Source organism: Phyllobates terribilis, unplaced genomic scaffold (genome assembly GCF_046119375.1).
Source record: "Phyllobates terribilis strain yellow unplaced genomic scaffold, ASM4611937v1 Scaffold_3__8_contigs__length_932513732, whole genome shotgun sequence".
Taxonomy (NCBI): Eukaryota; Metazoa; Chordata; class Amphibia; order Anura; family Dendrobatidae; genus Phyllobates; species Phyllobates terribilis.
In genome coordinates, this window is record NW_027362763.1 from 337,149,463 (window position 1) to 337,221,551 (window position 72,089).

Consider the following 72,089-nt stretch of genomic DNA (forward strand, 5'->3'; position numbering starts at 1 on the left):
TCTCCAGACTGCTCCAGGCGACACCCATCTTTGCTCTCTTGTTCTGTCTCCGCCCACATTTAGGGTGGTCCCAGGGCAACTTTGTGATTGTCAGTTCCAGGGGCAGTTCTCTTACGCTGATGGACACTTCCAGCATCACAGTCTCTGCTGGTGGGCGCGGTTTCCGCTTTTGGCGCCATTCTTCGACCTGGCCCACGATGGGAGGTGACCTCTTGCCACCCTCTGGCACGCCCATAATGGCGTCCGCTTTTCCAAGGCGGGAAATCTTTGGAAATGGCGGGAATCGTCTCCCAGTGGCGGGAAACTCCACGGATGGCGGGAAAAAGCTGCAAATGGTGGACAACCGGCGGGAAACGACCTGTGATGGGGTCCGTTGGCGGGGACCCTCCGGAACCGGCGGGAGACTTCTTTTTAAGGTAACGGTGAACTTTTCTTCAGGCACGCAGTACCCGGTTGTTGCGGGCACGTAATCCTGCCGACTACGCCAAAGTTGACGCGCCCCCTGGGCCAGTGTTGTTTGGGGGATACCCGGAGCCGGATCAGATGGGGGTTGTAGTCTCCGAGTGGCGGTGACCCGGTCCGTGCCCAGGGTGTCAAGCTCAGTGTGTGGCAGTCCTACAGATGTTGCTGGATGTTCTTTTAGTGTCGACTACGCCACCCGTTGAATTGCGGTCAATACGGCCGCCGCTGCAGCAGGGTCCGCTGAGGCTGGTGATGTGTGTGCAGCTCAGGTAGTATAACCCCCAACGGGAGGGGTATTAGCCTCAGGGGGTCAGTTGTGGAGGATGGTGGTTGTGAAGGTGCAGGATGAATCAGCAAGAAGACTCAGAGTCGGGCTGTGCAGTTCAGGGGTTTTTACTTACGGGTGTTCTTATGGTCACTCTGGCCTGAAGCGACCACCCGAGCCGTGCTGCGTCCACCAGGTCCTGGACTCGGCTAACCCCCAGGCAGTTCTGGAGCGTGGTTCTGAGCTCCTGTCTGACTTTCCCTCTCTTCTGGCCGTTCTCACCAGGGATCCACCTATGTCCGGCTCCCTCGGGTCTCTTGGTGGGTACACCTCCTCTGGGTTCCCTGACCCTATACTTGGTCTGCCTTCCTGGTGGATTTGGTGAGGGTCGTGGCAGATCCTGCCCACGACCTCCGGTCTCTGGCTAACGTGTGCTTTTCTCTCTGCCAGCTTGGGATCCGGTACCCTAGGTGCCAACCCTTCACCCTGTTGCTTGTATTCTGGGGTCTTGGGGTTCCTTTCTTGTCTCCTCTCTGGGTCCTTCTGACTCCTCTCTCTCTCTTGGCCTTGGAGCTGGGCCCAGCCGGAACCACCACTCCCTGTCAGCCCTTCTGGCTGAGCTTCTCTGCTCTGCTCCTCAGGTTACACTCTGACAGACTGACTGACTGACTGACCCTGATCTAAGATGGTTCCCACCTTATATACTCCCTCTATGTGTGAGCTCAGGTGACCAGCACCCAATGAGCTCCTAGCACTACCCAGACTGCTCCCCCTATCTGCCCCTACACTACTGGGATGTTCCACCCCCCTCCCACTCCAGCCAGGGACAGACACTGTTGTACCTGCACATTTCTCTAGTGGGAGTACCATTGGTCTGTCCCCCGGAAATGGGATGTGTGTAGTGCATGCAGCCTACTGAGCTCAGTTCCACACTCCATCCTTACCCGGGAGTGGAATACCACACCTCTGGCTTGAGGTGTAATACCCCTGTAGCAGCCGAATCCTCAGGGTGCTACATCTGTTCCCGTCTGAACAGAGTCCTGTTTGTGTTCCTGCCTTGTGGTATCTGTTCCCGTCTGAACAGAGTCCTGTTTGTGTTCCTGCCTTGCGGTATCTGTTCCCGTCTGAACAGAGTCCTGTTTGTGTTCCTGCCTTGCTGTCTCTGTTCCCGTTCCTCTGTTCCCTGTTGTCTGTGCCTCGTTTCTACTTTAACCTTGTCTCCCTTTTCCCTCTGTCTGTTTTCTGCATCTTTCTGCAGAGTCTGAACTCGCTCCTAGCCTGTTCCTCCCGCCTTCTAGGGGCCGATTACCTAGACCCGCTCCTGTATCTTGTCTGTCCTGTCTGAACTCGCTCCTTGCCTGTTCGTCCCGCCTCTCTGGGGGCCGTATTCCCAGACCCGCTCCTGTATCCCGCTGCAGTGTCGGTCTCTTCCGTACACTCAGTTCCAGTCTGAACTCTCTCCTATCCTTTACCTGTTTTGCCTCTATGTCCGTTCCTTTCCTTTTTCTGCAGAGTCTGAACTCGTACCTAACTCCTGCTTGTTGTCTCTGTACTCCCGTTTGTGAGTTTGTGGTCCACTTGCTACTTCACTGCAAATACCCTGTGGGTATCTGGCTCTGCCTTTCCCTTCCTGTCTGTTCCGTGTGAACAGAGCCCTGTCCGTCCTGCTCTGACTCCTTGCTCACTGCTCCGGCAGCCTTGCTCCGCTCTGACCCTTTTGCTCACTGCTCCGGCAGCCTTGCTCCGCTCTGACCCTTTTGCTCACTGCTCCGGCAGTCCTGTCCTGCCCTGCTTCTGCCCGCTGCTCTGGCAGTCCTGTCCTGCCTTGCTTCTGCCCGCTGCTCCGGCAGTCCTGTCCTGCCCTGCTTCTGCCCGCTGCTCCGGCAGTCCTGTCCTGCCCTGCTTCTGCCCGCTGCTCCGGCAGTCCTGTCCTGCCCTGCTTGTGCTCGCTGCTCCTGCAGCCCCGTCCTGCTCTGTTCTTGCCCACCACTTCGGGCGTTTCCTCTCTGCTGTGGTTGTCTACCGCATCTGCGGTTCTGTGACCCAGTCTGTACTGGGTCTTAACCTTTCTGTGCTCCAGCCCGTCCTTTCGGCCAGTACCTCCCTGCCTGCATACTCGCCTGTATCCACCCATCTGCATACCTGCCGTGTTTGCTTACATCCACCAGTCTGTGCCAGCCTAACCTGCCTGTTCCAGTAATCCCAGTGTGGGTCAACCCCCGTGTCCGGAGTTTGACCTGGAGTAGCACCTGGTCCCTCTGCCCGGTTTCTCCCTGGTGCACTGGCGTCGTATGTCGTCGTGCCACCTTGGTCGGATCGGCCAGATACTTAGTCACGCCCCTCCAGGCACTCTCCGGTCCATGGTCCAGTGGAACCACTTCTCCCGCACACGCCAGTCAGTCCGGGCGTGTGCATAACAGCATGCTCAGGCCATGGTTCCCGTTGAGCCCCACGGCCTTCGCTCTCTGAGAAGTTTTCCAGCGAATACATGCATTAAAAATAAATAAATAAATTTTTTTTTTCTCAGCTGAGTTCCAGGCTAATTACGCACCCGTCCAGATGGATCTATCTGCTCTCGTTCCTGAGGATCCGTCACGTTACTATGGGGATCCAAGACAAAGTCGTGCATTTGTGGAGCAATGCATGCTACACTTCAAGTTCTACCCTCTATGTTTTCCCACCGATCGGGTTAAGGTGGCATTCATTATGTCTTACCTGGTGGGTGATGCCTTGGAATGGATCAACCCCCTATATGAAACACAGGATCCGATCCTCCTGGACCTAATGGCCTTCCTGGTGGCCTTTCTAATGGTCTTCGATGATCCTAACCCGGAGGCTCCTGCTGAAGCTTCACCTCCCAATATCCCGGAGCAGCCCCGATGGGTAATGTGTGTGGGTAGCGCAATAGTCCTCCAGCCCAATGAGACTACTGCCCACCCAGAATCCTCACAGGGTGACTACGCTTTCCGGAATACTTCTCCCAACCTCAAGAGGCAGTCCAGACGTGCTAGACTTAGAGGCAAGCCGTCACGCCAGGGTCTGTCCTCCCTGAGACCTCCTGACCCCAACCTTGAAGTCCCTACTGAAGCTTCATCTCCCTGTATCCCGGAGAAGCCCCAACGGGTAATGTGCGTGGGTAGTGCTCCGGTTCTCCTGCCCGAAGAGACTTCTGCCCATCCAGACTCCACACAGGAGAACTTCCTGCACCCGGCATCAGGTGCTTCACCCACTTTAACCGGTGTGCATGTCCAAGGATTCTCCAAAGCTGTGGTTACCTCTGAGTCTGTGCACCTCTACTACCTGGCGGAGGACCCCCTGTTGCCTCCTGAATCCTCCGGGATACCACTCGATGACAAATGGAGAGAGACTTCTCTACACTCGGTATTCGATACTTTGTCCGCTTCGTCCTGTGAGCCTGACAATGGGTACCCCAAAGTGGTAGTTACCCCCGAGTCTCTACACCCTTCCGACCAGGCGGAGGACCTCCAGTTGTCTCCAGAACCCTTCGGGGTGCTACCTGGTAGCGAAAGGACAGAGACTCTCCTATACTCTGTACTTGATACCTCGCTCGCTTCGTCCAGTGAGTCCAACCTAGTGTACTCCGAAGCAGAGGTTACTCCCGAGTCTCTACACCCCTCCGACCAGGCGGTGGACCTCCAGTTGTCTCCAGAACCCTTCGGGGTGCTACCTGGTAGCGAAAGGACAGAGACTCTCCTATACTCTGTACCTGATACCTCGCTCGCTTCGTCCAGTGAGTCCAACCTAGTGTACTCCGAAGCAGAGGTTACTCCCGAGTCTCTACACCCCTTCGACCAGGCGGAGGACCTCCAGTTGTCTCCAGAACCCTTCGGGGTGCCACCTGGTGGTGAATGGACAGAGACTTTCCTATATCCTGGATCTGATACCTCGCTTGCTTCGTCCAGTGAGTCCGACCTTGTGTACTCTGAAGCAGAGGTTACCCTTGAGTCTCTACACCCCTCTGACCAGGCGGAGGACCTCCAGTTGTCTCCAGAACCCTTCGGGGTGCCACCTGGTGGTGAATGGACAGAGACTTTCCTATACTCGGTACCCGATACCTCGCCTGCTTCCTCCAGTGAGTCCGACCTAGTGTACTCTGAAGCAGATGTTTTCTCTGAGCCTCTGCACTCTTCTGACCCGGCGGAGGACCTCCAGTTGTTTCCTGAATTCTCCGGGGTACCACCAGATAACAAAGAGACAGTGACTTTTCCTCATTATGTACCTGATAACCCGTCTATTTCTTCCTGTGAGCTTGACAAGATGTACCTCGAAGCAGAGATTACGCCCAAGTCTCTGTCCCCCTCCAACCCGGTGAAGGACTTCCAGTTGTCTCCTGTACCCTCTGGGGTGCCACCTGAAAATATGTGGAGAGAGACTTCCTTGTGTGCTGTTCCTGGTACTCCACCTGTTTCGTCTGTTGCTAAGGATGGCTGGATAGGAGGTAGCATCCTAGCTAACCAGATGAGATCAATTTTTCCTGTGGACAGTGGAAGTGATCTCCTTGATGTGAACGACTGGTCCTCGAATTCCCTGCGGAAGATTCTGGCAGGCCTGAAGAAGAGGGGGCGTAAGGGGGGGGGTACTGTAACATACCTGGCGGCGTCCTTGCATGGTGGTCCATCTCCCACTGTGCAAGAGCGCGCACTTGATCTCCAGTCCAGAATGTCTCTCTGGCTTCCCTCCTTGCTGTCTGTTTGTCTGTTTTGGCTGCATAGGGCGACGCCCGCTGAACTTCCTGTTTCTTGTACCTGCTGCGGACACGCCCCTGTTGCACCTTCAGCCTATTGCTGTCCATCTTTGGGTATTTATACCACCTTCTTCCTCAAGATGGCGCCTGAGCATTGTGTCCTGTCAGTCGGCTTTTTGTCTCTGACATGCCAGGTCCTATCCTGTTTTCCTGCCTGTTTTCCAGTTCTGTGTCTGAACTGTGGTCTGTTCTTGTGAACACGCTTCTTGCCTGTTCTTTCGCCTTCTAGGGGCCGTATTCCTAGATCTGCCTGTCTGTGCCTTGCGGTATCTGTTCCCGTCTGAACAGAGTCCTGTTTGTGTCTCTGCCTTGCGGTATCTGTTCCCGTCTGAACAGAGTCCTGTTTGTGTTTCTGCCTTGCGGTATCTGTTCCCGTCTGAACAGAGTCCTGTTTGTGTCCCTACCTTGTGGTATCTGTTCCCGTCTGAACAGAGTCCTGTTTGTGTCTCTGCCTTGCGGTATCTGTTCCCGTCTGAACAGAGTCCTGTTTGTGTCCCTGCCTTGCGGTATCTGTTCCCGTCTGAATAGAGTCCTGTTTGTGTTCCTGCCTTGTGGTATCTGTTCCCGTCTGAACAGAGTCCTGTTTGTGTTCCTGCCTTGCGGTATCTGTTCCCGTCTGAACAGAGTCCTGTTTGTGTTCCTGCCTTGCTGTCTCTGTTCCCGTTCCTCTGTTCCCTGTTGTCTGTGCCTCGTTTCTACTTTAACCTTGTCTCCCTTTTCCCTCTGTCTGTTTTCTGCATCTTTCTGCAGAGTCTGAACTCGCTCCTAGCCTGTTCCTCCCGCCTTCTAGGGGCCGATTACCTAGACCCGCTCCTGTATCTTGTCTGTCCTGTCTGAACTCGCTCCTTGCCTGTTCGTCCCGCCTCTCTGGGGGCCGTATTCCTAGACCCGCTCCTGTATCCCGCTGCAGTGTCGGTCTCTTCCGTACACTCAGTTCCAGTCTGAACTCTCTCCTATCCTTTACCTGTTTTGCCTCTATGTCCGTTCCTTTCCTTTTTCTGCAGAGTCTGAACTCGTACCTAACTCCTGCTTGTTGTCTCTGTACTCCCGTTTGTGAGTTTGTAGTCCACTTGCTACTTCACTGCAAATACCCTGTGGGTATCTGGCTCTGCCTTTCCCTTCCTGTCTGTTCCGTGTGAACAGAGCCCTGTCCGTCCTGCTCTGACTCCTTGCTCACTGCTCCGGCAGCCTTGCTCCGCTCTGACCCTTTTGCTCACTGCTCCGGCAGCCTTGCTCCGCTCTGACCCTTTTGCTCACTGCTCCGGCAGTCCTGTCCTGCCCTGCTTCTGCCCGCTGCTCTGGCAGTCCTGTCCTGCCCTGCTTCTACCCTCTGCTCCGGCAGTCCTGTCCTGCCCTGCTTCTGCCCGCTGCTCCGGCAGTCCTGTCCTGCCCTGCTTCTGCCCGCTGCTCCGGCAGTCCTGTCCTGCCCTGCTTGTGCTCGCTGCTCCTGCAGCCCCGTCCTGCTCTGTTCTTGCCCACCGCTTCGGGCGTTTCCTCTCTGCTGTGGTTGTCTACCGCATCTGCGGTTCTGTGACCCAGGCTGTACTGGGTCTTAACCTTTCTGTGCTCCAGCCCGTCCTTTCGGCCAGTACCTCCCTGCCTGCATACTCGCCTGTATCCACCCATCTGCATACCTGCCGTGTTTGCTTACATCCACCAGTCTGTGCCAGCCTAACCTGCCTGTTCCAGTAATCCCAGTGTGGGTCAACCCCCGTGTCCGGAGTTTGACCTGGAGTAGCACCTGGTCCCTCTGCCCGGTTTCTCCCTGGTGCACTGGCGTCGTATGCCGTCGTGCCACCTTGGTCGGATCGGCCAGATACTTAGTCACGCCCCTCCAGGCACTCTCCGGTCCATGGTCCAGTGGAACCACTTCTCCCGCACACGCCAGTCAGTCCGGGCGTGTGCATAACAGACGGCTGTGCACAGACTGCATGTCCTTGGTGAAGGCTGCTATGAGCATTGAACAGCGGTCAGACAAAATGGAGGAGCTAATCAAGCACCTGGTCCAAAGCCAACACCAGCAGCATCTGCAGCAGCAGCATCGGGAGCAGCATCATCTGCAGCAGCAGCATCGGGAGCAGCAGCAGCTCCAACAGCAAGAACTGAAGAAGCATCAGGAGCAGCAGCAGCAGCAACAGCTGGCACAACAGGAGACAAGAAAGCTGCTTATGGAACAGCTGCAGCAGCAACAGCACCAGCAGCAGCTCCAAAGTACCAGCAACAGAGTCGACAACAGCAGCAGAAGATTGATTTACTCACAGAGGTGGTTTGTGGCATGGCAGCGGCTCCAACTCCATTTTCAGCTGGTGATTTCTCTGTGTCCGGAAGGCAGTGAGGACAGCCTTACAGAAAATGACACCGGGTGATGACATAGAGGCCTTTTTAACCGTTTTTGAAAGGGTTGCCGATAGAAACTCCCACCAGAGCAGTGGGCGGAAGTCCTGGCGCCATACTTAACAGGAGAGCCACAAAAGGCCTACTATGATTTGGCTTTACAGGATACCAAAGAATATGAAAAATTTAAAACAGAAACTTTGGCACGCTTGGGGTGACAACGTCTGTCAGGGCACAATTCGTCCACCGCTGAGCATATCACCGTGACAAATCCTCTCGCTCCCAAATGTTTGATCTGCTGCACCTCGTCCAAAAGTGGTTACAGCCTGAGTCCTCAACCCCAGCACAGATGGTGGAGCGAGTAGTAATGGACTGGTTCGATCACTCCCTTCCGAGCCCAATGCAGACCTGGATTGCCCAGGGAGATCCCTGGAGTGCTGATGACTTTGTCAGACTGGTCGAAAGGTATCAGGGTGTCGAAGGGTCCATGGGGAGGCAACCAATTCCATACTGGGGGCAGAGGTTAAAAAGGGGGTGGGTCCAGGTCATATAGCAGCCCATTGTCCCCTGAGCAAATGGACAGTAACATGGGATGCCGGCGTTCCTTCTACGCATATCCAGCTTGCAGTGTGGACTGTCCACCCAGCAAGGGGCCTCAAGCTTGTCCTGTAACATTGAATGGCCTGAAAATGACTGGACTACTAGACTCATGAAGATTAGTGACCCTAGTGAGGGCCACATTCCCTCTCCAATTGATCCCTTGAAGAAGGTTGGCATCTGCTGCTTTCACGGGGATGCTAAAGACTATCCGGTGGCCAGAGTGGTCATTGAGACGGCCCGAGGTACTGAGTCTCATGAGGCCTGCGTGGTCCCGCATTTGTTGCACCCAATCATTATAGGCCGGGACTTTATGTTGTGGGGGAGGGGTGGAGACCTGGATTACTCAGGTAAGAAATGGGTTGGCCCTAAAAAAGTCTCAGCAACTCCAGAGTCTGACAGGTTTCCCTTCTGTGTGATGGGAAAAGAGGAGAAAGTAGTATTCCCTGAGGCAGACATTTCTGAGATAGGGGTTACCAGACAAAATTTGGGGCTCATCCAACATAGAGACCTATCACTAAAAGAAGTGTTCAATTAGGTAACTGTCATAAGCGGCATAGCACAGGAGTCGGGGGCTGACACCAGGTTTCTCTATTTTATGTTGAGTGGGGACTTATTGTACCGGGTCACTAAGGTGAGGGAGGAGATAGTGGAACAATTATTGGTACCCACACCCTATATACAAAGGGTGTTGGACAGATCCCATTCACATGTCTTGGGTGGTCATCTGGGGGAAGGCAAAACGCAACAATGGGTCATGCAGAGCTACTATTGGCCCAGATGTCACAGTGAAATCCTAAAATATTGCAAGTCCTGTCCCACCTGCCAGTTAACCGCTACCACCTCTCTATTCCAAAATCCTCTCATGCCGCTATCCGTCAAGACTGGGCAACTGAGAAACCAAGTTGAAGCTTCATGTGGGCTGGACAGACCAGAAGGTGACACTAAGGGTGTTTCCATGGCTGATACACTGTCACCAGCCCAGAAACAACAGTACCGAGAACTTCTTCAGCGGAACCGGGACCTGTTTTTGGAGTTACCAAGACGTATGGTTGATGAACAAAAATCCTGACGGAACCACATGTGCAGGTGAACCAAAAGCCGTTTAGAACCCCGAAGTCTGCTGCAAGGTGATTTTGAAGGAAGGAGCTAAAATTTACGTATATTCGATGCCCCGCGACGATGAACTCATATCGAAACTAGAGTTAACCAGATACTTCACCTCCCTGGACCTAACGCAGGGTTGCTGGCAAATCCTCTTGTCTCAAAGTACCAAGAAAAAGATGACCTATTTTTCATCTAACGGTTGCTTCAAGTATACCAGAAGCCCCATTGGGCCTGCAAAGAGACCCAGCTACCTTTCGGAGGGCAATAGACCGGATCTTAGCCCCTCACAAAAAGTACGCCACAACTTACAGTACCTCGATGATATTGTGATATTCAGCCCGGATTGGGGAAGTCATCTGCAGAAGATCCAGGCTGTGGTGGATTCGCTGAGGGAAGAGGGGTTTACCATAAACCCAAAGAAGTGTACCATTGGGAAAAAGAAGGGAAACTACCTGGATTACATCGTTGAAAGAAGCAAAGAAAAGCCGCAAGTTAACAAGGTGGGGGCAGTCCAAAATTGGGCGAAACCGGTCTCCAAGGAACAGCTTCGGCATTTCTGGGAGTGGTGAGACACTATCAGCTGGGTATCCCGAATTTCACAATGATAGCAGCACCCCTGACTGACCTTTTTAAGGGCATGAAGTTGTCAACCGCCAAATGGTCTCTTGAAGCAGAGATGGCGTTCCAGAGTTGAAACTCAGGGCTACAGATCTTCATCTTTAATGTGAGCACAGGCCTGGGAAGTTGGACGGTAACGCAGATGCCAGTTTAGACTCCCCTGTTTGTTGACTGACGGTGCCAAAACCTACGATTTTGGGCAGAGGGGGGGATATGTGACAAAGTCACTGGCAAAGTACTGGAGGGGAGATATGTAGCACTGAAGTTGTTAGCTCCAGTAATTAAAAATAGGAAAAAGGTTTCAGCACACGAGTGGGTTAAACAGCCTTCTTGGGTGCTAGGGTGATTGAACACCTGTAGAGAGGGAGGTGGTCAGAGGATAAAATCCCAGCCTTGAGAGCATTTGGTGTGGGGATGGGCTGGAGGTGAAAGCTCTGAGCTGTTTGTTTCACACATGCTGGATGTATGTGTGGCACCCTGCTACAACAGGTACCACAGGACCCAAAAGGGTGCATGGATGGACTTCTCCACAAGAGGCCCTCATTACATACAAACACCTCCACCCTTCCACCTGATACCACCAGAGGGAGCCCTGTTAGGCATATATATATGGAGGGTGGAGCCAGGCAATTCAGTTAGTCTCTCAGTCTGAGAGAGAGCGTGCTGACGCTGAGAGCAGTGAAGACGCAGCACATCTGTTGCAGTATTGAGGGCCCCGAATGTGGCCGGAGGCAAAGAGGAGAGGAGAGAGGAGTTGAGGGGGCAGAGGAGAATCATAGGCTCACCTCGAGTATACAAACCGGACACCGGGTCCAGGCCTACAGGGTCCCTTTATACCCAGCATACCAGGAGGACTACAAGTCCCTGGCCGACATGAAGCTAAACCCATTACAGGATCAGGAACCACGAAGGCCCCGGCGCCCAGGGATAGTGGTTGCCAGCGTAAGGTCCTACTACCAAGCGACAGGTGAAGAGAGCAACACAACACAGAAGCTAGGCCCAGTTGCAGGCTGGCCAGGAGCTTAGAGAGGAGACACGGACCAGGAGGCCCTGTACCCGCTCACTGGGGAGAAGTACCTGACATCCGCACCAGTAAAGGTATTGAAGCAAATCCCCTGTCTCTGTCAGTTACTCCTGCTGCGCCATCCCGACTGCATTATAAGCCCCAGCATCACCACCCATAATCAAACTCTACACTGCCCTGATGCCCGCTCCACCTGTGGGGAGCTGTTCCATCCTAGCTGCCCTATCAACTGCCTCAGAGGTCTGCAGCAGTGCTGGTACAAATTACCAGAAACCACAGGTGGCGTCACGATCAAATTACAAATCCCATATAAACTATCCCCTTTTTGTTGACCGCCCTGGGCCACGGACCGGGCCAGCCACTGTGACATATCCCACCAGTATCCATAGGCCCGGACACCGAGTAACCCACTGCCCTGGGGGCGCGCCATCTCTGGCGTCACGAACAGGATTTCGTGCCCGATGCCACCGGGTACTGTGTGCCGTAATTGAACTGTGTTTTAACTGTGGTGAACATCGCCGCCATTACCGCGTCGACGCGCGGGAAGAAGAGGGGCGTAACCGCAGGAATCAGAGAGGCGTGACTGCTAGAAGCACGTGAAGCTCAAGCCCCGCCTCGTGCTCTGACGCAGCACCTGGAAGCGTCAGGTCCTGGAAGGAGACCGTCCTCTGCGGAGCTGCGGCCTACCCAATTAAAGAAACAGGAGGTAGGCTACGGTTCACTAGGGGGGCGCAACCATGGCTGACGACCAGCAAGACGCCGGAGCACAGGATAACGCTCTCGATGCTCAACTTGCGCCCGGCGCTGCACAGGCCGGAGCGGCCGCCCCTCCAGCAGGGGTCGTGACTCCGTTGATACCCATGGCCCTGCTGTATATCCCTGGAGCAAAATGTCTTCCCCAGTATGATGGCAAACCAGACACCCTGTCTGGATTCAAAAGGAAAATATGCGGTGTACTGGATATGTACTCAATGACTGGTAAACAGAGAGCCGCTGTTGTGCTGGGACAATTAACTGGTGCCGCAGAGCGGGAAGTTGAAACCTGGCCAGCCGCAGACCAGGAATCAGTATCCATTATCTTTAAGAGACTACAAACTGTCTTTGTAGTCTACACTGAGACAGATCTCCAGATGAGGTTCTACCACTGCACCCAGAAACCTGAGGACAGTATCTGGGACTATGCCTGGCGCTTACAGGAAGTCTTGCGGGCCCTGAAACAGGTTAGTCCAGCCAGCATACAAGATGAGAATAAAATGCTAACAGAACAATTCATCCGGGGGTTGAGGTCCCAGGAGGAGAGCAGAACCGTACGGTGGTGGGCCTTAGATCATCCAAATGCCACCTTTGTCACCCTGAAGGACATGGCTATTAAGGGCCTTCAGCCCCTGGAAACATCAGGGACTGCTATCCAGCGTTATCAGGGTGGGGCCACGCCAGCGCCCGCAGCACCCATGGCTCCTTCATTAACGGCTGAAACAAAGATGCAAACAGTGCCCCCTAGCGAGCTGGACAGCCTGCGCTCTGAAGTGCGTCAGCTAAGTAAAACCCTGGCCACTGTCCTGAGCACCCTGCAGCTACAGACGGAGCCTGAGCCGTAAGGAAGGATCCTACTCGCCGACAGTCCTGAGGATGTCCCCTGGATGAGGAGAAGAAGGAGGACAACACCACCCCATAGGAGGACATGCCACCCCGTGGGAGGACCAACGACCAACGTCGCCCTCCAGGAGACTTCATCTGCTACTGTTGCCACAAGGCAGGCCACACCGCGCGGAACTGTCCTTTAAACGGGCAAACCCTGGGGCCGAGGACCGACACCCAGGAGTAACTCAACCAGGCCCAACAAGCTGGTACGACCAGTTCGTAGGAGGAAGGCCTTTCCTGTCCATCGTGCTGGACGACATAGCAACACCTGCGTTACTGGACACCGGCTCACAAGTAACCATCATACCTGATGTCCTCTACAAAAGGTACTGGTCCATAGATGAACTCCACCCGCCAGCCCCGAACCTCTCTGTGTATGCCTCTAACGGCCTTCCTCTTAACCTAGTAGGGGTTAAGGACATGACAGTGAAGGTGGGGAGAGTGGAACTAAAGGACAAAGGACTAATTGTCATAGAATCTAACCCTGGTGACACCAATCCGTATATGATACTTGGCACAAATATTGTTGGTAACTGTTTGGGAGAAGTGTTGTTTTTACTCCAACAGATTGTTGACACTGCCAAACCAGGGCAGAGGAAGGTGCTCCAGAGAGAGATTCGAGCCCTCCTGTACCAGCAACAGATAAAGCTAACAGGTGGTGAGATTGGTAATGTACGGGTGACAGACCCGATACCCATTGTGATTCCCCCAATGAGTGAGATGCTGATTTGGTGTAGGGCAGCAATAGGTCTCAAGGGATAGAACTACCAGGCTGTAGTGGAGCCCATTAGCTCAGAGCACAGACCTACACTCTTAACTACTAGAGGGGTAGTTGATGTACGCAATGAGAGGGTACCCATACGTCTCCTAAATTGTGGGGAGGAGGAAGTTAAATTGCCAAGATACGCCACTGTTGCCAGATTGTATACTGTGGATAATGATGCCATACACACAGTGGAATCCTTGACCCCACCAGATACAGTGGAGAACAATGACTCCAAAGCTCAGCTGGAGGATTGGTGTCAACAGCTCCATGTTGGAACTGACGCCACTCCTGTCCATCAGAAACACGGTGTTTACAGAGTGGTTCAGGAATATAAACAGGTGTTTAGTAAGCACCCACTTGATTTTGGAAGGGTTAATGAGGTACAACATCACATACCCACCGGTAACCATCCACCCATTAAGGAGCGTTACAGACCCGTACCACCAGCACATTACCAAAAAGCCAAAGAAATATTGCATGACATGAAAAAGGCAGGGGTAGTAAGGGATAGCTGTAGCCCCTGGGAAGCTCCTCTGGTCCTGGTCAGAAAGAAGGATGTGTGTAGATTATAGACAAATTAATCGAATAACACATAAGGATGCATACCCTTTGCCCTGTATAGAGGAATCCCTGGCTGCACTAAAATCTGCCAATTACTTCTCTACATTGGATCTCACTAGCGGGTACTGGCAAGTCTCTGTTGCTGAGGAAGACCGGGAGAAGACAGCCTTCACCACCCCGATGGGACTGTGCGAATTCAACAGTATGCCGTTTGGGCTCTGTAACGCTCCCGGAACGTTCCAGAGGCTGATGGAGTGTTGCTTAGGACACCGGAACTTCGAGACAGAGCTGCTGTACCTGGATGACGTTATCGTGTACTCGAGGACGTATGAAGACAATCTGAAACACCTGGCGGAGGTATTTGAAGCATTGTCCCGGTATGGGATGAAACTAAAACATTCTAAATGCCACTTGCTTAAGCAGAAGGTTCAGTACCTGGGACATGTAGTCAACTCAGAGGGAGTAGCACAAGACCCGGAGAAGGTCACTGCCATCCAGAAGTGGCCTGAACCGAGAAGCATCATAAAGGTAGCACCTCTACAAGACCTCCTGGTAGGACAGTCCAAAAGAGGAAAGAGTCCCCCATTCCAGTGGGGCAAAGATCAGACTGAGTCCTTTGCATCAATGAAGGAAGTACTAACCGGTGAAGAAATCCTGGCTTACCCTGACTACAGCCAGCCTTTTCTTCTGTACACCGACGCCAGCAACGAGGGACTGGGAGCTGTGTAGTCCCAGAAGCAAAATGGCAGAGAAAAGGTAATTGCGTATGCCAGTAGGAAGCTTCGCCCTACTGAGAGGAACCCGGAGAATTACTGTTCCTTCAAGCTGGAGTTCCTGGCCTTGGTCTGGTCTATCACTGAAAGGTTCAAGCATTACCTAGCCTCAACGAAATTCACAGCCTTTACTGACAATAATCCCTTGACACACCTGGAGACAGCCAGGTTGGAAACCATGGAACAGCGTTGGTTGGCCAGACTGTCGAATTATCAGTTCACCATCAAGTATCGGGCAGGTCACAAGAACACCAATGCTGATGCCCTGTCAAGGATGCCTCACCAGTCAGACACAGAGGATGAAGTGGATGATTTAGAGGAAGTTGAATTACCTGCTTTCCACCGAAGAGGAGTAGTCCATGAGCAACAGGCCACCAGAAGATGTCATGGAAGGACGCTGAATCCTCTACACTACCACAGTTGGAAGGAGACTCAAGACAGTGACCCGGTTGTCAGCCTCATCAAAAGACTGATCACCCAGGAAAGTTCTCACCTGGAGAAGGATGCTCCCCCACAAGCCAAACACCTGTTGAATGAAAGAAGCCGGCTGTTCATCTACAGAGAGAAGCTGTGCAGAAGATATGTCAACCCCAAGACCCATGAAATGGTGTGGCAGATTATTGTACCCAGGACAGATATCCAGATGGTGTTAGAGGCCTACCACGATCAAGCAGGTCACTTTGGCTGGAAGAAGCTGGAAACCCTGCTGAAGGATAGGTTCTATTGGGTTGGAATGCAGAGTTCCATAGAGGGGTGGTGCCGGAATTGTGGGCCCTGTAACCTCAGAAGGAAAGACTACGGCAGCCAAAAAGCACCCTTGCAGTCCATCAAAACAACCCAGCCCCTGGAGATTGTCGCTCTGGATCACGTCAAGCTGTCACCCAGCAGGTCAGGCTATTCCTATGCACTGACCATGGTGGATCATTATTCCCGGTTCCTGGTGGTAGCCCCTGTCAAGGATCTGACAGCAGAAACTGCAGCAAGAACATTCCAAGCATACTTCTGCAGGCCCCATGGATACCCGGACACAGTGCTGACGGATCAAGGCCCTGCCTTTGAAGCCGAGCTGTTTAAAGAATTCTGTCATCTGTATGGGTGCAAGAAGATCCGGACTACGCCGTATCACCCTCAGACCAATGGTTTGTGTGAGAAAATGAACAACATCATCATAGACCTGCTGAAAACCTTACCCTTGGAAGAAAGGAACCAGTGGCCAGACAAACTACCTGACCTGGTAGATCTGTACAATCACATACCTGTGAGTTCTACTAATTGTACCCCAGTGTACCTCATGAGCGCAAGACCCGGAAAGTTGCCCATGGACTTGGAACTCGGAGTGGTAGAACCTGAAGCAGATATGTCCACTGAAGACTGGGATACAAATCGGCAAGAGCAGTACAGGAGAGTACAGGCTTGTGTTGAAGACAGTCTGAACAAGGTGAGGGAAAGACAGGAAGAACAGTACAATAAACATGCACCAGCAGAACCCTTGGCACCTGGAGAGATAGTGCTAAAGCGGAAGAGAGGAGTTCACAAACTCGATGACCAGTGGGAAAGAGAGCCCTACACAGGGTTGAACTCCAAATTTGACAACAGTAAAACCTGCCTGATTAGCAAATATGGAGGTAAGACAACCGCAACAGTCTCAAGAGACCACTTGAAATTGTGCCCAGGTCTACTGAAGACAACAGAGGAAGAAGTACCTCCTATAGCACTGGAAGAAACCAAGGAAGATGTGCTTCACACAGTTCTAGGAGATTTCCCTGCGGACTTGCCTCAACTTGATGGAGCATTTATTATACCCATGATACACTTCTATCAGCCACAAGAAGAACCTGTGAGCGCTCTGGAAGAACCTGATCAGGAACAGGAAGAGTCCGCAGTAAGAGGAGGATCACCCGTTGAAGCAGAGCCTGAAGGCCCAGTAATCAGTGCACTTGCCAGTCCCATAGAGAGATTAAGGCAGTTTTATAATCTACCAGCACATACACCTGCTAGATTTACAGAGAGTGCATGCACAGACACTAGTACCACCCCAGTGCTACGAAGGTCCACACGCAGCACACAAGGACAAATCCCTGTCAGGTTTAGGGAATAAGCACGAAGTGCCTACATTGTAAATAGTTACCCAGTTGGGTATTGCCTATGTTATTTATTATGAACTGAAATAATGTGTGCATTTAGTTACCCGTAAGAGTATAAAGACTTGTAGGCTGAGGACTGTGAGCAGCCAAAAACTGTACTTGTAAATAGTTGCACTCATCAAAAGTGCCCCCTTATTTGACCACTGACCAAAAACCCGTTTGGCGTGGCCGAAGACGTGGTCCAGCACCTGGATCACTTATGCCCTGTAGCCACGCCCAGGGCCTACGTTGAGGGTTTTCAGGCGGGTCCCTCATGTTACTCATTTTACACTTTCATCGGTGAAATGGACACCTGGTTACGGGACTTACTGTAACTTTATTATTGTTATTATAATTATTGTTATTGTTGTAACCTGTTACAAAATGCTTCAGTCCAGGAGTACTGAATTGTACTAGGGGGGAATGTGGCACCCTGCTACAACAGGTACCACAGGACCCAAAAGGGTGCATGGACGGACTTCTCCACAAGAGGCCCTCATTGCATACAAACACCTCCACCCTTCCACATGATAACACCAGAGGGAGCCCTGTTAGGGATATATATATGGAGGGTGGAGCCAGTTAGTTCAGTTAGTCTCTCAGTCTGAGAGAGAGCGTGCTGATGCTGAGAGCAGCAAAGACGCAGCACGTCTGCTGCAGTATTGAGGGCCCCGAGTGTAGCCGGAGGCAAAGAGGAGAGGAGAGAGGAGTTGAGGGCACAGAGGAGCATCATAGGCTCACCCCGAGTATACAAACCGGACACGGGGTCCGCACCTACAGGGTCCCTTTATACGCAGTAGGGATCACCGGCATACCAGGAGTATTACAAGTCCCTGGCCGACCTGAAGCTAAACCCATTACAGGACCAGGAACCACAAAGGCCCCGGTGCCCAGGGATAGTGGTTGCCAGCGGAAGGTCCTACTACCAAGCGACAGGTGAAGAGAGCAACACGACACAGAAGCTAGGCCCAGTTGCAGGCTGGCCAAGAGCTTAGAGAGAAGGAGACACAGACCAGGAGGCCCTATACCCGCTCACTGGGGAGAAGTCCTGAAGTGCATCCTTACTACCGAGTACCCTGGACCGTACCTGACATCCGCACCAGTAAAGGTATTGAAGCAAATCCCCTGTCTCTGTCAGTTACTCCTGCTGTGCCATCCTTACTGCACTACAAGCCCCAGCATCACCACCCACCATCAAACTCTACACTGCCCTGATGCCTGCTCCACCTGTGGGGAGCTGTTCCATCCTAGCTGCCCTATCAACTGCCTCAGAGGTCTGCAGCAGCACTGGTACAAATTACCAGAAACCACAGGTGGCGTCACGATCAAACTACAAATCCCATATAAACTATCCCCTTTTTGTTGACCACCCTGGGCCATGGACTGGGCCAGCCACTGTGACATATCCCCCCCAGCATCCTTAGGCCCGGACACCGAGTACCCAACTGCCCTGGGGGCGCGTCATATGGCGATTGCAGGTCTCCTGGTGTGAATCCCTTTGCTACAGGACACTGACGCTGGACTCTAAACCAGGTGGGCTAACCAGCACTATTGTATGGACTTGTTATTTTATGTTTTACCTTCTGCCGGACAATGGGTGTATTTATGTTTTTCTGGTGACATGATTTATGAGGACTGCAATAAATCAGCCGCACTTTAAATAGAAACAGTTCCTGTGTCTGCCTCTTTAAGAAGCCGAGTGAGTCGATCTACCACAACAGTTAAGAGTAGTGGAAGTGTAATGCCATGATGCACTACTCTGCCATAGGTCTCACACCATGTGGTGTGCGGATGTTACCACTTCACTAAGGCAGGAATAAAAATAAAAGTGTAGCTCGTGATGCCAGGGTGCACCTAATTAACCTTTGCTTCCTGGTAGTGTGATGATATATAGTGAACTCCAATACTCCAGAAAAACAGGGAGGCCAGAGAGGCTATTGAGAAACTTTCCTTGTTGCATGAATACAAGGTTCATCCAGATAAACGATGATTTAACAGAGATTCAATCCCAATGCAGTAAGCACAGTTACTTCCCAGTATAGTAATGCAGATATATAAATGGTGCAGATTCCTGAGCTCCAACTTCTGCTTATATGCACAGCCTTTTTCACACAACTGCCTGCAGCTGAGGCTGTGGTTTCTCATATACAGGAGCTCCGGCTGTTTTCTTACCTGCTCCTTCAGCTCTTCTTAGATAACACACTTAAAACGAATCTTTCAGCAGATTTTTGCTAAGTAAACTACAGGCATTGTCATATTGGGGTTGCTGCATTGATTAATATGATACCTGCGGTGAAGAAATCCATCTTGTGGTTCTTGCGTAATCAGTGTTTGCAGTTTTAAGGTAATGATATGCTCGTGCTCCGGGGCGGGACTGTAGGCAGGGTCTTTCGTTGGTGCTCTAGGCTAGATCAGCAAGATAAAACCTGCCCACAGGCCGCCCCAAAGCACAAGCATGTTCCTCATCATACAGACAGACAGAGAGAGACAGATAGGGGTGGGCTTGTGAGCAGGTCTTTTCTTGCTGATCTGTCCTAGAGCACCAAGAAAAGACCCTGCCTACAGTCCGGCTCCGGAGCACGGGCATAAAATTAACTCAAAACTGCAAACATTGATTACACAAGAACCACAGGTATCATATTAATCAGTGCAGCAACCCCAACATGACAATACCTGTAGTTTACTTAGCAAAATCCTGCTGACAGGTTCACTTTAACCACAAAATGTCTCCTTCTCTCTGAGTGCTAAGTCCAGGACCTAGTCATGTGTTCTAACTATGTGACCTTATGGCCATATATGGATATCAGGGCTGCTTTGTTAACTCTTAACAACTTCCTGATAGCAGAACATAATAAGTACATCACTTTATACATATATCAATCACTTCTATGTACTGAATTCTAAGGTACACTATCTGCAAAGGGAAATGTGAACATTGTGCACACAGTAGGTAGTTATGCAACTGGCTTGGACCATATCTACATTCAGCCAACTGAATATATTACATGACATATTAGGAGCACTGGAATTGAGTGCATCAACCTCTATCTCTTCTTTGGTATATACGAAACTTAAGAACCCATTCGGTAATTCTGCCTTCTCTTGATCCTCAGTGACCAACTCCCTATTACCAATAACTTTTTTTTGGTCTTTTACTTGTATTTATATATTTAAAGAATTTCTTTGGATTTGTCTTGCATTGGTCATTGTCTATTTTAGTTGATTTGATTACTTTTTTTTACAGATTTTGTTCAGCTCTTTATCATTTTTAAATGCTAGAGCTGACACATCAGAGACATTATATAATCCCTGTGAGGAGTCAGCTTTAGTATTTAAAAACTGTAAAGAGCAGAATAGAAACTGTAATAGAGTATACTGTATATAAAAAATACAAATAGCCTTCCTAATCATCGGTGTAAGCCAAATTTTTGTTGTCTATAACTAACCCATATTTTGCAATCTGACTGACCAATACAGACTTAAAGAGGTTGTCCACTACTTTTACCGTAGGATAGGGCATCAATGTATGATCGCCGGGGTCCCGCACGCGCACCTCCGCCAATCAGCTGTTATCGGTGCCGGCAGCCACAGGAAGTGCTCACCTTCGGGGCTCAGCCGTCAAGTGGTAGTGGCCGCCGCGGTGTACTGCACATTTGCTTCCTATTCAAGTGAATGGGAGGCAGATGTGCAGTACACCGTGACGGCCAATACCACTTGACGGCGGATCCCCGCAGGTGACCACTTCCGGCCGGCGGCCACTGCCGCCGGCACCAATAACAGCTGATCGGTGGGGTGCCGCATGCAGGACCCCGGCCGATCATACATCAATGCCCTATCCTACAGGTAGGGCATCAATGTAAACGTAGTGGACAACTTAAAGTACTCCCATTTATCATTTGTATCACTGTCATTATCTGACAGTAACTGCTCTCAGGCAATCATGTGAAGTGCAGCCTTCATTTTAAAAAGGAAATTTTTCCCCGGTTGAAGTGTTTTTGTCCTCACTCGGGTATCGTTTTTTCAGTGGAAGCAAAATGGAATTATATTGCGGTCACTGGTACCAAGATTTTCACTAATGGTGACATTTCCAACAAGATCTGTAATGTTAGAAATTACCAGATCAGATAAAGTATTGCCTCATGCTAGATCTTCCATGAAGTGGCCCATAAAATTATCCAGCAAAAAGCTGAGAAATCTTCTCTTCTTTGTAGTTCAGGCAGAACCATGACCCCAGTCAGTATCTGAGTAGTTAAACTGATAAACTCTGCCATCACTACTGTACCAGTCTGTGCAGTGCACCATCTGATTATACTGCTGAACCTCTAACTCTACAGTGATGACCTGTCAATCCGAAAGAGCATAAAATCAGGAAGATTTAGAGCCCGGTCATGTGAAGGGTCCCAACCATGTCTCAGCAACATCAAGTACATCCATGTGTTCCCCGAGTACTAAGGCCTCAAGAGGGCAGAGCAGTGCACAGGCGCCGGGAAAGGGCAAAAAGCTCCGGCGAATGCGCACTGCAGTACTTTACTCTGCTCTAGTCAGGGCAGAGAAGTACACCTGCGCATGAGCGCATTGCTGGGGAGACTGTGTGGATGACATATGAGACGAGTCATCCACACGAAGCAAGAAGGAGGACAGCATCGCAAGAAGAAGACCAAGACGAGTGACACCCTCGGACCGGACCGCCCCACAGGTGAGTATTATAAAAGCTCTTTTTCTTCTCTTGCAGGCCGGATTGGGGGCATATATACAGCATTATAGAATGCTGTATATGAGAGCTGAAAGGTGGTGGCCCTATTTCATATTGTGTGCTGATTTTTCTTACTTGAAAATCTCTGACGAAACACTGTCTAAACACTGATGAAAATACTATGATGTCACTCGGACTGTTTTTTGCATATGTGAAAAATTACTGATGTCTGATTAAGGCCCAAGTCCTCTGGTTTAACTTTTAATTCGACACAAACAACACAGGAAAAAAATAATTTGAAATTGTATCAGTAGTTATAACACAGACTTGTTAAAACAAAACACTGCTAAAGGAAAGATTTAAACAACACGTTAAACTCCCAGGATCTGGAAATTACAGGCATGTGTAAGCTGTATGTGACAGCTGGCACTGTACACACTGTATATGTATGTCACATGTTCATAGGGGGTTAATCTGTGTTTAGTATAAAACTAGAGTTTTTCCAATATTATAAATTTGGGATGTTTACTCTAATATTTTGTAATTCTTTTTATTTTATTTAGAGTAATACGTAAATGCCTACTGAACCTTTGCTTTACCTTACAATTTAGCTTGCATTATTCTACCCAAGTTTTAACTTTTCTTGGATTCTCTTTTCTTTGAGTATCTTTTGATGTAACCAGTTGCCCATCAGAATTAAGCTGTTTCTGTCAAATCCTCCTAATCCAAGTTACCTATTGGCCAAAGTATTATTCTAAATTATTGTAAATAACATTTCTTGTAACTGCCAGTGACCGTCCACCCTAATTCTTACCATTTAGGATAATTATTAGGTGGAGCTGAATCAAACTGGTGTAAAAGCATTGAAAAATCACACAATTTTTGCAAAAACCTTCTGCAACTTTTCAAAACTTTTACGACAGTTTTCTGACGTAAAACTTTTGATGAATCAGCCCCATGGTTCTGAACCAAGCAGACAAAACAAGAAGGTACAGCTGCGATGGGAACATATGCAAGATACAGCAGAAGAACAAATGTAAGTAATGGGGGAAACTTCCGTAGCTTGTACATGTATCTTCAACAGGTGTGACAAGTGTTTACACTAAAGTAGGAAGGCCAATCAAAGAGGGTAATCATATTACCTGTGTCCCAGAGTGACTCATGGGGTATTGCTATGGTAAATACAAGCACACCACTTTATGATGGACACAGACCACATGCAAAATATAATACTACAATTTTACAGACAGGGCTGTCTATGTAAAGGATTCAATTTCGGACAAATATTTCTACTTTTGTATTGGATACAGCATGACGTCTGGAAGTGAATTACAGCTTTATAGATTTAATAGAAACCAGTGAAAGGAAATAGCATTCATATGGACTACAGCTGTCAGTGCCCCAGTCTCTGTCATTGGAAATAACTTGAGTCCTGGCTCCTCTCTAGCTGAAATGGTAAAAGTTGCAAACATGACAGAAGCCATATTTCATTACTGTGTCTGTTTCAAATACATAATCACTGCTCAGATGGTAATTGTGAGTCCAAGTATTAGAATTTCTAGCAGATACTGTTGACAATGTGATATCTAATAGGGCAGCATGGCATTGTAGCAGTGCCGGTAATCCTGATGCCAGCTCTGTTTCTCAATAACTTGTCTATCACAGAAGAGTTTAAAAGGTTGAGACATCTCGTATAACGCATAGTCATAATTTAACTCTCTTGTTATGACATTTGTTTTTCATGTTGGCTTAAGTGAGAGCTTATCAAGTGCAAATATGGCTAAAAAATTTCTGGTATTTATGATGTATCTTTTTTCTCAAAACTTTAACTTTTATATTACAATTTAATTTTTTTAGCTCTATTTTTATTATGTAAGCAAGGCATATCCATCCTAACTAGAAAATTATTGAATAAACATATACTGTATATGCTTCCTCGTGAATATTTATTAGGAGTTACACCCTATTAGAAAATAGAATTTTGCGTCTTCCTCTCAAAACTATGAACGGATCGGTTTTTTTATGTGGTCTCCCTTTGGTTAATGCAATGGATCAACAGATTCAAATTTGTGTCGATTTGTAGAAAATTTGCTGAACTTGGAGAATTCAATTTGTGATACAATTTTTAACGAATTGCCGAAAATACCCTCCGGTATTTTATGCAAAAGATTGCATCAGCCACTGAAGGCTCACATTACCTCAGGCGCAATCGAGTGGGTTTGATAATGATGTCTTGTATGACGGGTGTTCAATAAGTTATCTACCCCAGCATGTTCTGTCAGTGTTAGAGAGCTGAACTTTTCTGTGCATGATGAGACATGTCTGGACATGCAACTGCCACAGTAGAAGTTTAGTCTGATGAACGCCCTGGAAGTGACAGGATGGCAAGTGCAGTACAGTGAGGGATTTGGCACTTTGTTCCGTGATTACATTCCTAACAAAGGAAGAAGAGAAGGCTAAAGAAATCCATGCAAGTATGATTGCTGTATATGGAGATGATGCACCTTCCTTCTACCAAGTAAAGGTTTGAGCCAATCAGTATAAATGGGGTAGGGAATCAATTGCATACGACACCTGTTCAAGGCAACCTGTCAAAGCATCTTCAAAGGAAATGTACTGTAAAATGGAGACAATGATTTTGGAAGATTATAGGGTCAAAGTCAGTGCTATAGCTCATAAATTAGGCATTTCAGTTGGTATGGTTTCCAGTATCATTCATAATGTATTGATGATGTCAAATATCAGTTCTTGGTGGCTGTGTGCCCACGATGCGTTTTTTAAGCGTTTCCGCAGCGGCAATTCTGCTGCAGAAACGCTAAAAAAAACGCTTGGTAGAAGGTCTGCCATGTTCCCCAATGATAATCCGCATGTGCTGTGCACATGCTGCGGAAATTATCATTGCGGAAAAATCCACAGCACAACCAATTATTTTGCGGAAGCGCCGTGTTTTCGCCGCCATTGACTTGCATTGGAACGCATGGAATCCACATCACTGCATCTGTACATGGGGAATCCATGCGTTTCAATGTGCGGATGGTATCCGGGTCTGGAGGAGAGGACACTCTCCTCTGGACCCGGGTACCACAGAACCTGTAAAAAATAGAATAAAATAAAAAATATACATTATATTTACCTTCTGATGGCCCCCGGTGTCTTTATCCGATGCCTCCTGGTTTGCCGGCAGCTCGCGGTAGACTAAAGGACCTGTGGTGACATAATTTAGTCATGTGACGGGTCATGTGACCGCTGACGTCAGCAGGCCATCAGAAAGTAAGTGTATATTTATTTTTTATTTTTTACCATTCTTTTATGGTCACACTATATAAATCCATGCCGGTTGCATGGATTTATATAGTGTGACCAAGTTGTCAAGCACTTTCCAAGTGATGCTAAAATCACTTGGAAAGCGCTTGACAACCCGCATGCGGAAATGCATGTGAAGAACGCTTCACATCCGCTTGTCCCTGGCAGGAAAAAAGCATTTACAATCCGCATCCATTTTTTCTGCCAGGGAGATACAAAACGCTCAAAAAAAATCTGGAGCATTTCTGCATTGTGGGCACATAGCCTTACATTAATTGTATGGCTTAATATTGAGCACATGTAGCCATCTATACACAGCAGGAGGCCGCACGTAGCCATCTATAAACAGCAGGAGGCCGCACGTAGCCATCTATACACAGCGGGAGGCCGCACGGCGCCATCTATACACAGCAGGAGGCCGCACGTAGCCATCTATACACAGTGCCCCTGAGGGTTCAGTCGCCACAGAGGTAGTGCACCTCACCCAGAGATGTGGTATCTCCTTCTCTCAGGTAAAGAGGGAGTGCTGCCCGGAACCCCAACACCCGCATTCAACACTACACTACTCCAGGCCGGCTGGAAGGGCAAGATGCATTATGTTCCTGCTGAGCCCTGTCCCTGGCTGGAGTGGGGGGAACCAAAGGTAGGAGGAACCAGTAGTGGGTGTGGGTGGAGGAAGTAGAGTAGGGGAGCATCATCATAGGAGGTATATAAAGAGAGGCCATTTTAGGGTGGCAGAGAGGTCAGTAAGAGGAGTTAGTGAAGACATTCGGTTGGGGAGCAGAGTCTCTTCAGGAGCTCTGCTCCACAAGTGGGGCCTAGTGATAGAGGCCCAGGAGGGGAGCAGAGGAGAAAGGCTCCGTTCTACTGAAAGGATCCCAGGGAATACGGTGAGTGCAGGATGGCACCCGTACGCCCCGAATCTGCCAGGCGTCAGAGGGATCAGGCCGCTAGAAGGGACCGGTCCCTGGACCAGCCGTGTTACTCCAGGTCTCGGCTGGAAAAACCGGAGGTTTCTGCACTTCCATGGAGCAGTCGCCACAGTCTCATCCTAGTCACCGTGAGGGTCAAGTAGGTCCGGGAACTCCAGGTTGAGGGACTTCAGAGCACCTGAACAGGACTGTGTGTGGGAAGCGCAGGGCAGGAGGGAGAAGACCCAGCGCGGGAAGTCGGTCTAGTTAGGAACATAAAGAAAGCGGGGTTCTGTCAAGGGCTCCTGACACATCTGAGGAAGAGCTGAACCCCTGGACTGGTAGACGAAGTGCGACGCGAAGCGGACACCCGTACACTGTACCTGAGAACCTTGTACAAGAAATGTGAGTAAAGCTCGGATGACTGCACTGCACTGCCTCTGTCAATTATTTCAGCTGCGCCATCTCTCTCCCCACACTACAAGCCCCAGCATCACCACCCACCACCAAACTCCACACTGCCCCGGGGGCCCGCTCCACCTGTGGGGAGCAGAAACATCCCAGCTGCCATCCCATCACCCCCTGGAGGGCTGCAGCAGCGCTGGTAATCCTTACCAGGTACCACAGGTGGCGTCACAAACTATTTACTTTATTTTTATTTCTATCCAAGTTCCAATCCCCTTTTTCAAGAGTGACCCCAGGATACGGGCCTGGGAGCCGACCACCGCGACATCCCCAAAACCAGGCAAAGGCCCGGGTACCGAGTTGTCCCCATCCCCTGGGCGCGTCATATAAACAGCAGGAGGCCGCACGTAGCCATCTGTACACAACAAGAGGCCACACCTAGCCATCTGTACACAGCGGGAGGCCGCACGTAGCCATCTATACACAGCGGGAGGCCGCATGTAGCCATCTATACACAGCTAGAGGCCGCACCTAGCCATCTATATACAGCAGGAGGCCGCACGTAGCCATCTATACACAGCAGGAGGCCACACGTAGCCATCTATACACAGCGGGAGGCCACACGGTGCCATCTATACACAGCAGGAGGCCGCACTGTGCCATTTATACACAGCTGGAGGCCGCATGTAGCCATCTATACACAGCAGGAGGCCGCACGTAGCCATCGATACACAGCGGGAGGCCACATGTAGCCATCCATACACAGCAGGAGGCCGCATGTAGCCATCTATACACAGCAGGAGGCCACATGGTGCCATCTATACACAGCGGGAGGCCGCACGGTGCCATCTATACACAGCGGGAGGCCGCACGTAGCCATCTATACACAGCAGGAGGCCGCACGTAGCCATCTATACACAGCAGGAGGCCACACGTAGCCATGTATACACAGCAGGAGGCTGCACGTAGCCATCTATACACAGCGGGAGGCCACAGGTAGCCATCTATACACAGCGGGAGGCCAGGCGGTGCTATCTATACACAGCGGGAGGCCAGACGGCGCTATCTATACACAGCGGGAGGCCGCATGTAGCCATCTATACACAGCGGGAGGCCGCATGGCACCATCTATACACAGCAGGAGGCCGCACGTAACCATCTATACACAGCTGGAGGCCGCACGCAGCCATCTATACACAGCGAGAGGCCACACGTAGCCATCTATACACAGCTGGAGGCCGCACCTAGCCATATATACACAGCAGGAGGCAGCATGTAGCCATCTATACACAGCGGGAGGCCGCACGTAGCCATCTATACACAGCAGGAGGCCACACGTAGCCATCTATACACAGCAGGAGGCCGCACGTAGCCATTTTTACACAGCGGGAGGCCGCACGGTGCCATCTATACACAGCGGGAGGCCGCACAATGCCATCTATACACAGCGGGAGGCCACACGTAGCCATCTGTACCATGAACCGGAGAGTGCCTGGAAGGGCGCAAATAAGTATCTACCCGATCCGACCAAGGTCGCATGGCGGCATACGACGCCTGTGCACCAGGGAGGAACCAAGCAGAGGGACCAGGTGCGACTCCAGGTCAGACCCCAGACACGGCTGTTGACCCACACCGGGGAATACAGCAACAGGCAGGTTAGAGCACAGGCTGGGTAGGGACCAGTACAGACTAGGAGACTGGTTCAGAGCTGCAGATGCGGTAATCAAGCAGAGTAAAGTGAAACCGCAGGTGCGGTGGACAAGGCTGAGCAAAGCGTAACCACAGGTGCGGTGGACAGGGCTGAGCAGAGCGAAACCGCAAGTGCTGTGGACAGGGCTGAGCAGAGCGAAACCGCAAGTGCGGTGGACAGGGCTGAGCAGAGCGAAACCGCAAATGAGGTGGACAGGGCTCTGCAGAGCGAAACCGCAAGTGCGGTGGACAGGGCTGAGCCGAGCGAAGCCACAAGTGCGGTGGACAGGGCTGAGCAGAGCGAAACCGCAAGTGCGGTGGACAGGGCTGAGCAGAACGAAACCGCAAGTGCGGTGGACAGGGCTGAGCAGAGCGAAACCGCAAGTGCGGTGGACAGGGCTGAGCAGAGCGAAACCGAAAGTGCGGTGGACAGGGCTGAGCAGAGCGAAACCGCAAGTGCGGTGGACAGGGCTGAGCAGAGCGAAACCGCAAGTGCGGTGGACAGGGCTGAGCAGAGCGAAACCGCAAGTGCGGTGGACAGGGCTGAGCAGAGCGAAACCGCAAGTGCGGTGGACAGGGCTGAGCAGAGCGAAACCGCAAGTGCGGTGGACAGGGCTGAGCAGAGCGAAACCGCAAGTGCGGTGGACAGGGCTGAGCAGAGCGAAACCGAAAGTGCAGTGGACAGGGCTGAGCAGAGCGAAACCGCAAGTGCGGTGGACAGGGCTGAGCAGAGCGAAACCGCAAGTGCGGTGGCAGGGCTGAGCAGAGCGAAACCGCAAGTGCGGTGGACAGGGCTGAGCTGAGCGAAACCGCAAGTGCGGTGGACAGGGCTGAGCAGAGCGAAACCGCAAGTGCGGTGGACAGGGCTGAGCAGAGCGAAACCGCAAGTGCGGTGGACAAGGCAGAGCAGAACGAAACCGCAGATGCGGTGGACAAGGCAGAGCAGAGCGAAACCGCAAGTGCGGTGGACAAGGCAGAGCAGAGCAAAACCGCAGGTGCGGTGGACAAGGCAGAGCAGAGCGAAACCGCATGTGCGGTGAACAAGGCAGAGCAGAGCAAAACCGCAAGTGCGGTAGACAAGGCTGAGCAGAGCAAAACCGCAAGTGCAGTGGACAAGGCTGAGCAGAGCAAAACCGCAAGTGCAGTGGACAAAACTGAGCAGAGCGAAACCGCAGGTGCGGTAGACAAGGCTGAGCAGAGCGAAACCGCAAGTGCGGTGGAGAAAGCTGAGCAGAGCGAACAGAAACTGCCAGAGCGGTAAGTAAGGCAGAACAGAGATAAACCGCCAAAGCGGTGAGCAAAGACAGAGCAGAAGGGACAGGGCTCTGTTCACATGGAACAGACTAGAAGGGAAAGGCAGAACCAGATACACGCAAGGTACTTACAAAGAAGTTGCGAGTGGACTCCAAACTCACAAACGGAAGTACAGCGACAACGAGTAGGAGTTAGGTGCAGGTTCAGACTCTGCAGAAAAAGAGAAGAAACGGACATAGAGACAAAACAGGTAACAGGTTAGGAGACAGTTCAGACAAGAACTGTACTGCAACGAAATACAGGAACGAGCCTAGGTAAAGCCAAGTGCTGGTTCAGACACTGCAGTAAAAGGGAGGAAACGGACAGAGATACAAAACAAGTAATAGGTTAGGAGGCAGTTCAGACAGGAACTGTTACTACAACAAAATACAGGAACGAGCCTATGTATAGCCAAGTGCTGGTTCAGACACTGCAGCAAAAGGGAGGAAACGGACATAGAGACAAAACAAGTAACAAGTTAGGAGACAGTTCAGACAGGAACTGTTACTACAACAAAATACAGGAACGAGCCTAGGTATAGCCAAGTGCTGGTTCAGACACTGCAGAAAAAGGGAGGAAGCAGACATAGAGACAAAACAGGTAAGAGGCTAGGAGACAGTTCAGACAGAAACTGTTACTGCAGCGAAATACAGGAACGAGCCTGGGTATACGGCCCCCAGAGACAGAAACGAACAGGCTAGGAGCGTGTTCAGACAGGCCTGGAAATACAGCCTCCAGGAAGGCGGACAGGCAGGAGAAAACCAGAACAGGACCTGGCACATTCAGAGCCAAAGAGCACACTGAATGTTGAAGTTGATCAGGCACCAGCTTGTATGTGAAGGTGGTTTAAATATCCAGTGACAGACAGCAATAGGCTGAGGACGCATTAAGGGTGTGGCCACAGCAGCTACAAGAATCAGGAAGTAACCGGGCCGCCGCCCCAAGCAGTCAGAACAGAGACAAACAGACAGCATGGAATGAAGCCAGGCTAGCAGACTGGACTGATGATCAAGTTTGCGATCTTGCATGGTGAGAGATGGTGCACCATGCAAGCCCGCCACCAGGTATGTTACATATACACAGTGGGAGGCCGCACGGTGCCATCTATACACAGCAGGAGGCCGCACGTAGCCATCTATACACAGCGGGAGGCCGCATGGCGCCATCTATACACAGCAGGAGGCCGTACTGCGCCATCTATACACAGCGGGAGGCCGCACTGTGCCATCTATACACAGCGGGAGGCCGCACGGTGCCATCTATACACAGGAGGAGGCCGCACGGTGCCATCTATACCCATCAGGAGGCCGCACGTAACCATCTATACACAGTGGGAGGCCGCACGTAGCCATCTATACACAGCGGGAGGCCACATGTAGCCATCTATACACAGCGAGAGGCCGCACGGTGCCATCTATACACAGCGGGAGGTCGCATGGTGCCATTTATACACAGCAGGAGCCCGCACGTAGCCATCTATACACAGCGAGAGGCCGCCCGTAGCCATCTATACACAACGGGAGGCCGCACGGTGCCATCTATACACAGTGGGAGGCCGCACGGCACCATCTATACACAGCGGGAGGCTGCACAGCTCCATCTATATACAGCGGGAGGCCGCACAACGCCATCTATACACAGCAGGAGGCCGCACAGTGCCATCTTTACACAACAGGAGGCCGCACGGCCTTTATCTATACACAGCGGGAGGCCGCACGGCATCATCTATATACAGTGGGAGGCCGCACGGTGCCATCTATACACAGCAGGAGGCCGCATGGCGTCATCTATACACAGCGGTAGGCCGCACGGCGCCATCTATGTACAATGGGAGGCCGCACGGCGCCATCTATACACAGCGGGAGGCCGCACGTAGCCATCTATATACAGTGCGAGGACGCACGGCGCCATCTATACACAGTGGGAGGCCGCACACAGTCACGCACACACACAAACATATACAGACATATACATACACGCATAAACACATTTGAAACACAAAATTACATATAAACAGGCATCACACAATGATATCTGCACACACACACACACTCACTCTCACACACACAAACACACACACACTCACCATTCCCCAGCTCCAGTCGTCCAGCTCCTCTGCGGTGGTAAGTAGCAGTGCAGGTCGGGAGTGCACTGCGTGACATCACACTAGCAGACACGGCCGCGCACAGGGCCGTGTCTCCTAGCTGTGACGCGTCCGGGCCAGCACTGCACCTGTTAACTTCCCTGTGCCGAAGAAGAAGCAGCGGCCGTGTGCCGCTGCTGAGGGAGCGGTCCGGGGGCCCCCCACCTCTGACAACCTGTATGTGCCGTGGCGCCCCACATATTATAATGAGGGCAATCTGGCCATGGACCTCCCGGAGCCCCGGGCCTCCTGGAGTCCCGGGGCCCCGGGCGGTAGCCCAGATTGCCCTCATTATAATCCGCCTATGCCGCTATCATGGTCCTGAGACCAAACATGAGTCCATGCAATGGAAGCACAAGAAGTGACCAACTCCAAAGAAATTATGTGACCAGCAGTTAGCTGGAAAGATCATGGCAACAGTCTTTTGGGATAAAAAAGGCGTTTTATTACTAAATGCCACACAAAACAATTACTGGGGACACCTATGCTTCAACAATGAAGGCATTATGTGAGGTAATCAAAGAGAAACACAGTGGGAAGTTGTTGGTAGCTGTGTTGCTGCTTAAAGACAAAGTGCCAACTCATAAGTCTTGCAAATCACACGTTGTTATCAGGGAATGTGACTTCATGGAGCTTAACCATCCACCCTACAGTCCAGATCTGGCTCCCAGTGGTTACCTTCAATTTCTGAACCTAAAAAAATGTTTGCATGGGCAACATTTCCTGGTGATAACGCAGTCAAAGAGGCAGTAACAGGGTTCTTGGGACAGCAAGAATTATCCTTCTATTCTAAGGGCATCACTGGAGGTGAAGTGGAATAAGTGTGTTGAAGTCAAGGGGGATTAGATTGAAAAGTATTAAGTTTAATTTTCTTAGAAAATGTTGTTTTCATATTCAGGTAGATAAATTATTAACCCCTTCACGACCTTGAGATTTTCTGTTTTTGTTTTTTGCTCCCCTTCTTCCCAGAGCCATAACTTTTTTATTTTTCCATCAACATGGCTATGTGATGGCTTGCTTTTTGCGGGATGAGTTGTACTTTTGACTGGCACCATTGATTTTACCCTATAGTGTACTGGAAAACAGGAAAAAAAATCCTAGTGCGGTGAAATTGCAAAAAAAGTGTCATTCCAAAATATTTTTTTTTTGCCATGTTCACTAAATGCTAAAACTGACCTGCCATTCTGATTCTCCAGGTCATTACAAGTTCACAGATACCAAACATGTATAGGTTCTTTTTTATTTATATGGTGAGAAAAAATAATGGCGCCATTTTCTGGGACCTGTGGCGTCCCCATTTTTTGGGATTTGTGCCTGGGTGAGGGCTTATTTTTTGTGCGCCAAGCTGACGTTTTTAATGATGCCATTTAGGGACAGATACGATGATTTTAACGCCTGTTATTGCATTTTATTGCAATGTTGTGGTGACCGAAAAAACATATCGTAATTTTGGTGTTTTGATTTTTTTTTCTTGTTACGCTGTTTACCCATCGGATTATTTTTATATTTTGATAGATCGGGCGATTCTGAACACAGTGATACCAAATTTGTGTATTTTTTGTTCTATTTTGAATGGGCAAAAAAGTGAATTTTTATATATTTTTTTAATATTTTTAAAAACTTTTTTTCTACTTTTTACTTGCTTCAAGTCTCCTTGAGAGACTTGAAGCTGCAATCATTTGATCGCCTGTGCTACACATAGCAGGGCTTCAGCGCCACAGTCCGGCATTCATAGCGGATCAGCAATGACAAGCACGGGTGACTTCTGCAGACCTCCTCAATGTCCTGTGTGATGGTGTAAGACAACTGGCTGCGAAAAAACCTTCAATGCTGTGCCTTCAGTTTAGTAAGGAAAAAAAAACCCTACCACTTTGACAATAGGTCACTATGCAAAGATATAACTGATCAGCAGGAGATTAACCCTTAGTTATATGCAGGATTTCAATAAGAATTTCTTGTTTAATTAAAACATTCATTTCTAGATTTAGAATTACAGTAATTAAAGTTTCCTTTCCAAAAGCTCTGCAAAACACTAAAAACAGTTATGCTAAATTTAAAGGGGTTCTCTGGTGAAAACACGTTATCACCTATTAGATGAATGGAGAGTGGTTAGGCACTAGTGATGAGCGAGTATGTTTTGTTAACCCTTTCGTTGAGTATGTTCAGGCGAGCTCCGAGTATTTACAGCTGCTCGGTGATATGGTTGAATCGCTCCTGTGTGCATGATTTGCGACTGACAGTTTTAATACATGTGAGGAATGTCTATTTCTTACACATTCCTAGTATTGATTATAACTCACATATGCATTTTAAAGAATTTTAGGAAAACAAGTTGTGATAAGGAAAGTAAACAGTTTTATAAGAGGGCAAATTTTAGCTGAAATCATGGAAAACATTTGTTTTGATGCCTATGAAAGGGAAAGACAATTTGGGGAACTGATGGGTAATTTGATGCAATTACTGTATTAGGCCTCATTCACATATGTGTTTAAACACGTATGTGAAAAGATGGTACTGGTGTCATTAGTGTTGTGCATCCATACAGTGCTGGCCAAAAGTATTGGCACCCCTGCAATTCTGTCAGATAATACTCAGTTTCTTCCTGAAAAAGATTGCAATCACAAATTCTTTGGTATTATTCTCTTCATTTAATTTGTCTTCAATGAAAAAAACACAAAAAGAATTGTCCTAAAGCCAAACTGGATATAATTCCACACCAAACCTAAAAGAAGGGGGTGGACAAAAGTATTGGCACCCTTTGAAAAATCATGTGATGCTTCTCTAATTCGTGTAATTAACAGCACCTGTAACTAGAGATGAGCGGTGTTCGACTCGAACTGTTCGCCAATCTCAAATTTTGGGCGGTGTTCAAGCCGTTCGGCAAACACCAACAATTTGAAAAAAATTCGGCTGCTCGAGGTTATGTTCGATAACTGTTCGTGCACCAAAATCATAACTGGATTTTTTCTCAGTAATGCTGAAAATTAATGTTAATACGCAGTTTGAGTGTACAGCGGGGCGGGGGGAGGGGCAGGGGATGGATCTCTGCAGAAATAATGAAGATCTCCATTTTTTTTTCTCTTTCCCGCATTTACAGTGTGGAGGTGCAATCTGTCAGCCTATCAGCAGCGCACACATGGAGCGAACTGCTTTTTTTCACACAAGCAAGGGCATGTGTCATTGACAGTGTATGTCACATGTCCTTGCCCTATAAGACCCAGCCATTTTCCCCGTCGCCACCATTTTCTCACTGCTGCAGCTGCGTGTTAGACGGCACCGCTGTTACTGTGTGCGCTATACTTTGTTAATTTCAAGCCAATTTTCGCACAAATCTACACATAGCTTGGGAGTAGGGAATAGTTGTGATTGCAGTCCTTTTAAGGACTAGGTTACATCATTTCCTACGACTTTTATCAGGCAGGTCTGTGCTCTTAAATAGATAGGTTGGGAGAAAAGACTAATTGTAATTGCAGTCCTTTTCAGGGCTAGGTTACATCAGTTCCTATCACTTTTATCAGGCAGGTCTGTGCTCTTAAATAGATAGGTTGGGAGTAAAGACTAATTGTAATTGCAGTCCTTTTCAGGACTAGGTTACATCAGTTCCTATCAGTTTTTGCCAGGCAGGTCTGTGCCAGTGCTGTGCAAGTTGTTTTCACAGCACTTGGCTAAATCTAGCAAAGCAAATCCTTTTTAGCCTCTTGCAGTGTGTGTTAGTCAGTGGAGTAGCCTATCTGTGTTGCAAGCTACACCACCTATGTATAGAATACCAATTTTTTTACTGCACCTAGTGAAGTAAAACCTTTTGGGTTTTACTTCAATAGGCGCAGTATAGTCCATCTATACTAACCTCCACCAGGTTGCAAATTCAAAATAATTTTTTTCTGCATCTAGCTCTGAAAAAATATTTCGGCTTGTAGCAGTGTGTGGGACTTGTTCTATTAGTCCATCTATACTAACCTCCACCAGGTTGCAAATTCAAAATAATTTTTATCTGCATCTAGCTCTGAAAAAATATTTCGGCTTGTAGCAGTGTGTGGGACATGTTCTATTAGTCCATCTATACTAACCTCCACCAGGTTGCAAATTCAAAATAATTTTTATCTGCATCTAGCTCTGAAAAAATATTTCAGCTTGTAGCAGTGTGTGGGACTTGTTCTATTAGTCCATCTATACTAACCTGCCCAAGGTTGCAAATACAAAATAATTTTTATCTGCATCTAGCGCTGAAAAAATATTTGGGCTTGTAGCAGTGTGTGGGACTTGTTCTATTAGTCCATCTATACTAACCTCCACCAGGTTGCAAATTCAAAATAATTTTTATCTGCATCTAGCTCTGAAAAAATATTTGGGCTTGTGCTTGTAGCAGTGTGTGGGACTTGTTCTATTAGTCCATCTATACTAACCTCCACCAGGTTGCAAATGCAAAATAATTTTTATCTGCATCTAGCTCTGAAAAAATATTTGGGCTTCGACTTGTAGCAGTGTGTGGGACTTGTTCTATTAGTCCATCTATACTAACCTCCACCAGGTTGCAAATTAAATATAATTTTTTTCTGCATCTAGCTCTGAAAAAATATTTCGGCTTGTAGCAGTGTGTAGGACTTGTTCTATTAGTCCATCTATACTATCCTCCACCAGGTTGCAAATTCAAAATCATTTTAATCTGCATCTAGCTCTGAAAAAATATTTGGGCTTGTAGCAGTGTGTGGGACTTGTTCTATTAGTCCATCTATACTAACCTCCACCAGGTTGCAAATTCAAAATAATTTTTAACTGCATCTAGCTCTGAAAAAATATTTTGGCTTGTAGCAGTGTGTGGGACTTGTTCTATTAGTCCGTCTATACTAACCTTCACCAGGTTGCAAATACAAAATAATTTTTTTCTGCATCTAGCTCTGAAAAAATATTTCGGCTTGTAGCAGTGTGTGGGACTTGTTCTATTAGTCCATCTATACTAACCTCCACCAGGTTGCAAATTCAATATAATTTTTTTTCTGCATCTAGCCCAGCCAATACTTTTGGACTAATACCACAGTTTGGCTACTCAGCTCTGCTCGGCTCCCATCCATTGTTTTTTGAGCAAACAACTCCAGAGTTGTGAATTAGTTAACCACCAAAATGAGCGGAAAAAGGCCAGCTGCTGGTGGAAAGGGGAATAGGCGTGTTGGGAAGGGGAAAAAAGGTTGTGTCCGTGGGGTAGGTGTTAAAGCAACAGTAACATCTGCAGAAGAAAGACCATCTTCCAGCCAAACTAAGATGTCTGCTTCTTTTAGCGGACAATGTGATAAGATCTCTTTCTTACAGCCACGCCAATCGCTACAAATTCCAGATGAGGCACAAAAACAGCAGGTGCTTCAACGGATATCAAGTGCTCCTTTAAGTGGGCTCTCCTCCACCTCAACTTCAACATCACAAATACTCCAGTCCTCAGAGGTGTCACCCCAATCGCACTTGCTTCCTCACAGCTCCCAAGTCTCCAGTTGCCCGTCTGAGTATGGGGTAGAACAGATGGTTGAGTCTGCAGAGCTGTTTACTCATACTATAGCCTGGGAATCAGACGTCGGCTCCAGAGTTTCTGTGAATCCAGACGAGGAATTGATCTGCACTGATGCCCAGAATCTTTATGAGTCGGATCCAGGACCAGACGCAGAAGATTCTGACCATAATGTAGACCCTCGTTCCCAAACTGTAACTACTGTTGGTGGAGACAATGAGGAAGACGATGATGAGACTCAAATACCTGATTGGAGCGACAACTTTAGTTTTTTGTTAGGGCAGGTAGAGGTTGGCTCTGAGGACGAAGGGTGTGGTAACACACAGGGTGATGATGACGAGGTTGGAGATCCCACTTACTGTCAACCCACAGTCAGCCAGTCGATGAGGTCAGCAGAGGAGGTGGAGGAGGATGCTAGTGATGACGAGGTCAGGTTGCGCCTTCCTGGACAGAGACGTAGTACTGGAAGCACGTCAACAACTGCATCCTCAAACACAACTCTGCCTCTCACCACAAGTCGTGGTGGCTCTTCAGGTCGCATGGGTGCTAAGCCTTGCATAGCCTGGGCATTTTTTCAGATCGATAAAGATGACCCAACTCGTTTTATCTGTAACATTTGTCAGCAAAAGCTAAGTAGAGGCCAAAAAATACATAGTTTGAGTACTTCATGCATGAACCGGCACATGGATATGAAGCATAAGTTGCAGTGGGAAGCTCACTGTACTACAATGTGGCCTAGCCGGCCAGGCCAACCGCCTTCTGCCACATCTTGTGCATCTGTGGCCTCTTCATCCTCTGTGACTGGGGGGACAGCAGTAGTGTTGAGCCACCCCCGTAGTGTTCGAGTTCGGTTCGGTTCGTCGAACACCCGTGTGTTCGCCGAACTGTTCGTCGAACTGTTCGTCGAACACCTTCGAACACCGTTAAAACCAATGGCAGGCAAACAAAAACACATAGAAACACATAGAAAACACCTTCAAAGGTGTCCAAAAGCTGACAAACTGCTCAGAAGACACAACTAACACATGGAAAAGTGACAAGTACATATAGTCATGAGAAAAGAAAAGAGGTGGAGGAGTAAAAGGAGGGGGAGACACAGATATAGGCATGTCATGCCCTTCTAAAATCCAAAAAGTGAGAAGCCGACACGTTCAGTCCGCTCCTGCCCGTGCCACCTCCGTGTCGCCGGGTTTGTGCCAGAGCCGCGGTGAACCCTGACGGCCAGCCCCCCTCTCCCAATACTGGTGCCTGTCCGCTGGTGGGTCGAGCGAGCCCCCCTGTGGTGGAGGCAGCTCTAAGCTTTTTAATTTAAATTGTCTCTCTAATTTGAATGAATACACTTTAAATCCATTTACAAGGATCTATTGGAGGGCAAGTCTCATGCCAGCAGCCGCGTAATTCCAGCTCCAGTAGCGTCCACTAAAGCTGCTGCAGTTAAAAAGCTTTTATAAGGATCGAGCTCGGCTGTCCACCGCAAGGCATCCTACTGCCAGTCCCAGCCCCTATGCCTTGGGGTGCCTCCTGATGCTCTTCACTGAGTATCCCGTGGTCCCGAAGCATTTCCTTTGAAAAAATTAAGTGTCCAAACTACAGGTGGTGTAGCTTGCTTAACAGCCGGGATAATCCGCTGACTAGCAGACACTGCTACTAGGCACAAAGTATTTCCTGGGCTAGATGCAGTTAAAAATTTGTAATTAGATACTTTCGTTGGATGCTGAGAAAGCATTCCATAGAGTCTCCTGGCACGCCATATATGATTCTCTTAAAAAGCTTGGGGTAGGGGTCTAGGGGACCCTTTTATAGCCAAAATCACGGCCCTGTATCGCAATACGTCACCTAGGCTGAAGATAAATGGAACTGTAGCACCCTGAGGGCTCGGTTGCTACAGAGGTATTGCACCTCACCCAGAGGTGTGATATCTCACTCTCAGGTAAGGATGGAGTGTGGATCAGGACCCGACACCTGCATGCATTACACCACATTGCCGTGGGGCAGGGCGACCAATATGCCCCTGAGATGGGCACGACAGTCCCTGTCCCTGGCTGGAGTGGGGGGAGGGAACACTGAGGAAGGGGAACCCTGTAGTGCAGGAACAGGGAGGAAGCAGTTCCTGGGTGCATTGAGAAGGGAGTATAAAAGGTGGGCACCATCTTAGTTCAGTGCAGAGAAGTCTGAGCAGAAGTGGCAGGGAGCAGGGGCTCTGCATGAGCTCTGCTCCGGAGGCGGGCCTAGTAACAGAGGCCCAGGCCTTGAAGAGGGAGAAGGAAGGAAGAGGAGCGGAGAAGGCTCCAGGAACGAGGAACGAAGGGATCCCAGGGGTGCGGACGGGCGAGTCGCCACCGCACGCCCGAATCCACCTGCATGGAGGGGTCAGGCCAAAGGGGGAGACCGGTCCCCGAAACTAGTGGAGGCAGGAAACGACCCTCAGCTAGAAACCGGAGGCTGTGACATTTTATGTGGCGCAGCCCCTCGCTACACCCGCTAGGAGGGCAGCACATAGGGTCAGGGAAACTGGCGCCAAGTTTACCAAGAGGATTCCCGAGGCAGCCGGACAGAAGGGTTGGTAAGAAAGGCCAGACAAAGGACACACAAAGGGGGTCCTGTGAAGCGCTCCAAAGTTATCTGGGAGTTGTCTGAGCCCCTCACCTGGTGAGCACAGTACGACGTGGGCAGCCGTTACCTGCAGACGTGGTCTGGATAATAAGAACTGTGAGTAAAGGCCCTGGACTGCATCACTGACTCCGTGTCGTTACTGCTGCTGCCCTGCACCATCACCCCCATCCTCCGCATACACTGCCCTGAGGCTATACTCCTCCCGTGGGGAGTTATGCTACGCTCTGCTGCACCCACAACACCAGCCTCAGCGGTCTGCCCTGCAGCGGCGGTTCACTCTGACCGCAATCCACGGGTGGCGTAGTCGGACATTTAAACATCAAAACCACATAAATAGTTCCGCCACTGGTTTGACCACCCTGAGCCACGGAACCGGGTCGCCACCACGAAGACTACAACCACCAGCATCCACCAAAGAGGGTCCGGCTCCGGGTGTCCCAAGGCCCAGGGGGTGCATCAGAACATTTTCATCACCTTTCACAATCACCAATAGGACAAGGCAGGGATGTCCTCTGTCCCCTCTCTTATACATCCTAGTGACGGAGCACCTGCTCTCATCAATTCGCCATAACCCCAATATTAGGTGGATTGAGGTGGGAGGCACCGAGTACAAGTGCTCTCTATTTGCTGATGATGTCCTAGTATATATCACTCAATCACATATATCCATCCATGCTGTTATGGCTGAAATAGATCACTTTGTTACATGGTCAAATTTTAAAATCATTGCAGCGAAGTCTGAGGCCCTCGATGTCTCCCTCCCCAAATCCATATAGGATTCCATCCAGTCCAACTTTCCCTTTGCCTGGCCCTCAAGGGTATCAAATACTTAGGAATTCCTATTCATAGAGACCTCTCCCATCTATGTTATCTTAATTTTGGGCCCTTTATTGAACAACTCCATACAGACCACGGTTGGCAAGATAGAACTGTAAGATTCACTACGTGAACCACTGGTGTTTTGTGGAAAAGCACATGTACACTGTGTTCCAAATTATTATGCAAAAAGTGTTTAGGAGTGATAAGGGAAGAATTTGTTTGTTTGTCAGTTAAACTCATTGATGGTGATGTGTGTCAGGGCTCTTTATATCACTGTAAGCAATTGCAGACACCTGTGCTAATTAGTTTGGCAGGTGTGTCCAATGAAAGGCAAGACTACTTAAGAAGGCTGTCTCACATTATTAAGCAGCCTACATTTTCTGCCAAAATGGGAAAGAAAAAGGATGTGTCGGCTGCTGAGAAGCAACAAATTGTGGATTGTTTAGGTCAAGGCATGTCTACAATCAACATTGTGCGATGATCAGGATGAAGTGTCTTGGCAATCAAGAAGTATGTAGCTGATTCACAGTACACACGTGTGCGTGCTGATAAGGGCAAATTGAGGACTCTTTCCTACAGGCAATTACGTCAGGTTAAAAGAGCAGCGGCAAAAAAGCCTTGTCATAGCAGCAGACAAGTTTTTGAAGCTGCTGGTGCCTCCAACGTCCCCCGAACAACAAGATGCAGGGTCCTTCAGAGGTTTGCAGCTGTGCATATGCCATCCTGTCGACCTCCTCTATCCACTTCACACAAGCAGAAACGGCTCCAGTGGGCCAAACATTACATGAAGACTGATTTCAAAACTGTTTTGTTCACGGATGAGTGCCGTGCAGCGCTTGATGGTCCAGATGGATGGAGTGGAGGATGGCTGGTTGATGGACACCCCACGCAAACACGGCTACAGCGCCAACAAGGAGGAGGTGGAGTAATGTTTTGGGCTGGAATCATGGGGAGAGAGATTGTTGGCCCCTTTAGGATCCCTGAAGGCGCTAAAGATGAACTCCATAATGTATGTGGATTTTCTCAAACAGCACTTCCTGCCATGGTTCAAGAAGAAGAACCATGTATTTCACAGCAAGATCATTTTTTTGCATGATAATGCACCATCTCATGCTGCACATAAAACATCTGCATCTCTGGCTGATATGGGCATAAAAGGGGACAAACTTATGGTGTGACCCCCATGCTCCCCTGACCTCTACCCCATTCAGAACCTCTGGAGCATCATCAAAAGGAGTGTCTATGATGGCGGGAGGCAGTTCACATCTAAGCAACAGCTCTGGGAGGGTATTCTGTCCTCATGCAAAACAATTGAAGCAGAAACCATCCAAAACCTGACAAATTCAATGGACGAGAGAGTTCAGAAGCTCCTTTAGAACAAGGGGTCCTATGTGAAAATGTAACATCACCTAGAATAAAGTTTTGAGTTGAAAACTGTTTGATTTCAGTTTCTAATAACCTGCTAATGCTTATAATTTCAAAAATGACCATTTTTTTGGTCTTTATTAAAATGAAAAGGTTGATCGAAAAGTTTGGGGGATCTAAGAGTGTGGCAACCCAGTAGTCATGATTACTTCGAATTCTGACAATATGAGGGTCATGTTGCAGGTAGTGCAGCAAGAAGGCACTCATGTGTCTTGCGCATCTCGGAGCCCCAAAATTAATTTCCGGGCTAGATGCAGCTACAAATTATTATTAATTTTAAATCTGGTGGAGCTTAGTATAGATGGGCTAATAGGATCAGTGCTGCACAGTGCTACAAAGCCCAAATTATTTTCCAGTCAAGATACAGATAAACATGATTAGTAATTTGAAAGCTTAAAACGGTTGGTAGGGTGATTTTAACCAATCATCAAGCTTCTACTCTCCCCAGGATGACACAGGGGTAGAAAAGTCGTTTCGGATCCATGATTTGTTCATCTTTATGAACGTGAGTCTGTCTACATTATCAGTGGAGAGCCGCGTGCGCTTATCTGTCAGCACACCACCAGCAGCGCTGAACACACGTTCAGACAGAACGCTGGCTGCGGGGCATGACAAGATCTCCAAGGCGTAAGTGGCTAGCTCCGGCCATTTATCCAGATTGGAAGCCCAAAAAGAGCAAGGGTCCAGTGACACAGTCATGGCTTCAATGTTTACTTGGAGATACTCCTGTACCATCGTCTCTAGGCGTTGACTATGTGTCAGACTTCTTGTCTCCTGTGGCCTTGCAAAGGATGGGCTAAAAAAGTGGTGAAATGATTCCGCAAAATTGATGTTACCAGCAGATACTGTGGTTCTGTTACGGTTTGAGTGCTGAACACTTGACGGTCCCACGGTTGGCAAGTTGGAACTGTGAGATTCACTACGTGCACCACTGGTGTTTTGTGGAAAAGCACATGTAAGATTCTGCAACAGTCTCTGCTGATACTCCTGCATGCGTGCATCCCTTTCCATGGCAGGAATAATTTCTGCAAATTTACTTTTGTACCGGGGATCTAACAGTGTGGCAACCCAGTAGTCAGGATTATTTCTAATTCTCACAATTCGAGGGTCATGTTGCAGGTAGTGCAGCAAGAAGGCACTCATGTGTGTTGCGCATCCAGGAGCACCAAGTCCCTGTTGTGTTGTTGGCGAGGTAACAATCATGCTTCCTTCCTCTGTCCTCTCCCCCCAACCTCGCACAACAGAAATGTGATCAAGGTCTCCCTCATCTGATGAGTCTTCCATCAGTTCGTCCTCCACTTCTTCCTGGACTCCTGCACCTTCCTCACTAGTTTGGCTGCTACCATGCGTCCTGGTAAAACCATCTCCCCCACCCTCACATGCCTGCCGACTTGGTGCTGCCGACCGTCTGGACCTTGCAGATGTTAGCCCTTCCGCATACAACTCCTCCTCCTCTACTTCCTCCACCTCCTCTTGTGCCACCACCTGACTCCGAATTCTGTTTAACATGTGCTCCAGCATGTAAATCACCGGAATAGTCATGCTGATAATGGCATCGTCAGCACTAAACATCTTCGTCGCCATTTCAAAACTGTGCAGAAGGGTGCATAGGTCCCTGATCTGAGACCACTCCTCCAGCGTGATTTGCCCCACCTCCGGATCTCATTGGCCCAGGCTATACGTCAGAACGTATTGCACCAGGGCTTGTCGGTGCTGCCACAGTCGCTGCAACATGTGCAGAGTTGAATTCCACCGGGTAGGCACATCGCATTTTAGCCGGTGAAGTGGCAGGCCCAACGACTTCTGTAGAGATGTAAGTCGCTGAGCTGCGGGATGCGAATGGCGGAAGTGAGCACACAGCGACCGTGCCCTCTGCAGAAGGCCATCTAGTCTGGGATAGTGGGCTAAAAATTGCTGGACAACCAGGTTCAACACGTGAGCCATACAAGGCACGTGTGTGACATTGCCCCGGCGAAGGGCCGCACCCAGGTTTGCAGCATTGTCGCACACGGCCTTCCCTGGTTTCAGGTCCAGTGGAGACAACCATTCATGAAATTGGTTCTCCAGAGCTGACCACAACTCCTCAGCTGTGTGACTCACATTTCCCAGACATTTCAAAGTAAAAACCGCCTGATGACGTTGAGCCCTACTGCCAGCATAGTAAGGAGGTGTGCAGGATCCCTTCTGCGAAGTTAGAAAGCTTGTGGCATGACCAGACAGGCTTTGGGTGCAGGTGGAAGACCGAGAGGAGGTTGAGGAGGCAGAAGCAGTGGAGGAACTTTGACATAAAGAGGATTGACGCACAACTCGTGGGGACGGCAAGACTTGGACAGCAGCCCCTTGTCCTGCTGTCACCATAGTTACCCAGTGCCCAGTCAGCGACATGTAACGCCCCTGTCCATGCTTACTCGTCCAAGTGTCTGTGGTGAAATGCACCTTGTCACACACAGAGTTTCTCAAAAAAGCGGTGATGTTGTGTGCGACATGCTGGTGGAGCGCAGGCACACCTTTCTTTGAGAAGTAGTGCCGACTGGGCATCTGGTACTGGGGCACTGCGACGGACATAAGGTCTCGAAAATCCTCTGTGTCCACCAGGCGGAAAGGCAGCATTTCTGTAGCCAAGAGCTTGCAGATGGTGAAATTCAACCTCTTAGCTTTCTCATGGCTAGGAGGAAATGGTCTTTTACTTGTCCACATCTGAGGGACCGAGGGCTGGCTATTGTGCATAGACAGGGTTGATAAGGGTGTCCCCGGCAAACTGCCGGTCTGTGAGGAAGATGCAGGCGGACATGTTAGGTTGCCTTGATCCAAAGGTGGTGCTATCGATGTCGGACAGCGCTCAACACCAGCTGGTGTTACCACCTCCAAAGAAAATGATGACCTGCCAATCACGCTGGCTGTTGCGGGTAAAGAGGTGGCAGGTCTGCGCCCCAAAACAGGTGTGACTGCTGTCCCCCCAGTCACAGAGGATGAAGAGGCCACGGATGCACAAGATATGGCAGACGGTGGATGGCCCGGCAGGCTAGGCCGCATTGTAGCACACTGAGCTTCCCACTGCAACTTATGCTTCATGTCCATGTGCCGGTTCATGCATGAAGTACTCAAACTATGTGTTTTTTGGCCTCTACTTAGCTTTTGCTGACAAATGTTACAGATAACACGAGTTGGGTCATCTTTATCGATCTGAAAAAATGCCCAGGCTATGCAAGGCTTAGCACCCATGCAACCTGAAGAGCCACCACGACTTGTGGTGAGAGGCAGAGTTGTGTTTGAGGATGCAGTTGTTGACGTGCTTCCAGTACTACGTCTCTGTCCAGGAAGGCGCAACCTGACCTCGTCGTCACTAGCATCTTCCTCCACCTCCTCTGCTGACCTCATCTCTTGGCTGACTGTGGGTTGACAGTAAGTGGGATCTCCAACCTCATCATCATCACCCTGTGCGTTATCACACCCGTCGTCCTCAGAGCCAACCTGTTCCTGCCCTGACAAAAAACTAAAGTTGTCGCTCCAATCAGGTATTTGAGTCTCATCATCGTCTTCCTCATTGTCTCCACCAACAGGAGTTACAGTTTGGGAATGAGGGTCTACATTATGGTCAGAACCTTCTGCGTCTGGTCCTGGATCCGATTCATAAAGATTCTGGGCATCAGTGCAGATCATTTCCTCGTCTGGATTCACAGAAGCGCTGGAGTCGACCTCTGATTCCCAGGCTATAGTATGAGTAAACAGCTCTGCAGACTCAACCATCTGTTCTACCTCATACTCAGACGGGCAGCTGGAGATTTGGGAGCTGTGAGGAAGCAAGTGCGATTGGGGTGACACCTTTGAGGACTGGAGTATTTGTGATGTTGAAGTTGATGTGGAGGAGAGCCCACTTAAAGGAGCACTTGATATCCGTTGAAGCACCTGCTGTTTTTGCGACTCATCTGGAATTTGTAGCGATTGGCGTGGCCATAAGAAAGGGATCTTATCACATTGTCCACTAAAAGAAGTAGACATTTTAGTTTGGCTGGAAGATGGTCTTTCTTCTGCAGATGTTACTGTTGCTTTAACACCTACCCCACGGACACAACCTTTTTTCCCCTTCCCAACACGCCTATTCCCCTTTCCACCAGCAGCAGGCCTTTTTCCACTCATTTTGGTGGTTAACTAATTCACAACTCTGGAGTTGTTTGCACAAAAAAACAATGGATGGGAACGAGCAGAGCTGAGTGGCCAAACTGTGGTATTAGGCCAAAACTATTGGCTGGGTTAGATGCAGAAAAAAATTATATTCAATTTGCAACCTGATGGAGGTCAGTATAGATGGACTAATAGAGAAAGTCCCACACACAGCTAGAAGCCCAAATATTTTTTCAGAGGTAGATGCAGAAAAAAAATATATTCAGTTTGCCACGTGATAGAGGTCAGTATAGATGGACTAATAGAGAAAGTCCCACACACTGCTAGAAGGCCAAATATTTTTTCAGAGCTAGATGCAGACAAAAAATTATTTTCAGTTTGCAACCTGATGGAGGTCAGTATAGATGGACTAATAGAACAAGTCCCACACACAGCTAGAAGCCCAAATATTTTTTCAGAGGTAGATGCAGAAAAAAATTATATTCAGTTTGCAACCTGATGGAGGTCTGTATAGATGGATTAATAGAACAAGTCCCACACACAGCTAGAAGCCCAATATTTTTTCAGAGGTAGATGCAGAAAAAAAATATATTCAGTTTGCAACCTGATGGAGGTCAGTATAGATGGACTAATAGAGAAAGTCCCACACACTGCTAGAAGGCCAAATATTTTTTCAGAGCTGGATGCAGATAAAAATTATTTTTAATTAGCAACCTGATGGAGGTCAGTATAGATGGACTAATAGAGAAAGTCCCACACACTGCTAGAAGGCCAAATATTTTTTCAGAGCTAGATGCAGAAAAAAATTATATTCAGTTTGCAACGTGATGGAGGTCAGTATAGATGGACTAATAGAACAAGTCCCACACACAGCTAGAAGCCCAAATATTTTTTCAGAGGTAGATGCAGATAAAAATTATTTTTAATTTGCAACCGGATGGAGGTCAGTATAGATGGACTAATAGAGAAAGTCCCACACACTGCTAGAAGGCCAAATATTTTTTCAGAGCTGGATGCAGATAAAAATTATTTTTAATTTGCAACCTGATGGAGGTCAGTATAGATGGACTAATAGAGAAAGTCCCACACACTACTAGAAGGCCAAATATTTTTTCAGCGCTAGATGCAGAAAAAAATTATATTCAGTTTGCAACCTGATGGAGGTCAGTATAGATGGACTAATAGAACAAGTCCCACACACAGCTAGAAGCCCAAATATTTTTTCAGAGGTAGATGCAGAAAAAAAATATATTCAGTTTGCAACCTGATGGAGGTCAGTATAGATGGACTAATAGAGAAAGTCCCACACACTGCTAGAAGGCCAAATATTTTTTCAGAGCTAGATGCAGACAAAAAATTATTTTTAATTTGCAACCTGATGGAGGTCAGTATAGATGGACTAATAGAGAAAGTCCCACACACAGCTAGAAGCCCAAATATTTTTTCAGAGCTAGATGCAGAAAAAAATTATATTCAGTTTGCAACCTGATGGAGGTCAGTATAGATGGACTAATAGAACAAGTCCCACACACAGCTAGAAGCCCAAATATTTTTTCAGAGGTAGATGCAGAAAAAAATTATATTCAGTTTGCAACCTGATGGAGGTCTGTATAGATGGATTAATAGAACAAGTCTCACACACAGCTAGAAGCCCAATATTTTTTCAGAGGTAGATGCAGAAAAAAAATATATTCAGTTTGCAACCTGATGGAGGTCAGTATAGATGGACTAATAGAGAAAGTCCCACACACTGCTAGAAGGCCAAATATTTTTTCAGAGCTAGATGCAGACAAAAAATTATTTTTAATTTGCAACCTGATGGAGGTCAGTATAGATGGACTAATAGAGAAAGTCCCACACACTGCTAGAAGGCCAAATATTTTTTTCAGAGCTGGATGCAGATAAAAATTATTTTTAATTTGCAACCTGATGGAGGTCAGTATAGATGGACTAATAGAGAAGGTCCCACACACTGCTAGAAGGCCAAATATTTTTTCAGAGCTAGATGCAGAAAAAAATTATATTCAGTTTGCAACCTGATGGAGGTCAGTATAGATGGACTAATAGAACAAGTCCCACACACAGCTAGAAGCCCAAATATTTTTTCAGAGGTAGATGCAGATAAAAATTATTTTTAATTTGCAACCTGATGGAGGTCAGTATAGATGGACTAATAGAACAAGTCCCACACACAGCTAGAAGTTAAATATTTTTTCAGAGGTAGATGCAGAAAAAAAATATATTCAGTTTGCAACCTGATGGAGGTCAGTATAGATGGACTAATAGAGAAAGTCCCACACACTGCTAGAAGGCCAAATATTTTTTCAGAGCTAGATGCAGAAAAATATTATATTCAGTTTGCAACCTGATGGAGGTCAGTATAGATGGACTAATAGAACAAGTCCCACACACTGCTAGAAGCCCAAATATTTTTTCAGAGCTAGATGCAGAAAAAAATTATATTCAATTTTCAACCTGATGGAGGTCCGTATAGATGGACTAATAGAATGATGCTATGCCCAAAAGATTTTACTTCACTAGGTGCAGTAAAAAAATTGGTATTCTATACACAGGTGGTATATCTTGCAACACAGATAGGCTACTCCACTGACTAACACACTCTGCAATAGGCCAAAAAGGATTAGCTTTGCTAGATTCAGCCAAATGCTGTGAAAAAAACTTGCACAGCACGGGCACAGACCTGCCTGGCAAAAACTGATAGGAACTGATGTAACCTAGTCCTGAAAAGGACTGCAATTACAATTAGTCTTTACTCCCACAATCTATCTATTTAAGAGCACAGACCTGCCTGATAAAAGTCGTAGGAAATGCTGTAACCTAGTCCTTAAAAGGACTGCAATCACAACTATTCCCTACTCCCAAGCTATCTGTAGATTTGTGCGAAAATTGGCTTGAAATTAACAAGGTATAGCGCACACAGCAACAGCGGTGCCGTCTAACACGCAGCTGCAGCAGTGAGAAAATGGTGGCGACGGGGAAAATGGCTTGGTCTTATAGGGCAAGGACATGTGACATACACTGCCAATGACACATGCCCTTGCTTGTGTGAAAAAAGCACTTCGCTCCGTGTGTGCGCTGCTGATAGGCTGACAGATTGCACCTCCCCACTGTAAATGCGGGAAAGAGAAAAAAATGGAGATCTTCATTATTCCTGCAGAGATCCATCCCCTGCCCCTCCCCCCACCCCGCTGTACACTCAAACTGCGTATTAACATTAATTTTCATCATTACTGAGAAAAAATCCAGTTATGATTTTGGTGCACGAACAGTTATCGAACATAACCTCGAACAGCAGAATTTTTCCCAAAACAGCTCGAATTTGAGATTGGCGAACAGTTCGAGTAGAACAACGCTCATCTCTAGACAGCAGTCACACCTGTTTTGGGACGCAGACCTGCCACCTCTTTACCCGCAACAGTCAGCGTGATTGGCAGGTCATCATTTTCTTTGGAAGTGGAAACACCAGCTGGTGTTCTGCGCTGTCCGACATCGATAGCATCACCTTTGGATCAAGGCAGCCTAACATGTCCGCCTGCATCTTCCTCACAGACCGGCAGTTTGCCGGGGACACCCTTCTCAACCCCGTCTAAGCACAACAGCCAGCCCTCGGTCCCTCAGATGTGGACAAGTAAAAGACCATTTCCGCCTAGCCATGAGAAAGCTAAGAGGTTGAATTTCACCATCTGCAAGCTCTTGGCTACAGAAATGCTGCCTTTCCACCTGGTGGACACAGAGGATTTTCGAGATCTTATATCCGTCGCAGTGCCCCAGTACCAGATGCCCAGTCGGCACTACTTCTCAAAGAAAGGTGTGCCTGCGCTCCACCAGCATGTCGCACATAACATCACCGCTTCTTTGAGAAACTCTGTGTGTGACAGGGTGCATTTCACCACAGACACTTGGACGAGTAGGCATGGACATGGGTGTTACATGTCGCTGACTGGGCACTGGGTAACTATGGTGACAGCAGGACAAGGGGCTGCTGTCCAAGTCTTGCCGTCCCCACGAGTTGTGCGTCAATCCTTTTTATCTCAAAGTTCCTCCACTGCTTCTGCCTCCTCAACCTCTTCTCGGTCCTCCACCTGCACCCAAAGCCTGTCTGGTCATGCCACAAGCTTTCTAACTGCGCAGAAGGGATCCTGAACACCTCCTTACTATGCTGGCAGCAGGGCTCAACGTCATCAGGCAGTTTTTACTTTGAAATGTCTGGGAAATGTGAGTCACACAGCTGAGGAGTTGTGGTCAGCTCTGGAGAACCAGTTTCATGAATGGTTGTCTCCACTGGACCTGAAACCAAGGAAGGCCGTGTACGACAATGCTGCAAACCTGGGTGCGGCCCTTCGCCGGGGCAATGTCACACACGTGCCTTGTATGGCTCACGTGTTGAACCTGGTTGTCCAGCAATTTTTAGCCCACTATCCCGGACTAGATGGCCTTCTGCAGAGGGCACGGTCGCTGTGTGCTCACTTCCTCCGTTCGCATCCCGCAGCTCAGCAACTTACATCTCTACAGAAGTCGTTGGGCCTGCCACTTCACCGGCTAAAATGCGATGTGCCTACCCGGTGGAATTCAACTCTGCACATGTTGCAGCGACTGTGGCAGCACCGACAAGCCCTGGTGCAATACGTTCTGACGTATAGCCTGGGCCAACGAGATCCAGAGGTGGGGCAAATCACGCTGGAGGAGTGGTCTCAGATCAGGGACCTATGCACCCTTCTGCACAGTTTTGAAATTGCGACGAAGATGTTTAGTGCTGACGATGCCATTATCAGCATGACTATTCCGGTGATTTGCATGCTGGAGCACATGTTAAACAGAATTCGGAGTCAGGTGGTGGCACAAGAGGAGGTGGAGGAAGTAGAGGAGGAGGAGTTGTATGCGGAAGGGCTAACATCTGCAAGGTCCAGACGGTCGGCAGCACCAAGGCGGCAGGCATGTGAGGGTGGGGGAGATGGTTTTACCAGGGCGCATGGTAGCAGCCAAACTAGTGAGGAAGGTGCAGGAGCCCAGGAAGAAATGGAGGACGAACTGATGGAAGACTCATCAGATGAGGGAGACCTTGATCACATTTCTGTTGTGCGAGGTTGGGGGGAGAGGGCAGAGGAAGGAAGCATGGTTGTTACCTCGCCACCAACACAACAGGGACTTGGTGCTCCTGGATGTGCAAGACACATGAGTGCCTTCTTGCTGCACTACCGGCAACATGACCCTCGAATTTTGAGAATTAGAAATAATCCTGACTACTGGGTTGCCACACAGTTAGATCCCCGGTACAAAAGTAAATTTGCAGAAATTATTCCTGCCATAGAAAGAGATGCACGCATGCAGGAGTATCAGCAGAGACTGTTGCAGAATCTTACATGTGCTTTTCCACAAAACACTAGTGGTGCACGTAGTGAATCTCACAGTTCCAACTTGCCAACCGTGGGACCGTCAAGTGCTCAGCACTCAAAACGTAAGAGAAACACAGCATCTGCTGGTAACATCAATTTTGCGGAATCATTTCACCACTTTTTTAGCCCATCCTTTGCAATGCCACAGGAGACAAGAAGTCTGACACATAGTCAACGCCTAGAGACGATGGTACAGGAGTATCTCCAAGTAAACATTGAAGCCATGACTGTGTCACTGGACGCTTGCTCTTTTTTGGCTTCCAATCTGGATAAATGGCCAGAGCTCGCCACTTACGCCTTGGAGATCTTGTCATGCCCTGCAGCCAGCGTTCTGTCTGAACGCGGCTCTTCACTGATAATGTAGACAGACTCATAATGATGAACAAATCATGGATCCGAAACGGCTTTTCTACCCCTGTGTCATCCTGGGGAGAGTAAAAGCTTGATGATTTGTTAAAATCACCTCACCAACCGATTTAAGCTTTCAAATTACCGTGTTTCCCCGAAAGTAAGGCCCTGTCTTACATTAATTTTACCCCCAAAAGTCCCACCCTGCCTTACTTTCGGGGGAGGCCTTACATTGGGAAAAAAAACAGGCTGAACAGTATGCAGCCTCCCCATACAGTGGTTCTGCCCCCCACTCTGCCACCACACACACACACACACACAGCCCCATACGGCACCCATACACATACCGTACACATATCGTATACACACACACACACACACACACACACACACACAGAGAGAGTTTCGGAACTTACCGTTACTTTCCTTCTGTTTCGATCTCCTCTGCGGTGCCGGGCTGACGATTCGGATGCCGGGGAAGCTGGACCAATCGGAGCGAGCCTGCAGGCGGTGACGTCGCAGCTGATTCGGCCAATCAGCTGCGAGCCGGCTGACTGGCCAATCACACTCGAGCTGATGGCCAGCAGGGACTAGGGAGCCTGTGACGAACAGGCTGATCGGCCAATCAGCTGCGAGCCGGCTAGGGAGCCTGTGACAAACAGGCTGATCGGCCAATCAGCTGCGAGCCGGCTAGGGAGCCTGTGACGAACAGGCTGATCGGCCAATCAGCTGCGAGCCGGCTAGGGAGCCTGTGACGAACAGGCTGATCGGCCAATCAGCTGCGAGCCGGCTAGGGAGCCTGTGACGAACAGGCTGATCGGCCAATCAGCTGCGAGCCGGCTAGGGAGCCTGTGACGAACAGGCTGATCGGCCAATCAGCTGCGAGCCGGCTAGGGAGCCTGTGACGAATCAGCCTTACATTCCCCGGCCCCCCCCCCGCTACCCTGCCTTACAATCGGGGGGTGCCCTACATTGGCGGACCCCCCGAAACCCCCCACCCTGCCTTACTTTCGGGGGGGTCTTACTTTCGGGGAAACACGGTACTAATCATGTTTATCTGTATCTTGGCTGGAAAATAATTTGGGCCTTGTAGCAGTGTGCAGTACTGATTCTATTAGGCCATCTATACTAAACTCCACCAGATTTAAAATTACTAATCATGTTTATCTGTATCTTGGCTGGAAAATAATTTGGGCCTTGTAGCAGTGTGCAGTACTGATTCTATTAGGCCATCTATACTAAACTCCACCAGATTTAAAATTAATAATAATTTTTAGCTGCATCTAGCCCGGAAAATAATTTTGGGGCTCCTAGATGCACAAGACACATGAGTGCCTTCTTGGCGCTCTACCTGCAACATGACCCTCAGATTGTCAGAATTCAAAATAATCCTGACTACTGGGTTGCCACACTCTTAGATCCCCCACACTCTTCGATCAAGCTTTTCATTTTAATAAAGAACAAAAAAATGGTCATTTTTGAAATTATAAGAATTAGCAGGTTATTAGAAACTGAAATCAAACAGTTTTCAACTCAAAACTTTATTGGTGATGTTACATTTGCACATAGGACCCCTTGTTCGAAAAGAGCTTCTGAACTCTCTCGTCCATTGAATTTGTCAGGTTTTGGATGGTTTCTGCTTCAATTGTTTTGCATGAGGACAGAATACCCTCCCAGAGCTGTTGCTTAGATGTGAACTGCCTCCTGCCATCACAGACACTCCTTTTGATGATGCTCCAGAGGTTCTCAATGGGGTTGAGGTCAGGGGAGCATGGGGGTCACACCATAAGTTTGTCCCCTTTTATGCCCATATCAGCCAGAGATGCAGATGTGTTATGTGCAGCATGAGACGGTGCACTATCATGCATGAAAATGATCTTGCTGCGGAATACACGGTTCTTCTTCTTGAACCATGGCAGGAAGTGTTGTTTGAGAAACTCCACATACATTATGGAGTTCATCTTTACCCCTTCAGGGATCCTAAAGGGGCCAACAATCTCTCTCCCCATGATTCCAGCCCAAAACATTACTCCACCTCCTCCTTGTTGGCGCCGTAGCCATGTTTGCATGGGGTGTCCATCAACCAGCCATCCTCCACTCCATCCATCTGAACCTTCGAGCGTTGCACGGCACTCATCGGTGAACAAAACAGTTTTGAAGTCAGTCTTCATGTATTGTTTGGCCCACTGGAGCCGTTTCTGCTTGTGTACAGTGGATAGAGGAGGTCGACAGGATGGCTTACGCACAGCTGCAAACCTCTGAAGGACCCTGCATCTTGTTGTTCGGGGGACGTTGGAGGCACCAGCAGCTTCAAAAACTTGTCTGCTGCTATGACAAGGCTTTTTTGCCACTGCTCTTTTAACCTGACATAATTGCCTGTAGGAAAGAGTCCTCAATTTTCCATTATCAGCACGCACACATGTGTACTGTGAATCAGCTACATACTTCTTGATTGTGCGATGATCAGGATGAAGTGTCTTGGCAATGTTGATTGTAGTCATGCCTTGACCTAAACACTCCACAATTTGTTGCTTCTCAGCAGCCAACACATCCTTTTTCTTTCCCATTTTGGCAGAAAATGTAGGCTGCTTAATAATGTGGGACAGTCTTCTTAAGTAGTCTTGCCTTTCATTGGACACACCTGCCAAACTAATTAGCACAGGTGTCTGCAATTGCTTACAGTGATATAAAGAGCCCTGACACACATCACCATCAATGAGTTTAACTGACAAACAAAAAAATTCTTCCCTTATCACTCCTAAACACTTTTTGCATAATAATTTGGAACACAGTGTACATGTGCTTTTCCACAAAACACCAGTGGTTCACGTAGTGAATCTTACAGTTGTAACTTGCCAGCCGTGGTCTGTATGGAGTTGTTCAATAAAGGGCACAAAATTAAGATAACATAGACGGGAGAGGTCTCTATGAATAGGAATTCCTAAGTATTTGATACCCTGTGAGGGCCAGGCAAAGGGAAAGTTGGACTGGATGGAATCCTGTATGGATTTGGGGAAGGAGACATCGAGGGCCTCAGACTTCGGTGCATTGATTTTAAAATTTGACCATGTAACAAAGTGATCTATTTCAGCCATAACAGCAAGGATGGATATATGTGATTGAGTGATATATACTAGGACATCATCAGCAAATGCAGAGCACTTGTACTCGGTGCCTCCCACCTCAATCCACCTAATATTGGGGTTATGGCGAATTGATGAGAGCAGGTGCTCCGTCACTAGGATGTATCAGAGAGGGGACAGAGGACATCCCTGCCTTATCCCATTGGTGATTATGAAAGGTGATGAAAATGTTCCATTTATCTTCAGCCTAGGTGACGTATTGCAATACAGGGCCATGATTTTGGCTATAAAAGGGTCCCCTAGACCCCTACCCCAAGCTTTTTAAGAGAATAATATATGGCGTGCCAGGAGACTGTATGGAATGCTTTCTCAGCATCCAACAAGAGTATCTAATTACAAATTTTTAACTGCATCTAGCCCAGGAAATACTTTGTGCCTAGTAGCAGTGTCTGCTAGTCAGCGGATTATCCCAGCTGTTAAGCAAGCTACACCACTAGTGTTGAGCATTCCGATACTGAAATATCGGGTATCGGACGATATTCGCGGTATCGGAATTCCGATACTTAATTCCGATACTATTGCAATATCGTATACCGGAATCGGAAGTTCCCATAATGCAATGAGACATTTTCATTTTATTCAGCCAATGAGGATCCTAAGAAGTGTGGGCACATCCTGTTAGGCATGTAGGCATCTTAACTAATGGCATGGCTGTGATTGGCTGCTGAAATGATGTCATGATGCACTATAAAAGCCACCGCCGCCATTTTGAGCTCACTCTGCTGTGAATTCAGTTAGGGATAGGACGCTGTTGTTCTGAGGGACAGTTTTAGCTACCTATTTGCTCTATACTGCTTTACCCAAGCTACTTTCTAAATCACTGTGCCTTGCAGTGCTAGTGCACAGTTCCCTGTGCTGTTCACCGCTATCTGCAAGGTCTGTGTGTGTGAGTGCAGCTCACCCTGTAGTGTGTGCTTCAGCCAAGTCTGGTTGTAGTGCACTCAGTGTGTGTCACTGCCTCATACATTGTCCTTTTTTGCCAATTCATAATTTTTCCTGATATCTCCTATTAGTGTGGTGGTTCCATCTGTATTCAGCTAAATTGGTTCCAAACACACTATATAGGAGTAGATAGAGAAATTTTTTTCCGTCTTGCAGCACTAGTGCACAGTGCTCTGCATCTGTACTGTTCACCGCTGTCTGCAAGGTCTGGTGTGTGAGTGCAGCTCACCCTGTAGTGTGTGCTTCAACCCCGTCTGGTTGTAGTGCACTCAGTGTGTGTCACTGCCTCATACATTGTCCTTTATTGCCAATTCATAATTTTTCCTGATATCTCCTATTAGTGTGGTGGTTCCATCCATATTCAGCTAAATTGATTCCAAACACACTATATAGGAGTAGATAGAGGAGCCTTTCTGCAGCATTGGGCCCTGCAGCCCCAGTCAGATTAGTATTAGCCTATTTTTTGCAGCCTCATCTATTGCATTGTAGGTTACCTTCCTACATTGTAATAGCTACAAAAAGTTTGTGATACTATCGTTATTACATCTTTAGGCACATCCAGTGTCTTTTTGTGACAAAAAAAACCTAAATAAAGTTCACCAAACACTCCACTTTACAGTTGTGTAGGCCACATTAGCTCATATTAAAGTCTAGTCCACACTTTATAAAATTAGTGTTTCTTATACCTGTTAGCAGCTGTTCAGGAATAAGCACACTAAGCCCTTAGTACTTTTCTGCCTATCTTTATCAGTCTACCAAGATGAAGAAGGCAGGGAGTAAGGCATGTGGTCGTGGTCGTGGGCGTGGGCGTGGAGTTTCTGCAGGGAGAGGACGTGAGGATTCTGTGCCTGCAGGGAGAGGACGTGGGGATTCTGTGCCTGCTGCGGGCACCAGTGACTCAGCATCCCCCAGTTTTACCAGGGAACAGTCCTTTATGCGCAGCTTTGTAGGAGCTAGCCGTACCCCACTGCTGCGCGAGGACCAAATTGAAGCCGTTGTCGGATGGATGGCAGCTAACGCATCGACTTCAATTAGTTCCAGATCCTCTCAGGTCCTGAGCACTGAAGAGCACCCATCTGTCTCTTCACCACCTGCCAAATTGCCCAGGCAGTCAGAGAGCCCTGGACAGGAGCCATCTCTACTTCTGTTCTCTGAATCTCTTGGCTTGGAAAGAGGGGGCCAGCCAAGCAGAATTCGAGAATTTGAAGAAGAGGTAGTATGCAGTGATGCGCAACCGTTTTGTCTCTCTGAATCTGAAGAGGCGGGTGGGCCAGTGCCTATGGTCAGCAGCACACCTCAGTACGCATCTGATGATGAGACTCAGGTGCCACTTTCTGGTGCGTACTGTGCTGTCGAGACTACCCAGGAGAAGCAGTTGTTTGAAGAGGGTGGTGTAGATGATGAGGTCCTTGACCCATCATGGCGTGAGGGACAGGAAGGTGGTGGGAGCAGCTCTGAGGAAGAGATTCCCCGAACGGCCCAAAAAGGAGGGAGAGGGAGGGGGCAGACTTGGTTGCCTGTAGCCTCCACTTCGGCACCCATTAGGAGCATGGCTCTTCCAAAATCCAAAGCGGGCGCTCCCAAGACTTGCAGTGCCTGGTCCTTTTTTGACACAGTTGCAGATGACATTTGCTTTGTCAAATGCAAGCTGTGTAATCAGAAGGTGAAAAGAGGGAAAAGTGTCAGCAACCTCAATACCACAAATATGTGGAAACATGTGCGGACCAAGCACGTGGTGGAGTTACACAAACACACTGAAGACCTAGGCCAACCTACAGCGCCACCTACCACCTCTTCAGCTCGTGTTGTAGCCTCTTCCTCCAGCTCACACACAGCTGGTTCGGCTTCCTCACAGGATCGCCATGGAAGAATCTCTGGCACTGTTGTACAGAGACACAGTGTAATTCCACCCACAGCACCACTTTCCCAGTCATCCTCACACTCCCAGGCCAGTCTACAGCCATCGTTAGCACAGGCATGGGAGAAAAGGCGCCCATACTCGGCAAACCACCCCCGAGCACAGGCTCTGAATGCTGGCATTGCTAAACTACTGGCCCTTGAAATGCTATCATTCAGGCTGGTGGAGACTGACACATTCCGTAACTTTATGGCATTGGCAGTCCCACAATACAACGTGCCCAGCCGCTTTTATTTCAGCAGGCAAGCCGTCCCTGCCCTGCAACATCATGTGGAGGGAAAAATTAAACATGCGCTACAAAACGCCGTCAGTAGCAAGGTCCACCTGACCACTGATGCGTGGACCAGTAAGCATGGACAGGGACGATACCTTTCCCTCACTGCCCATTGGGTAAATGTTGTGGAGCCGGGTACAGATCTTGAGAGTGGCGCTGTACGTGTTCTGCCAACTCCAAGGATTGCAGGAATCCAGTCTGTACACATTGACTCCTCCTCATACTCCAGTTCCTCTGAATCAGCGCTGCAGGAGCCGTCACGGTCTACCTCCACATCGACCCGTGAACGGTTACCTGTTATGATGACCGATATGAGCACAGCCGTGGCCAAACGTCAACAGGCCGTATTAAAATTAATTTCTTTGGGGAATCGAAGCCACACAGCGCAGGAGCTCTGGAATGCCATCAAGCAGCAGAGTGACGTGTGGTTTGTGCCAGCGAATCTCCAGCCAGGCATGGTAGTGTGTGACAATGGCCGAAATCTGGTGGCAGCTCTGGGCCTAGGCAACCTCACTCACATCCCATGTCTGGCACATGTGCTCAACTTGGTCGTGCAGAGTTTTTTGAGGGACTATCCGGATCTTGATGCACTGCTTCACAAGGTCCGCATAGAGTGCGCTCACTTGCGGCGTTCCAGCAATGCAAGATCACGCATTGCAGCTCTGCAGCGCCGATTATGTCTTCCGGAACATCGCATCATATGTGACCTACCCACCAGGTGGAATTCAACGTTACATATGTTGGAGAGGTTGTGTGAGCAGCAGGCAGCAGTAATGGAGTACCAGCTGCAGCAGGCGCAAACAAGTCGCAGTGCGCGCCGTTCACACTTCACCACCACTGAGTGGGCCTCTATGAAGGACATTTGCCACGTTTTGCGTGCCTTCGATTATTCCACGCGGATGGCGAGTGCAGATGATGCACTAGTCAGCATGACTATCCCCCTTATCTGCCTGCTTGAAAAAACACTGCAAGCACTAAGGGACGAGGTTTTGGAAGAGGTGGAGGATGAGGAGTCACAAATGCCATCTGCTTCTCTACAGTCTGCGCAACGTGGTTCCTCACAAAGGCCTAGGCAGGGGACACTTTGTGAGGAGGATGAGGAGGAGTCAATGGATGAGGAAGACATCTGTCCAGAGGAGGGAGGTACACAATGCTCTAGTAGTCAGTATCTAGAGCGAGGGTGGGGTGATGCAGAGCAGGCAGAGATCACGCCTCAAGCAGGGGACAGCGTTTCTTGGCCAGTTGGCAGTCTGCAGCACATGGTTGATTTCATGCTGCAGTGCCTCAGAAACGACCGCCGCATCGCCCACATTCTCAACACGGCTGATTATTGGGTGTCCACCCTCCTAGATCCTCGCTACCGGGACAACTTACAAAGCCTCATAACACCATTGAACCGGGAGCGTAAAATGCGGGAGTACCAAGACGCACTGGTGCATTCCATCATGTTCTCCATTCCAACCGAGAGCAGTGCTGCTAGTGCTTTACAAAGCAGCTCAGTGCGTCGAGGCAGTGGAGGAAGCTCTGCACAAAGAGGGAGCAGAAGCAGCGCCTCAGCACAAGGCAAGACCAGTATGGCCGAAATGTGGCAAAGTTTTGTGTCCCCGCCGCCACAAATGTCTACACCATCACAGACAGCTCCAGTCAGCAGGAGGCAACGTTTCCGTCAGATGGTGACAGACTACATGTCTTGCCCTCTTAGTGTACTCCCAGACGGCTCTTATCCCTTCAAGTTTTGGGTCTGTAAGCTGGATACATGGCCAGAGCTTAGTCAGTATGCACTGGAGGTGCTAGCTTGCCCTGCTGCTAGTGTATTATCGGAACGCGTCTTTAGTGCCGCAGGTGGTGTACTAACAGACCGTCGCATGCGACTATCCTCCGATAACGTTGACCGGCTTACTTTTCTCAAAATGAACAAGGCCTGGATCTCTCATGAATTTGCCAGTCCTCTTCCAGAATAAATAATTGGTTGGCAACAGTATCCAGGTCTCCTGTTCTGTTCATGTTTCTACCACCTGAACTGTAATCCCTGAGCTCCAACACCGCCAGTTGGCGCTCGGAAGTGCCGTCTGCACAGTCAACACTTGCTGCCGTGTTATTGGGGTTCAGTAACGTCAGCTGTTCTCCTGCTGTGCGGACGGCAATTTCTCCTGATTTGTCCACATCCACTGTACTACACATTTTAAAGTTGCTCCAATTACTCCTCTGGCTCCTCTGTTTTCATTCTTATCCCTGGGCTCCAGCACCGCCAGTTGGCGCTCGGAAGTGCTGTCTGCACAGTCAACACTTGCTACCATGTTATTGGGGTTCAGTAACGTCAGCTGTTCCCCTGCTGTGCGGACGGCAATTTCTCCTGCTCTGTCCACATTCTCACTACTACAGATTTTAAAGTTGCTCCAATTACACCTCTGGCTCCTCTGTTTTCATTCTTATCCCTGGGCTCCAGCACCGCCAGTTGGCGCTCGGAAGTGCCGTCTGCACAGTCAACACTTGCTGCCGTGTTATTGGGGTTCAGTAACGTCAGCTGTTCTCCTGCTGTGCGGACGGCAATTTCTCCTGATTTGTCCACATCCACTGTACTACACATTTTAAAGTTGCTCCAATTACTCCTCTGGCTCCTCTGTTTTCATTCTTATCCCTGGGCTCCAGCACCGCCAGTTGGCGCTCGGAAGTGCCGTCTGCACAGTCAACACTTGCTGCCGTGTTATTGGGGTTCAGTAACGTCAGCTGTTCTCCTGCTATGCGGACGGCAATTTCTCCTGATTTGTCCACATCCACTGTACTACACATTTTAAAGTTGCTCCAATTACTCCTCTGGCTCCTCTGTTTTCATTCTTATCCCTGGGCTCCAGCACCGCCAGTTGGCGCTCGGAAGTGCTGTCTGCACAGTCAACACTTGCTACCATGTTATTGGGGTTCAGTAACGTCAGCTGTTCCCCTGCTGTGCGGACGGCAATTTCTCCTGCTCTGTCCACATTCTCACTACTACAGATTTTAAAGTTGCTCCAATTACACCTCTGGCTCCTCTGTTTTCAGTATTATCCCTGAGCTCCAACACCGCCAGTTGGCGCACGGAAGTGCCGTCTGCACAGTCAACACTTGCTGCCGTGTTATTGGGGTTCAGTAACGTCAGCTGTTCTCCTGCTGTGCGGACGGCAATTTCTCCTGCTTTGTCCAAATCCACTGTACTACACATTTTAAAGTTGCTCGAATTACACCTCTGGCTCCTCTGTTTTCATTCTTATCCCTGGGCTCCAGCACCGCCAGTTGGCGCTCGGAAGTGCCGTCTGCACAGTCAACACTTGCTGCCGTGTTATTGGGGTTCAGTAACGTCAGCTGTTCTCCTGCTGTGCGGATGGCAATTTCTCCTGCTTTGTCCACATCCACTGTACTACACATTTTAAAGTTGCTCGAATTACACCTCTGGCTCCTCTGTTTTCATTCTTATCCCTGGGCTCCAGCACCGCCAGTTGGCGCTCGGAAGTGCCGTCTGCACAGTCAACACTTGCTACCATGTTATTGGGGTTCAGTAACGTCAGCTGTTCCCCTGCTGTGTTCACGGCAATTTCTCCTGCTCTGTCCATATTCACTGTGCTACTTATTTAAAACTTGCTCCAATTACACCTCTGGCTCCTCCGTTTTTAGTATTTACCCTGGGCTCCAACACCGCCAGTTGGCGCTCGGAAGTGCTGTCTGCACAGTCAACACTTGCTGCCGTGTTATTGGGGTTCAGTAACGTCAGCTGTTCCCCTGCTGTGCGGACGGCAATTTCTCCTGCTCTGTCCACATTCTCACTACTACAGATTTTAAAGTTGCTCGAATTACACCTCTGGCTCCTCTGTTTTCATTCTTATCCCTGGGCTCCAGCACCGCCAGTTGGCGCTCGGAAGTGCTGTCTGCACAGTCAACACTTGCTACCATGTTATTGGGGTTCAGTAACGTCAGCTGTTCCCCTGCTGTGCGGACGGCAATTTCTCCTGCTCTGTCCACATTCTCACTACTACAGATTTTAAAGTTGCTCCAATTACACCTCTGGCTCCTCTGTTTTCATTCTTATCCCTGGGCTCCAGCACCGCCAGTTGGCGCTCGGAAGTGCCGTCTGCACAGTCAACACTTGCTGCGGTGTTATTGGGGTTCGGTAACGTCAGCTGTTCCCCTGCTGTGTTCACGGCAATTTCTCCTGCTCTGTCCATATTCACTGTGCTACTTATTTAAAACTTGCTCCAATTACACCTCTGGCTCCTCCGTTTTTAGTATTTACCCTGGGCTCCAACACCGCCAGTTGGCGCTCGGAAGTGCTGTCTGCACAGTCAACACTTGCTGCCGTGTTATTGGGGTTCAGTAACGTCAGCTGTTCTCCTGCTGTGCGGACGGCAATTTCTCCTGCTTTGTCCACATCCACTGTACTACACATTTTAAAGTTGCTCGAATTACACCTCTGGCTCCTCTGTTTTCATTCTTATCCCTGGGCTCCAGCACCGCCAGTTGGCGCTCGGAAGTGCCGTCTGCACAGTCAACACTTGCTGCGGTGTTATTGGGGTTCGGTAACGTCAGCTGTTCCCCTGCTGTGTTCACGGCAATTTCTCCTGCTCTGTCCATATTCACTGTGCTACTTATTTAAAACTTGCTCCAATTACACCTCTGGCTCCTCCGTTTTTAGTATTTACCCTGGGCTCCAATACCGCTAGTTGCTGCTCAGAAGTGCCGTCTGCACAGTCAACGCTTGCTCCAGTGTTATTGGGATTCAGTAACGTCAGCTGATCCCCAGCTGTGTGTCCGGCAAATTCTCCTGCTTTGTCCACATCCACTGTAGTACGGATTTAAAACCTCCTCCAAATACACCTCTGGCTCTTCTGTTTTTAGTATTTACCCTGGGCTCCAGCACCGCCAGCTGGTTCTCGGCAGTTCCATTGGCTCTTGTACCTTCTGCTACCCATCCGGGTTCCAGTACCGTCAGCTGGTTCTCGGCAGTGTCTTTGGCACGGGTACTCCCTCCTGCCCAGCCTGGTTCCAGCACGCCAGCTGTTTCCGGGTAGTGTCAACGTCACTTTGCCTCCAATGCGTTGTCCTGTCGTGTTGCGGTCGGGTTAGCCGACTCTATGGTGCCTGCAGTTTAGGTGACTCCTATGTGGGCTGCGGGATCTGGCAATGAAGGCTGGTTCCATAGTGCCAATAGGACAAGCACCCTCTGTAGGACTGTGGGTTTTGGTAACTGCGGCCGGCTCGCGGCCTTGAACTTTTTTTTTACATGGGTACCTTCTGCTACCCATCCGGGTTCCAGTACCGTCAGCTGGTTCTCGGCAGTGCCTTTGGATTAGGTGCCTCCTTCTCGGTATCCAAGTTCCACCAACGTCTGCTGGTCCTTGGTAGTGCTTTCTGGCACAGGTACCTCCTGCTTAGTAACCGAGTTCCAGTAACATCAGCTGGTCCTCGGTAGTTCCATTGGCTCTTGTACCTTCTGCTACCCATCCGGGTTCCAGTACCGTCAGCTGGTCCTCGGTAGTTCCATTTGCTCTTGTATCTTCTGCTACCCATCCGGGTTCCAGTACCGTCAGCTGGTTCTCGGCAGTGTCTTTGGCACGGGTACTCCCTCCTGCCCAGCCTGGTTCCAGCACGCCAGCTGTTTCCGGGTAGTGTCAACGTCACTTTGCCTCCAATGCGTTGTCCTGTCGTGTTGCGGTCGGGTTAGCCGACTCTATGGTGCCTGCAGTTTAGGTGACTCCTATGTGGGCTGCGGGATCTGGCAATGAAGGCTGGTTCCATAGTGCCAATAGGACAAGCACCCTCTGTAGGACTGTGGGTTTTGGTAACTGCGGCCGGCTCGCGGCCTTGAACTTTTTTTTTACATGGGTACCTTCTGCTACCCATCCGGGTTCCAGTACCGTCAGCTGGTTCTCGGCAGTGCCTTTGGATTAGGTGCCTCCTTCTCGGTATCCAAGTTCCACCAACGTCTGCTGGTCCTTGGTAGTGCTTTCTGGCACAGGTACCTCCTGCTTAGTAACCGAGTTCCAGTAACATCAGCTGGTCCTCGGTAGTTCCATTGGCTCTTGTACCTTCTGCTACCCATCCGGGTTCCAGTACCGTCAGCTGGTCCTCGGTAGTTTCATTTGCTCTTGTATCTTCTGCTACCCATCCGGGTTCCAGTACCGTCAGCTGGTTCTCGGCAGTGTCTTTGGCACGGGTACTCCCTCCTGCCCAGCCTGGTTCCAGCACGCCAGCTGTTTCCGGGTAGTGTCAACGTCACTTTGCCTCCAATGCGTTGTCCTGTCGTGTTGCGGTCGGGTTAGCCGACTCTATGGTGCCTGCAGTTTAGGTGACTCCTATGTGGGCTGCGGGATCTGGCAATGAAGGCTGGTTCCATAGTGCCAATAGGACAAGCACCCTCTGTAGGACTGTGGGTTTTGGTAACTGCGGCCGGCTCGCGGCCTTGAACTTTTTTTTTACATGGGTACCTTCTGCTACCCATCCGGGTTCCAGTACCGTCAGCTGGTTCTCGGCAGTGCCTTTGGATTAGGTGCCTCCTTCTCGGTATCCAAGTTCCACCAACGTCTGCTGGTCCTTGGTAGTGCTTTCTGGCACAGGTACCTCCTGCTTAGTAACCGAGTTCCAGTAACATCAGCTGGTCCTCGGTAGTTCCATTGGCTCTTGTACCTTCTGCTACCCATCCGGGTTCCAGTACCGTCAGCTGGTCCTCGGTAGTTCCATTTGCTCTTGTATCTTCTGCTACCCATCCGGGTTCCAGTACCGTCAGCTGGTTCTCGGCAGTGTCTTTGGCACGGGTACTCCCTCCTGCCCAGCCTGGTTCCAGCACGCCAGCTGTTTCCGGGTAGTGTCAACGTCACTTTGCCTCCAATGCGTTGTCCTGTCGTGTTGCGGTCGGGTTAGCCGACTCTATGGTGCCTGCAGTTTAGGTGACTCCTATGTGGGCTGCGGGATCTGGCAATGAAGGCTGGTTCCATAGTGCCAATAGGACAAGCACCCTCTGTAGGACTGTGGGTTTTGGTAACTGCGGCCGGCTCGCGGCCTTGAACTTTTTTTTTACATGGGTACCTTCTGCTACCCATCCGGGTTCCAGTACCGTCAGCTGGTTCTCGGCAGTGCCTTTGGATTAGGTGCCTCCTTCTCGGTATCCAAGTTCCACCAACGTCTGCTGGTCCTTGGTAGTGCTTTCTGGCACAGGTACCTCCTGCTTAGTAACCGAGTTCCAGTAACATCAGCTGGTCCTCGGTAGTTCCATTGGCTCTTGTACCTTCTGCTACCCATCCGGGTTCCAGTACCGTCAGCTGGTCCTCGGTAGTTCCATTTGCTCTTGTATCTTCTGCTACCCATCCGGGTTCCAGTACCGTCAGCTGGTTCTCGGCAGTGTCTTTGGCACGGGTACTCCCTCCTGCCCAGCCTGGTTCCAGCACGCCAGCTGTTTCCGGGTAGTGTCAACGTCACTTTGCCTCCAATGCGTTGTCCTGTCGTGTTGCGGTCGGGTTAGCCGACTCTATGGTGCCTGCAGTTTAGGTGACTCCTATGTGGGCTGCGGGATCTGGCAATGAAGGCTGGTTCCATAGTGCCAATAGGACAAGCACCCTCTGTAGGACTGTGGGTTTTGGTAACTGCGGCCGGCTCGCGGCCTTGAACTTTTTTTTTACATGGGTACCTTCTGCTACCCATCCGGGTTCCAGTACCGTCAGCTGGTTCTCGGCAGTGCCTTTGGATTAGGTGCCTCCTTCTCGGTATCCAAGTTCCACCAACGTCTGCTGGTCCTTGGTAGTGCTTTCTGGCACAGGTACCTCCTGCTTAGTAACCGAGTTCCAGTAACATCAGCTGGTCCTCGGTAGTTCCATTGGCTCTTGTACCTTCTGCTACCCATCCGGGTTCCAGTACCGTCAGCTGGTCCTCGGTAGTTCCATTTGCTCTTGTATCTTCTGCTACCCATCCGGGTTCCAGTACCGTCAGCTGGTTCTCGGCAGTGTCTTTGGCACGGGTACTCCCTCCTGCCCAGCCTGGTTCCAGCACGCCAGCTGTTTCCGGGTAGTGTCAACGTCACTTTGCCTCCAATGCGTTGTCCTGTCGTGTTGCGGTCGGGTTAGCCGACTCTATGGTGCCTGCAGTTTAGGTGACTCCTATGTGGGCTGCGGGATCTGGCAATGAAGGCTGGTTCCATAGTGCCAATAGGACAAGCACCCTCTGTAGGACTGTGGGTTTTGGTAACTGCGGCCGGCTCGCGGCCTTGAACTTTTTTTTTACATGGGTACCTTCTGCTACCCATCCGGGTTCCAGTACCGTCAGCTGGTTCTCGGCAGTGCCTTTGGATTAGGTGCCTCCTTCTCGGTATCCAAGTTCCACCAACGTCTGCTGGTCCTTGGTAGTGCTTTCTGGCACAGGTACCTCCTGCTTAGTAACCGAGTTCCAGTAACATCAGCTGGTCCTCGGTAGTTCCATTGGCTCTTGTACCTTCTGCTACCCATCCGGGTTCCAGTACCGTCAGCTGGTCCTCGGTAGTTCCATTTGCTCTTGTATCTTCTGCTACCCATCCGGGTTCCAGTACCGTCAGCTGGTTCTCGGCAGTGTCTTTGGCACGGGTACTCCCTCCTGCCCAGCCTGGTTCCAGCACGCCAGCTGTTTCCGGGTAGTGTCAACGTCACTTTGCCTCCAATGCGTTGTCCTGTCGTGTTGCGGTCGGGTTAGCCGACTCTATGGTGCCTGCAGTTTAGGTGACTCCTATGTGGGCTGCGGGATCTGGCAATGAAGGCTGGTTCCATAGTGCCAATAGGACAAGCACCCTCTGTAGGACTGTGGGTTTTGGTAACTGCGGCCGGCTCGCGGCCTTGAACTTTTTTTTTACATGGGTACCTTCTGCTACCCATCCGGGTTCCAGTACCGTCAGCTGGTTCTCGGCAGTGCCTTTGGATTAGGTGCCTCCTTCTCGGTATCCAAGTTCCACCAACGTCTGCTGGTCCTTGGTAGTGCTTTCTGGCACAGGTACCTCCTGCTTAGTAACCGAGTTCCAGTAACATCAGCTGGTCCTCGGTAGTTCCATTGGCTCTTGTACCTTCTGCTACCCATCCGGGTTCCAGTAACATCAGCTGGTCCTCGGTAGTTCCATTGGCTCTTGTACCTTCTGCTACCCATCCGGGTTCCAGTACCGTCAGCTGGTTCTCGGCAGTGCCTTTGGATTAGGTGCCTCCTTCTCGGTATCCAAGTTCCACCAACGTCTGCTGGTCCTTGGTAGTGCTTTCTGGCACAGGTACCTCCTGCTTAGTAACCGAGTTCCAGTAACATCAGCTGGTCCTCGGTAGTTCCATTGGCTCTTGTACCTTCTGCTATCCATCCGGGTTCCAGTACCGTCAGCTGGTCCTCGGTAGTTCCTCAGCTTTCTTGTACCTTCTGCTACATTTCCAAGTTCAAGCTTTTTGAAATGGTTCTTGGTAATCACTCTGGATCTCCCTGACGAGGACCCTGAAGACGAGGACCCTGAAGACCAACCCTAAGAAGACGAGGACCCCGAAGACAATGACCCTGAAGACGAGGACCCTGAAGACCACCCCGAAGAAGACGAGGACCCTGAAGACCACCCCGAAGAAGACGAGGACCCTGAAGACCACCCCGAAGAAGACGAGGACCCCGAAGACGAGGACCCAGAAGACCAACCCGAAGAAGACGAGGACCCCGAAGACGAGGACCCCCGAAGACGACGACCCTGAAGACCACCCCGAAGAAGACCAAGAAGATGACCCTGAAGAAGTTGACCAAGAAGACAAAGAAGAGAAGACAAGCACCAAGATACAGAAAAACAAGAGACAGAAAACCAAGAAGCAGAAATACAAGAAGCTGCAGAACAAAAAGCGGAAGAACATTAAGCATAAGACTAAAAATCAGAGCAAAAGATAATATCTAAATTATAAGCAGAAGATGACTAAGCAGTGTATGGGGGTGAGTCCGTTCCTCCTCGTGGTGCCCCTGGAAAAGACCTGCTGCTGCAGGCCAAACTGAACGCGGACAAATCCTGTTGTAAATCTTTTGTGACGGGCAGAACGAAAGGTGTAATGTCCAACCTTTTATAGATAACAACTACAGGAATGCCTGTCACAAATAAGAATATGATGAAGAAGAAGAATATGAAGAAGATGAAGAAGTAGAATATGAAGAATGTAAAAAAAAGAATAATACGAAGAAGGTGAAGAAGAAGAAGGTGAAGAAGAAGTGGATGAAAAAGATGCTGAGGATGATGAAGGAGAAAGTGTGGGAGAAGTAAAAAAGAAGGTGAAGAGCATGGAAGTAGTGAAACATAAATATCTGACAAAATATAAAAATACTTAACATAGTTAATATTTCCGTAACTCAGAACATAATAAAAAAATATTAATTCCTGCTATTCCATTTGACTGGGCTAAACCTCTATGCCTTTATTGTCTCCCCCACCTCCCCCAATACATTCTACATTATTCTTAGTTGTTTTCCTTCATGTAGAAATAACCTACAAGGAAAGAAAGGGTTTATTTTAATTCCGATATTTATGTCCCATTGACTTGCATTGGTTTCCGGTATCGGAATCGGCGATATCCGATACTTTTTCGGTATCGGTCCGATCCAATCCGATCCGATATTTCCCGATATCGGAAGGTATCGCTCAACACTATACACCACCTGTAGTTTGGACACTTAATTTTTTCAAAGGAAATGGTTCAGGCCCCCGGGACACTCAGTGAAGAGCATCGGGGAGGCACCCCAAGGCACAGGGACTGGGACTGGCGGTAGGACGCCTTGCTTTTTAACTGCAGCAGCTTTAGTGGACGCTACTGGAGCTGGAATTACCGCGGCTGCTGGCATGAGAGTTGCCCTTCAATAGATCCTTGTAAAAGGATTTAAAGTGTACTCATTCAAATTAGAGAGACAATTTAAATTAAAAAGATTAGACCTGCCTTCACCGCAGGGGGGCTCGCTCGACCCACCAGCGGACAGGCACCAGTATTGGGAGAGGGGGGCTGGCCGTCAGGGTCCACCACAGCTTTGGCACAAACCCGGCGACACGGAGGTCGCACGGGAAGGAACGGACTGGCCGTGTCGGCTTCGCACTTTTTTGGTTTTAGAAGGGCATGACATGCCTATATCTGTGTCTCCCCCTCCTTTTACTCCTCCACCTGTTTTCTTTTCGTGTGAGTATATGTACTTGTCACTTTTCCATGTGTTAGTTGTGTCTTCTGAGCAGTTTGTCAGCTTTTGGACACCTTTGAAGGTGTTTTCTACGTGCTTCTATGTGTTTTTGTTTGCCTGCCATTGGTTTTAACGGTGTTCGAAGGTGTTCGACGAACAGTTCGGCGAACATACGGATGTTCGATGAACCGAACCGAACTCGAACACTACGGGGTTGGCTTAACACTACCTGTAACTTACCTGTGGCACCTAACCGGTGTTGGCAATAACTAAATCACACTTGCAGCCATTTAACATGGATTAAGGTTGACTCAACCTCTGTCCTGTGTCCTTGTGTGTACCACATTGAGCATAGAGAAAAGAAAGAAGACCAAAGAACTGTCTGAGGACTTGAGAAACCAAATTGTGAGGAAGCATGAGCAATCTCAAGGCTACAAGTCCATCTCCAAAGACCTGAATGTTCCTGTGTCTTCCATGCGCCGTGTCATCAAGAAGTTTAAAGCCCATGGCACTGTGGCTAACCTCCCTAGATGTGGACGGAAAAGAAAAATTGACGAGAGATTTAAACGCAAGATTATGCGGATGGTGGATAAAGAACCTCGACTAACATCCAAACAAGTTCAAGCTGCCCTGCAGTCCAAGGGTACAACAGTGTCAACCTGTACTATCCGTCGACGTCTAAATGAAAAGGGACTGTATGGTAGGATACCCAGGAAGACCCCACTTCTTACCCCGAGACATAAAAAAGCCAGGCTGGAGTTTGCCAAAACTTACCTGAGAAAGCCTAAAACGTTTTGGAAGAATAGTCTCTGGTCAGATGAGACAAAAGTAGAGCTTTTTGGGAAAAAGCATCAACAGAGAGTGTACAGGAAAAAAAAGAGGCATTCAAAGAAAAGAACACGGTCCCTACAGTCAAACATGGCAGAGGTTCCCTGATGTTTTGGGATTGCTTTGCTGCCTCTGGCACTGGACTGCTTGACCGTGTGCATGGCATTATGAAGTCTGAAGACTACCAACAAATTTTGCAGCATAATGTAGGGCCCAGTGTGAGAAAGCTGGGTCTCTCTCAGAGGTCATGGGTCTTCCAGCAGGACAATGACCCAAAACACACTTTCAAAAGCACTATAAAATGGTTTGAGAGAAAGCACTGGAGACTTCTAAGGTGGCCAGCAATGAGTCCAGACCTGAATCCCATAGAACACCTGTGGAGAGATCTCAAAATGGCAGTTTGGAGAAGGCACCCTTCAAATATCAGGGACCTGGAGCAGTTTGCCAAAGAAGACTGGTCTACAATTCTAGCAGAGCATTGTAAGAAACTCAGTGATGGTTACCGAAGCGGTTGTTCGCAGTTGTTTTGGCTAAAGGTTGTGCAACCAAGTATTAGGCTGAGGGTGCCAATACTTTTGTCCGGCCCTTTTTTTGAGTTTTTTGTGAAATGATCAATGATTTGATTTTTGCTTCATTCTCTTTTGTGTTTTTTCCTTGCAAGCAAATTAAATGAAGAGAATAATACCAAAGAAGTTGTGATTGCAATCATTTTCAGGAAGAAACTGAGCATTATCTGACAGAATTGCAGGGGTGCCAATACTTTTGGCCAGCACTGTATGTCCGTTTTTTCCATCAGTGTGTTCCATCAGTGTGTCATCCTTGTGTTCGTTTTACCATCATTGTGTCATCCATGTGTCCGTTTTACCATCAGTGTGTCATCCGTGTGTCCGTTTTACCATCAGTGTGTCATCCGTATGCCCGTTTTACCATCAGTGTGTCATCCGTGTGTCCGTTTTACCATCAATGTGTCATCCGTGTGTCCGTTTTACCATCAGAGTGTCATCAGTGTGTTCCATCAGTGTGTCATCCGTGTGCCCGTTTTACCATCAGTGTGTCATCCGTGTGTCCGTTTTACCATCAGTGTGTCATCAGTGTGTCCGTTTTACCATCAGTGTGTCATCTGAGTGTCCGTTTTACCATCAGTGTGTCATCCGTATGCCCGTTTTACCATCAGTGTGTCATCCGTGTGCCCGTTTTACCATCAGTGTGTCATCCGTGTGTCCGTTTTACCATCAATGTGTCATCCGTGTGTCCGTTTTACCATCAGTGTGTCATCAGTGTGTTCCATCAGTGTGTCATCCGTGTGCCCGTTTTACCATCAGTGTGTCATCCGTGTGTCCGTTTTACCATCAGTGTGTCATCCGTGTGTCCGTTTTACCATCAGTGTGTCATCTGAGTGTCCGTTTTACCATCAGTGTGTCATCCGTATGCCCGTTTTACCATCAGTGTGTCATCCGTGTGCCCGTTTTACCATCAGTGTGTCATCCGTGTGTCCGTTTTACCATCAATGTGTCATCCGTGTGTCCGTTTTACCATCAGTGTGTCATCAGTGTGTTCCATCAGTGTGTCATCCGTGTGCCCGTTTTACCATCAGTGTGTCATCCGTGTGTCCGTTTTACCATCAGTGTGTCATCCGTGTTTCTGTTTTTACCATCGTGTCATCCATGTGTCCATTTTACCATCAGTGTCATCTATGTGTCCGTTTTATCATCATTGTGTCATCCATGTGTCCGTTTTACCATCAGTGTGTCATCCGTGTGTCCCTTTTACCATCAGTGTGTCATCCGTGTGTCCGTTTTACCATCAGTGTGTCATCCGTATGCCCGTTTTGCCATCAGTGTGTCATCCGTGTGTCCGTTTTACCATCAATGTGTCATCCGTGTGTCCATTTTACCATCAGTGTGTCATCAGTGTGTCCGTTTTACCATCAGTGTGTCATCAGTGTGTTCCATCAGTGTCTCATCCGTGTGCCCTTTTTACCATCAGTGTGTCATCCGTGTGTCCGTTTTACCATCAGTGTGTCATCCGTGTGTCTGTTTTTACCATCGTGTCATCCATGTGTCCGTTTTACCATCAGTGTGTCATCTATGTGTCCGTTTTATCATCATTGTGTCATCCATGTGTCCGTTTT